The 72,089-nt window shown below is 37.1% G+C and overlaps 5 protein-coding genes across 5 annotated transcripts; 3 read left to right on the top strand and 2 right to left on the bottom strand.

The window, feature by feature from the left end:
- Window positions 1-16,742: 16,742 nt before the first annotated feature.
- LOC114530795 lies at window positions 16,743-17,945 on the bottom strand. Its single transcript, XM_028552415.1, has one exon. It carries the CDS (start codon window positions 17,943-17,945, stop codon window positions 16,743-16,745), a length of 1,203 nt encoding a protein of 400 aa, XP_028408216.1.
- An 8,078-nt stretch (window positions 17,946-26,023) lies between these two features.
- LOC114530794 (ATP-dependent DNA helicase PIF1-like) lies at window positions 26,024-27,103 on the top strand. The gene has a single exon (XM_028552414.1). The coding sequence runs from the start codon at window positions 26,024-26,026 to the stop codon at window positions 27,101-27,103; it is 1,080 nt and encodes a 359-aa protein (XP_028408215.1).
- Window positions 27,104-35,901: 8,798 nt separating this feature from the next.
- LOC114530792 lies at window positions 35,902-36,943 on the top strand. The gene is made up of 2 exons (XM_028552413.1): window positions 35,902-36,487; window positions 36,729-36,943. Exons 1-2 carry the CDS (start codon window positions 35,902-35,904, stop codon window positions 36,941-36,943), a joined length of 801 nt encoding a protein of 266 aa, XP_028408214.1.
- Window positions 36,944-53,734: 16,791 nt separating this feature from the next.
- LOC114530791 lies at window positions 53,735-54,707 on the top strand. Its single transcript, XM_028552412.1, has 3 exons — window positions 53,735-53,979; window positions 54,140-54,331; window positions 54,581-54,707. The coding sequence occupies exons 1-3, from the start codon at window positions 53,735-53,737 to the stop codon at window positions 54,705-54,707; spliced, it is 564 nt and encodes a 187-aa protein (XP_028408213.1).
- Window positions 54,708-62,474: 7,767 nt separating this feature from the next.
- On the bottom strand, window positions 62,475-63,740 carry LOC114530790 (ATP-dependent DNA helicase Q-like 4A). Its single transcript, XM_028552411.1, has one exon. The coding sequence runs from the start codon at window positions 63,738-63,740 to the stop codon at window positions 62,475-62,477; it is 1,266 nt and encodes a 421-aa protein (XP_028408212.1).
- Window positions 63,741-72,089: the final 8,349 nt, after the last annotated feature.

Here is a 72,089-nt window from a genome sequence, read left to right as displayed (position 1 = left end):
AAATCCTCACATCTTTCACAAAATAACGAATGATCATGTGAACACAATTCCTGAAACGACTCATCTGCAGGGTCACTTAAGGCAAATTTCCTACAGTGGTCTGGGCATGGCGTTTCCTCGTTACAATGTACTGCATAATCAGTTGTCAAATACAAAGTGGCACGGCGAAGTTTCTTCAGAATATTGTCGGTCCAATCTTTTTCAGCGCCAAGACTCTCCAGCTCCAAAACAATGCGTTTTATTCTTTCAAATCCAAGCGATCCGTCTGCTGCAATGTTGTCAATACCTTGAAGTGACTTTCTCTGACTTGCCTCTCTGACATCCAAAATTCTAAACATTGTCCTGCGGCTCAATGGCTCCACTTCCTCTTCTGCGCAGTATTTCAGGTACTGTGCAATTATGGTTGATTTGGTGACATTCCTCACGACATTTGGCATCGTTATCTTGGAACCACTGTCCAACGTTATCTTCCTTGTACCAAAGGCGACGTCGTGATAGAAGTACGGGCGATTTGCAAATTCGATAAAGTGGTCCACTTTTCCCATGTCTAAACGAATTCTATGCTGTGCAGTCTTTTGGACAATATTTCCAGGTCCATGTTTACTGGCGTGTTGTCTGGCTATTTTTATTTGCCAAGTGGTGATTTTTCCGTAGGGTTCGTGAATTATTTTGAGCATTTTTTGTGGATATCTATGGGCATACAGACTTAAAATTTGTAGTTTCAGGTTTCTCGTTTTTGCATTTTGATAAGCAATCATAAGCCCTTCAAGTTCCTCCGAAATTTCAGGTTCGGCCGATTTCATCGCTTCAAAGAGTTCGTTGCTTGCATTGGGTGCAATCACTTCGCAAATTACTTTGCAAGCCTCTGTTGCCTTTTCAATGCAAATTTCTTGTTCTTCTTTGGAGATGGAATCCCAGGAACTAGTCAACTGAAAAGTTAACGGCTCGGTCATTTTATTCTTGCTGGAACATATAGAAAGAGTTTGCATTGTTTCGTTAAATACTTCTACGGGATTTACTTGCTCGTCTTCACTAGAACTTTGTGAGTCACTGTCACACCTAAGGCTGGGTGTCCATAAGGTTTCTTTCCTCCTATGCACTGGTGTTTCCACCGCATTACGTGGAGAAGTTTCAGAATGAGTGCTTGAAGACATCAAATTCACCTTTGCCATCCTGGAGACAATGAACATTTGGACCTTCACATTTGGACCTTCGTCAAATGGCAATCTGAACTAAGTTACAAAAAATTGAAATGGCATTTTAAATGTTTACCTTTCTGTCGTTTCATTCGCTGAGTCGTTTTCTTCTGGAACCTCTTCGGAAAACCTAATTCACACTGAGTCGGTTTTCAACCTTAGGATATGTGCCTTGCGACATTTTGTGCAAATAGCTGAAATTAGATTCGCATAATATGTATAGATTCTACATGTAGTTTCACTTACTTATAGAGCTTTGCAGAATTACAATAGCATAGCATTCTACGCGAATAGATGCTTTTTTTATAAAAAGACATGTCTGTTTTAATTATATACATATGCGTGCATAGTTCCACGCTGCAGTAATTTTGCTGGTTTGGTATACCATATATTTCCCTATAATTTCAATATACATATATAGTTTATATAGCAATAAATGCTTACGCGATCCAATAGGCACGGTTCGGCTGAACAACCGCAGGATATCCTTTGCGATTTCGAGATTAATTACGCGATTACCCTTGACATTACGCGAAGCCTTGCCTTCGTGACCGGGATATTGACATGTTCGTAAAGGTCGCCAAAATTTCCCCATTTGATTTCGATGTTTGGGACATATCTTCATTTGCGAAATTTGATTTTCGGATACATCGTAGAGCCCGGAACGAGCAAGAATTAATTGAGATTGCGATAAAGACTCTTTGGATAAGTGGCAACAAGCAAGATGACCAGAAACGTCATCATTGCATTCTACAAGCCTCACGATTTCTTCCTTTCCGCGATCGCTGTCTCATTCACTATTGAGACGGCTTTTGAGAAAGCAGCCCACGGACTCCATAGTTAGGTTTATATCAATTAAATGAAATTTCTTAATTAGAATAACTAAATAACTGCTTTGCAAACGGAACTTTCAAATTTAATGTGTTGAGTGTCGAAAACGCATAACAATAATAATGACGTTTAAAGGACATTGGCAACGAAAATTTTTATTCGCCAAATCTGTTAAAATCATCTAGGAAATACTTAATTTAATGTTTTTGTGTGTCTATCGTATTTGGTTCTTGAGAAAATTTCCAAAAATGTTCATCGGTGGTCCGCCATTTTGAAAATCGAGCCTTATGCTAATTTATGCTAGCATACATTTGTGACGTCACTTGATGGGCTCGGGAAATATGAATATATAAACTATTGTTGTATTCTCATATGGCAACTTGAAAAATTTGGTAAAATAGAGTATAGAGGGGGAACAGAAGCGAATACCTATGCAAAATTAATACATCAACATTGTGGGAATATGTTTTTCAATATATTTGGAAGAGAACATTGAATATGAACTATGTACATACATATTTACACATGTAGTGCACGTCGATACACAACAGCACGTTACGGTGACAACACAACACAACTAATAACCAACCTCCCAAAGTTTAGAGTTCTACTTATATTTAGATTTATACTAAAGCTAAGGGATATTATGCGATTTTAAATCGATTTCCTTCGCGCAATTTATGCACGTCCGAGGATGTTTTTCCCCGCAACGCGATTAAGTTTCTAACCGCACTGCCCCCATTTTACAAAAAGCTGTCAGATATAAGGCAATAAGCAAATTTAACTTTCTCATTGCTGCAAGACATAGCCTCGTGTAATCATGACGTATTGCCCGGTATATGGCTGTAATAGCGATGCAAAAAAAAATCCTTCTGGGTTACATTTCTTTTCGTTCCCCTCTGGAAAATCTGCATCTCAGCAAAAAAGAAGAAAGACATGGGTCGAATTTTGCAAACGCAAAGCATTTAAGCCGTTATCAAACAGTAGAATATGTTCCTTGCATTTTGCTGAAGACGCTTTTGAACCTGGACATTCGCCACAGTTTCTGAGTCGTTTAGGATGTGAAGAAACGTTTCGTGTCCAGTTAAAAAGAGATGCTTTACCAACCTTGAACAAACCCCTAACAGATGCAAGCACTAGTAAAGCAAGGACTCTTACAGAGAAAAGGCAGCGAAAAAAGGTACTGCATGATTTTGAATTTCGACTATTAAATTTCACTTCAGTGCTACAATCTCGAAGCTGTACGGTAAATATTTACAATTCTTGTCAACAATTACAGGGAATATCTGAACTTCTAAAACCAAAGGCAGAGGGGTGTTCAACAATAGAATCAGAAGACTCAACTGATGAAGAACTATGTGATGAGCCAGGCACATCGGGGACATGCGACATATCGATCGAATGTCCAACAATGAGCCCTCAAACCTACAGCCGAGAAAAATCCACAAACGCGCCAGAAACTAGGGAAAAGGTCAGTGAAGATCCAGACCATTATGACAGCAACATCCACATTTTTTCAAACAGAAATTAATGTGCCTGTGACTGTCTCCGGGTCTGTCTCGCAACAGTCACAACTCGAAATTATAGACAATGAAAATGAACTTGTCAAGATAGAGGAAGAACTTGTCCATGAAACCGCAACAGAAGTTGAAGAATGTAGTCGAACAAGCGACGAATCGCTAACAGGACAAACTAGCGAGTTTGTTCCAGTTGACATCGAGGCGTCATCCACAGAGAGCGAGGAAAGTAACGAAGATCTGGACTCGAACAGGCGGACATTGCTAGTCAAAGGCAAATCCTCCCAAGACCAGATTAAATTGATTATTTTTGAAGACGCGATAGTCGAGGCGTTTGGGAAGTGTGGTCAATGCGAATCAGATTGTGTTGTGACGATGGAAAATCAGATTGGCGCATCGTGCAAAATTAGCAGCCTCTGTACAAGTGAAAGAAATCACCATATTGAATGGATAACTGGTCCGTCGCTGTCCAAAATGCCAGCATTTCAACTGCTGTTGGCATCTGGAATCTTAGCGACAGGTATGGAAACATCGAAAGTTCTTCGACTATTTAACGCCTTGAATATACCTAATGTGAAGCAAAGGGAGATGTCAAATATTCTGAAGAATTACACCATTCCCGTGGTATACAAAGTCTGGCAAGATGAGCAAGCTGCTAGACTGCGAGAAATAGAAGCCAAACCCATTGTGATCGCGTCGGATATGCGTGTTGACAGTCCTGGCCACACAGGTTTATTTGGGTCGGGAAGCACTCTTGACATGGGAAGAAATCTAATATTAGACACGCAAGTAATCAAGGTGAGCAAATATTTAGTTTTTGATTTTGTATGGCAGTTTAGAACATTTAATGAAAGTTGTTTTGATTTTTTTTATAGTCAACAGAAGTAAAAAATTCAAATGCCATGGAGCTGGAGTCTCTAAAGAGGCAATTAAACTACCTAGAGGCCAGAGACATCCAGGTAACCAAGTTGGTAACAGATCGCCATACCCAGGTGTCAGCATTCATGGCAAATGAGAAACCTGAAATTAAGCATTCCTATGATGTGTGGCATGTTGCAAAAGGTAACAAAATTATGTATGGATGGCTATTATTTGAATTTCAGCATAACTGACAGTTCAGTGAACAATTGCATACCAGTATGTCACCCTCACTGATAAGTTTTTGAGAAAAATGTTTTAATATTTTTAAGGTGAGAAGAAAAAACTTACAAAGATTGCAAAAAAAAAGAAGTTTAAATCAATTGGGCCATGGATTGGGGTAAGTCTGACATATAATTAGTAGAAAAATATATGGAATACATGATGTATAGTATAGAACGTACTTCAGATGTTACAGATTGTTCAGTATATTTTAATGTCCCTCTTACAAAAATATATTTGTTCATTTTTTTGACAGTCAATCATCAATCACATCTACTGGGTTGGTGCTTCAGGAGCGACAGAAGATGAAAGGGAAGAAAAGTGGCTTAGCATCCTCAATCATATAGTGGACATTCACAAACATGAAGGCCATAAAATTTTTACAGAATGTCTACATGGCACATTTGAAAGACAGTGGTTAAAGCGAGGTAAATTGCAGAAGTTTTAATGCATTTGTTAGAATTAAATAAAATCAATTGCTAATGTATTAATAAACATATGTCCATTTCAGGATCAGCCGCCTACAAAAAGCTAGAGGAAATGCTAACCAAACCTCGACTCATCACAGCTATTAGAAAATTGTCCCAATACCATCAAACATCTGGGTTGGAAGCAAAACATGCTTTGGACAACACTCTTGCTTCAAAGAACACATATCATTCATATCACTCATTAAGTGCAAGGTTGGTTTTTATTGCTTGACAGTTGACATTGTTTGAAATTAGGCCATTGAACACATTCCATTTTCATATTATTCAGGTTGTATTGTTCAAACTTGCACTTCAATGAGAACAGTAATAGAAAGCAAGCAACAACATCTGAGGGGAAATTAAGATGGACAATTGCTTACCCAAAGGCATTTAAAGGGGAAAAGGCTGTTGCCAAACCATTGAAAGAAAAACCAACATATGGTAAGTACTTAATTTTGCTTCTGTATAAACCTGACTATATTTCAAGTGGGTAAGGTCAATAGTCAATAAGAGTTGAGACAAACAGATTTCAAGTATACCTACTGCTGCTGTAAATATACTTTTCAATAATAACATAATTCAATAATATTTTAATTATATAGGATATGTACAATTGATACTCAAGGAAACTATTCAATTGAGAAAAAAATATCCAACTATCAAAAAGGCAAAAGACCATGCAAACAAAGTGCTTCCAACTGAACCGGCAACACTTGTTGAAAAGTATTTGGTAGGAAAAGAGAGACCTTCCAAGGAAGAGGTGATAACCAGCAGAAAGTCAAGATTCAGTACGCCAGCCCTACCTACAAGTCAAGCAGAACAAAGGTTATCAACAAAGCCATGTTCTTGCAAAGGAAAGTGTGCAACAAAAAAGTGCAACTGTAAAGCAACAGACATTCTCTGCGACAACAGATGCAAATGTATGGCATCAAAATGTAAAAATCGTGATAATGACTAGGTTGATCATTCCTTAGGGTAATCCTGGCTATATCTCATGGAGTGGTATTGATAAACCAGATTGATTTTCAACTTTGATTTGAGATATTGAATGTTATATTTAGTTAGATATTATATATTTACCAGTTAATTACATTGTATGAAATATACAAGCATACTAAACCAACAATGAAAGTTCTATAATAAATTAAGTATTACCTTTTTAACGTTTTGGCGTATTTAAAATGTGTATAAAGGCCATCAGACGATGCAAAACGTTCTCTTATTTTTGCATACACACAAGCAGGAAATGGTCTCCGGTTCTTTTTTCCCAAAATCTGAAAAACCCACCGAGAACATCGACGATATGCCACTAATCTATAAAGTTTATGCATTTTTTCTAAATCACTGTCATCGAGTGGCCAATTTTCTTCGAGATATTGACAAACATCAATCTTTAGAACGCTTTCTGATAACATGTTGTCTCGAAAGTCTGGATATGTTGTCAAACATTTTTCGCCTTCTACCTCCGTTTGATCAAGAAGTACTTTGTATTCGTCGTATTCTAGTGCTTTTTCATAGCAGCAAAAACATTCCACAGCCTTTGTTGATAATGCGCAATGTCCACACTTACACCAACTAAGATCTTCAAGGCGCCAAGCATTCGCTCTTTCGAACTCGCGATCGAAATCCTCGTCAGAGGAAGATGAATCACTACCGCTTTCGGCATCGCTATCGTCGCTTGAATCACAAGATTTTCCCAGCGCCTCTGGCTCATATTGGTAGGGTAACACTTCTTCTACCTGGTTTTCGTGAATATGTTCCATGACAATCATAAAAAAACTACAACTCCCTTTTAAAAGCAACAAATCTCGATAAACACAGTAAACACCGCTAGTAAAATATATTGATGTGTTTAGGGAACCCATCGAATGACATCACTTCCACCAAATATAATTTTTTCAAAAATTGATCCAATATGGCGGACTAGGTCCAAATTTTAGCTGAATTGTGGTGAAAATAACTCACGAACGAAAAATTTTTAGATCAAATTAATACCATATCTATAATTAGACGGTGGAACACTTCAAAAATCGCGAATAAAAATTTTCGTTGCCAATGTCCTTTAAAGTAAATATATTTTAAAGTTAATTATTAATAAGTATCAAAAATATTTCATGGTATGTAAATATGCAAATAAATATTGTTTTATTTTCTTATAGTAAAGCATTTAGATTTTTATATAAAGAAATACAACTGTAAATATAAAACAATTTGCAAGAAAGGGTGATTTGAAATCGACAAGTTTTACAGCCAATTAATACCACCGGAAGTGGCTCAGCCTCACCCTTTAAAAACAACTCCTAAACTACGACAGTTCCGTCGCTTGGATTGAAACTACGTAAACAAACAGGAAAAGTTTTCAATCTCGAAAACTAACCATGTGATCAGTAGACGGACAGATCTGTTGGAAAATTATGAGGGTAGATAATCTGTTGACAGCATGAATCCAGCCATACATCCCGGTATGTAGCTATTTATCATTGACTAATGTATAATCACTGTCACTGCGTTTCTGCTATCATTTGGCGTTCTAATCTTGAGAAATTTTATTTGTGAAACGTCAAGTATTGCATTATATTAAGTATGTATTCATTTCACGGCGATGGAGTAAATTTTGCACTGTATTTTGTTAAATATCATTCATGGCGCTTATAAAGCAAAAAGCTAAAATTAGCATATTTTCGGATAAAATTATTCCATCACCGATTTATTAGCCCAAAAATATTATTTAATCCAGAGAATATTTCACTTTAGTACTTTAATTTCGAAGATAGATTGAATTCCAAGTAAGTGCCACTGTTTGAAAAAACGGGTTTTGAGATCGCGTGCTTAGAGTAATGGAGTTAAAGGGTCTGTAGAGAAGGTCGTTCAACTGAGCGTACCGGAAAAAAATAGGATTTCTTTCTCACTTTTATAATAATTAATAGTATAAAGGCTAGCCTTTCATTATTTTTAACAATTAGATCTGCAGGCGAAATGGCGAGTTTGTGATGGCCGACTAAAAATCGCCGTTTTTGTCTTTCTGGAAATTGCCTTTTCTCAATATTAAGGTGGCTCCCTACAGTTTTAAGAATATTGAAATCTTGTGGTTTTGATTTAAAATTTTAGCAAGAGATTTCTTGGTAAGTATAAGAAATTTCCCATATATATTAACCAACATTCTAACAGTCAGAAATTGCCCATAAGCATGACGTCATCACCGTTGTTATGGTAACAATGATGATTCAATATGGCCGACATTTTACCTATTCACGCATTTTACTCGAAAACAAGTTCGGTTACCCCAATTTTTTATTTTATAAAAAGTTTTCTTACAAAAAAATGGGAAATTTGAGCAAGTTTAAAAAAATTCTATAGAGCCAAAAAATTTCTATAACGAAAAATCACGTTTTTTCATTTTTAATAATTTTGGCTCTATAGAATTTTTTTTAACTGGTTCATATTTTCCATTTTTTTGTAAGAAAACTTTTTATAAAATAAAAAATTGGGGTAACCGAACTTGTTTTCGAGTAAAATGCATGAATAGGTAAAATGTCGGCCATATTGAATCGCCATTGTTACCATAACAACGGTAATGACGTCATGCTTATGGGAAATTTCTGACTGTTAGAGTGTTGGTTAATATATCTGGGAAATTTTTTTTCCTTACCAAGAAATCTCGTGCTAAAATTTTAAATCAAAACCACAAGTTTTCAATATTTCAAAAAATTGCAGGGAGCCACCTTAATTGCTAAAATTAAAAAGGCTAAAATCTCGGGAAAAAAAATACAAATAAAAAATCTGAATGCATTTTTAAAGTATGCTTACAAACCGTGATAATTTGTTAAAAAATCAGGGGAGGTTTATATATCAACCAAAAGTCAGTGGCAGGATTTTCCAGACACAGCCTCTTAATACACTTGACGTCTGCATGAGAGGCAGTGGCAGTCATTGCAATGACAGGTACATGAGGAAATAAGGCACATAAGACACCCAACCTTCTGTAGTCCTGTCTGAAGTCACTCCCCCTAAAAAATGTAAATCAAAATACATAGTGTTAATTAAGTATTGAGTAGTAACAAAGTAAAAGAATAATTTTAGATAAAGACAACAGGTTTAAACAGAATTAAACTTTTTGATTTGTTTACTAACCAGTCAACTATGCAATGAGCTTCATCAATCACAACTGCCACAACATTCTCTTGATACGGCTTGCTCAAAAGTAAATTACGCCCATATTTGCTCGAGATTAGTGTCTCTGGATGGGCGAAAACAATTTGATAGTAACCATCGCATAGCTTTTCCTCTTCGCAATGGCTTAAATCGATTTCAGCGCTAGTTTCTAAATCATCACTATCCTCTGAACCGTACGTTATTTGACCTTCTCTTGCTTCCTTCACGTTTATAATCGACAATCTAATGCCGCTCATGCTCAGGCGAGATACTTGATCACTCATTAAAGAGTTCAATGGCGATACAACAATAACAATTGAGTTCACTACTGTCGCAGAAATGCCTCGTGATCTCCATGAAAAAGGCAAATCTCCAAGCAACTTGAATTTGGCGAACAACAACATTGGCGGCAGATGAAAAATCAACGACTTCCCATAGCCCGTTGGTAAAACACACATCACATCTTTTTCAAGATAGACATTCTCCAGACAAATAATTTGTTTTGGTTTTAGAATAGTGTTTTGGTATACACTATTTAAAAGAGCAAATTCCAAGCAAGATAAAAATGCGATGTAGTCTAACATGGCAGAAACCGGAATGAAAGCATGGAAAGTGGAAGCATGCAATATGATATCTTTTCTTACACCCCCTGAGGCAATAGATTCCCATGCTGTGACGTCATTGTAATGAATCTTGAAAACAGATACATAGGTCCTGTAATAATCGCCACCAGTATGTTAAATGTGATCCAGAAATATAAATAATTTAGTTCTACATTCCTTTGAATGACGTAATTGACGTTTGGCCAATATGTGGTTATTGTGTTGTCCCTTTTTTATTTTCTTATACCTCAATCTCTTTGTCTCAGAAAAACGTTTGATGCAACAACAATGGAGGCCTGTTAAACGTGCAAAAATATTGCCGAAGAAACCTTTGCAAAGTGTGTGAATGCAACTGGCATGTAAGTCTGAAGTATGTGATGTGTATGATAGGAAAATAATGTGCTCCTCTGAATTCCACAAGCTCAATTCTCTTGTATTTTACGCAACCAATGAATGCTTAACCTAATTATTTCTCAATTATTTCGTACTGTAGCAAGGCAGTTTAGTCCAACAAAAAGTTCAAAGAAGAAAATATATTTTTTGACAAAAGAGACAGTAGCACTTTTACAGGCGACGATAGACCTCAAACGTAAAGGCAATCTCAGTGATGAGGCTGTATGGAAATGCATTATCAATGATAAGGTCTGCAAAGAATTACAACAGAAAAGTACAGCCAAATACAGCTTATAAATAAAGTAAAATGCTGTGATAGGGACGGAAAATATGCTAATTTCAAGTGACATGCCTTCCATGCATACATGACAATGTGCTGTCACATTTTATTAGTATACATTTACATTATGTTTGTACATTTCTTGACCTTTTGAACATCATATAATACAACTTAATAGGGTAACAATTAATAATTATGTTGTGCGTTAGAGAATAGCTACCTTCACTGGGCCAATCAGCTGCCAGTATTTGCATGTTTTATATATATCTCATAGTGTAGGGAATTCATTAAATTGGCTGGATTAAGATAAAAGATCACAGGGAGCCAAAGGCCCCTTATGATCTTTCACCTAATTCTCGGGATTCTTTGTTGCTTCATTGCTTTTGCCTGTACCAGCAACACCAATAATAACCAATAACAATGAATGTGTAGGGCAGTGCTGTTGCGAGTGGCTTTTAATAATATTGTATGCCAACCTTTGCATATCACTAAAAGTACCAATATTGACTAATGTTTGGTTTCTAGCGTTATCACAAGGTAAACTTTCCTTTTGAGTTTTAATCCAGGAGGGCATTTCTGCTATTTCAGTTTCAGTGTAGTTGCATTTGTCATTTTGCCAGACAAAATCAGGTTGACTAGTAGCTGGTAAATCAGTATTAACAAACCGCCCAGGTATAAGATCTGCTAAATACATCCATTCTTCTCTTTCAAAAAGATTCTGATGTAGATTCCTCATTGTCATAGCAATTAGCTTGGTTTTGTAACAAATCTATTTTGTCTGACCAATCTGGAACATTTTCTTTTGCAAATTGTGTTTCTAGAAACCTCTTCCAATTCGATAATATATATTTCATCAGTTCCTGGCTGATCATCCCAAGCATTGTCCTGGGTTGTGTGCCAAGGTTTATACTTCAGCAATTGGCACTTACAATTTGGAGAGGATGAAAAGATTGGAAATGTTCTTGGAATAATATTTTCTGCTTGATTAACAATTTTATTGTTCACATTTTTGTATTTTGTAGCAAATGTAATAACATTCAAGGAATCATTATTTGAAAAGTTTTGGGTATAATTCTTACGTTTTGCATACATATCAAGGAGAGAATCTTTTGTTACACAATCACTATCTTCAGGATTATTTTTATTCTATGTGAACCATAAAGACTGACTGGTATAACTTTAAAGGAAGAAATAACCAGTTTGAGTGATAATAGGTGATGCATTACGTCTTGCGCAGAATAGTCACATTGTCCTAATGACTTCATAATTATATTTTTAATAAGTTTGAGCAGATTAACATCTTTTGCCTAATTTACGAACAATAGAACTAAATATATCTTTTAATACATGTGATCTTGGTTCTCCTTTAGAAGCATATTTTGTAAGGTACTCTATACATTCATGGTAATCAATTACCACCTGAATGTCACAGTTTGCTCTCCAACCTTGTAATTGGATGCGCTGATGGTTATTGATCCTGCTATCATTCTTCTTGTTGTAATCTTAGCCCTATATTGACATGCACTGCCATTATTTCAATGAATTGGTTCAAATTCTAGTCTTGTTTTGTTACATATTTCAAATGGAAATTCAAATATACATTTGAACTCACTTTCACTCTGTTTCTTTTGAAGACAATAGTTTGTACTACAGCAAGTGTGTCTTTGCACTGTATTTAATAAGTCGACATAGTCTGAATCGGAATCTTTAGCATTTATTTCATCAGATCGTTTTTGACAAGGATGTATATTGGGTTTTATCTGCTCACCATTATCTGGAGAATTTGGGATATAAGTAGATAGCAACCAGTCAACATACTGACATACTGTTTCAGAAGCTTTTTTCCCTTCTGCTATGTGTAAATTTAATTCCTCAATTTCACCTTGCCCAGCTTTCTTAATCAAACTTTCTGACAAATAACCTTTGAGGGCAGTCTGTGATAGCTTACACAACCCCGGATCATTTTTCAATTTTGCAACTCCATGGCAATGAATACTCCCCCTAGCTTGGTATTCAAATCAGTACCAGTGCCATTCAGTATCAAGTGAGCTATAAAGCCAGTGCTTAATATAGCTCTCTAATCGCTAAAACCAATCGATAATATGCGGATTATTTATTACATTTTGGCGTTTGTTCTCAGGTAAATTTTGATAATTTGAGGTACTAAAAAGTGTGTGCAGTTCAGACCAATGCATATCAGCAGACGAAAATGTAAAAAAGAATGTTGTGGGACCTGCTTTAGCTATATATATTATTGCTTTTAAATCTTCTTTCCTTCTATGGCAATAAACATTTGATCCAGTAATATTACTAACATAACGTGATATTTTTGACATAAAAGCATTTGAATTGTCACTGGCTGCCATTTCCTGAAGCTCTTCAGTTGTCAAATAAGCCTCTTTAGTTGTCAAATGATTTTGTTTTAGAAATACACCTGTTTGTGGTAAAATTTGTTTTCTTTATATCATATTGAAAGCACAGTAGGTAAATCTAGGATGTTTGGCAAACCTATATATCCACATCCCATTTTTATTCTAAGCAATTCTTTTTTTGAGGTGTCTTGCCCCTGCAAGAGAAGATGGGTCACCCTTACCATCTGAAAAAAAAGAGTGGGGAAAGCCATTGTTGCCAGGTATGGTGTAGTATACTCATTAATAATGGACTTATTTTCTATTGTTGGCCATGGTAAAGGTGGTTCAACAATATGTGCTTGAAAGGCCTCTTTCTTTTTGCTCACTCTCAGGAATAGTTAAGACACTACTCATATCTGTTGCTTGATTATAAAAAATATCATCCTCCTCTTGAGGACCTAAATCTTGACCAGTAAAATTGTCATTGTCATTGTCATCAACATCTTCAGTGTCAACTGACAAAATTTCTTTTGGTATTCCATTTTCAGGCAAAAAAAGTAATGAGTCCTGATTGACAATGACATCATGGTACTGGGGGTTATTTTGTATAAGCCACTGTAATGCAACAGTCTGTCTTCGTACTGTTACCTGTTTGAAATTATCTTTACCTTTCATCTTAACAACTATAACAGATATATCTTTTGGATATCTTCGCAAAGATTGAGCAAGTTCTTCTACATTTTGTGGTAAATTTATCCAGTGGTCTGAATAACCTCTTTGACCCCCAGGCTTTAAGTAAATATACATGTGTTATAGGAAGTGCATGTGCAATTAGCAATTTCTTCGACCCGAGTAAGACCTAATACCAAAGGAACAGTACTTGGAATCATAAAGTTTTCTTTTGAAAATTTTTTTACAATTTCTTTATCTGCTTTACATCGCTTACAAACATATCTATCAATTTGTAATTGATTAATTGGCCATGCCTCATTACATACAGTAAATTGAACAGTAGAATAAAGAATTGAATTATGAAAATTACTCATGTTTTCTTTTGCCCATGCTTGTTCATGAATTTCACAAAATTTTGAAATATTAAAATTGCTAAGATATGTCTCTTTTGATTAAGGCTTTGGTTTTACTCCTGCACTAGAATTAGGCATTGCTTTAGAATTAGAACTCTCTGTCAAGCACATTTTTGTTTCCTTTTGTATTCCCTATTTTGGGCAAGCCTTTTTTCCCTTTGCTCCTTTGTTTCCAAGGCCTTCCTTTTTAAATACTGGTCATGCTTTTTTGTTTTTGTATCTGCGAACGCAGATATATTGCTATCGCGAGCATACCGTATGTTAACACATAGCCATTCAGCGATGCGCTTATATAATTAGCCAATCAGCGATTAGGTTCTAACGCGCTCACCCACCTACACTTGTGACTCGTCATTGAAATTTTGGTTTCAAAAAATCTTGCTCTATGCTTTTTATGAAAGTTTTTCTGGACATGGAAACTTATCCTCATGAGGTAAGTAGTCAAAAACAATCTCTTCGGAGATCAAAACAATCTCTTCGGAGATCAAAACAATCTCTTCGGAGGTCAAAACAGTCTCTTTGGAGATCTAAAAGTCTCTTCTGAGAAGATCTAAAGAAATTCACCAGCAAAACATTATACATTTATATTGTAAAGATAGCAGCTGTGTGTACCGGGATGCAGTATAATTCATAGTCAAAATTGATAAAGCGCACAGAAACAGGTTTCAACACGACATGTCATATACGTAAACATACAAAATATATTCAAAAATCTTGCTTCTTACAATTAAATCATACAAACTTAATGTTGATCCAAACTTCAACAAACAATAAAGTCAAAAGAAGCCGCTTGATGTTTAAATAAGTCGGTAAAACACTGTTTTGTATCTCTATCTTGAATAATGGCGGACTTCTCTTTTGTTCTCTTTCCCCAAGTCACGTGACTGAATTTGGCGCGATCGCTCAAAACACGCGTGCGGTCCTCGCAATTGCACTATCCTAATACACCGGGAGGGTGAGGGTCGACGCGATCGCATTAACAAAATAACAAAATGTAAACTAATGTCATGCTGTCTAAAGTTCCTGCTTAGTGGTTCAGAGTTTTAATGAATCCAATCAGAGTCGTTTTTTGATTAGTCTTCATCGTGTTTTTCTTGATCGTATTCCACTGGCACCAAAAGGGCTAAACGATGAACACTACGAGAAACAATCACTTCTTCGCACCCTGTATACTCATGATTCCTCTTGCCAACTTTATAATTCTTGTACTTAACCAACGCTCTTCGCACCTTACCGTCTTTGCCAGGAAATACTTCGTGGATCATTCCTAATCGGTAATCTCCCTTTATCGGGCTTTTATCAGCTATAAGAACAATATCTCCTGGTTGGAGGTTTCGAGAGGGCTCGGTCCACTTGTATCTGGTCACTAACGCGGGGGCACACAACTCGATCCATTTGGCCCAGAATTCGCTTACGACTGCTTGTACAAAATGATAGCGCTTGGTGATAGGTTCTCGGGTAGGCTGCCAATTTCCAGGATTCTTCGCACAGGCACGACCCAACAAGAGAGTATTCGGTGTAAGAATATTCAGGTTGAGTCTGCTCCGGGCAGCGTGCCAATAGGACGTTCGTTGAGCAGGTTGGCCACTCCGTAGCAAATCGTGAGAAATTCCGATACGGTGAGACGCTTGTTGTGAACCGCAAAATGAATTGCTCTTTTGGCCGCTTTGACTAATGCTTCGACTTTTCCTTGATTCCACGGACTGTCCGCAGGACCGAATAGCCAGGTTAGTCCATTTTGAACACCGTTTGTATGCAGCGCATCACGATCAATACTTTTCCAAGCTTCTTTTAATTCTCGGTCGGCACCGACTAGCTGAGAACCTGGGTCGCTGTATATGGTCGCGGGCCATCCATGGATGCAAGCGAATCTACTCAATGCCATTAGAAACGATTGTGTGTCATAGCCATATACTGCTTCAATATGTACCGCTCCAATCACCAGATCTGTGAAATGACACCATATGCCTTTCCACTTACGCGCTTCTGGACTTCTCCCTTTACAACGTAAGGACCAAACATATCAAGCATACGTGTGTGAATGGTGGACTTGGATTCAGTCGCTCTTCTGGAAGTTGACCCATCACTTGCCGAAGTAGCTTTGCTTGTCGTAATTTACAAAGCTGACAATTCTGCGTGACCTTTCGAGCTAGCTTACTACCTTGGGGGACCCAATACTTCTCACGGAATTTCGCAAGAGTGGCGTCGCGTCCACGATGTCCGTGCTGGTGTGCTCTTTGCATCAAAAGACGAGTGACTCGATGTGAAGAGGGTAATAGCTTCTGTGGAGATGAATCCAGAGTCATGGGGTTGCATTGTTTCAGACGTTCTCCTATTAAGCATAATCCGCTTTCACTGTAGACAGGACTGAGTGAGCATAACGTCCTCCTTTCCTCCCTTTGTGATCTGTTTTAACTAACTCTTTTCGCATTGTCTTCTGCACGTCTTTTACGATGAAATTCTCTGCATCTCTCAATAGTTGCACTGATACTGACATCGTCTTACCGCCACGGAAGGACTTGCTCTGTAGCATGGCCAAAATTCTTGCAATGACCCATATAGCTCGATTGATGTCGCTGAATCTTTCATAGTTGAGCAGAGGAGGGTTGGCAACCGCGGTTGATGCACTGTGAATCATCTTCTCTCCAGGGAGGCACTCTTCCTTCTGAGAACCGAACTTTAGACCCCATTCTTCTATAGGTTGATAAAGTATTGTGGGACCGTTCTACCATTCTGATTCTTCATTAATTTCTTCCGGAGATCGTCCTCTTGTTAACCAGTCTGCAGTGTTATCCTTGCCCGATATCCACGCCCAGCAACCCATGTCACCATCAGTAGCAGCTTGTATTTCTCCTAATCTGACACCTTCATAAACTTTGAATCTTGTGCTTGTCTTGTTAATCATATTAAGGACAGTCTCGGAGTCAACGATCTGTAAGACTCGCTCGAACTGGAACCGCATTTCTCTTTCGATAATCTTTCTCCCTCTCTTTGATAGTACCGCAGCGTTCAATTCCATCTGAGGTGTCGAAAGCTTGTTTACGGGGGCAACGCAACACTTTGCCATTATCAACCGACACCAAACGTTACCATTGACTAACACCCAACGGATGTATGCTACGAACCCATAGGCGATGTTGCTGCCATCACTGAGTATAACAAGCCAAGGGTTGCCCACGGCTTCGGGCGGTCGAAGGCACCGTTGAAAATTCAACTTTTCCAACTCGAACAGGGAGACAAAAAACTTTACCCATTTGGTACGAAGATCAGAAGGGAGTTGGTCGTCCCATCCCAGGTTGCGGGACCATGTTTCTCGCAGATAAATTTTTCCGATGAGGGTGAAAGGACAGATCAAACCAAGAGGGTCGTAAATTTTCATCACCTGTTGAAGGACAATCCGTTTGGTTAGGATATCCGGTAAAGCTTCAGGCAGATCATTGAGCATCAAGTTGGGTCCGATGCGTACTCCGCGTCTCTTTTGACTGAAATTGAGGGTAACGTCAAAAACGACATCTTCCTTTGGTTTCCATCCGACACCAAGGATGCGAAGGCTTGCATCATTTCCCTTCAGCAACGGACGCTCAACATCGTTCGACTTTTTCTCCTGCGCCACAGTCTGTTGCAGTTCTTTACCAGAACGAGTTTTCTCTTCGCCACTAAACTGCCAGCACTTGACTGTGAAGCCTCCTTTGGCAAGCATATTCTCTGCTTCGAAAGCAAGTTTCAGAGCATCCTGTTTCTTGGAACGGGAATCAATTAGGTCATCTACATAGCTGGACTTCTTCAGCATCACAGCAGCCTCTGGGCTGTCTTCCTGAAATAAATTTGCAGTCTTATAAACCGCTTCTGTGCTAATAGCCGGCGCTGGTGAATCGCCCATGTTGACTCGTTCCATCACATAAACGTCTGGTTCACGTTCAGTGTCCATGTCTCGCCAAAGAAATCGATGACAATGTTGCTCCAAGGACTTTAGGTGGACAGAATTAAACATCTTCTTCAAGTCTCCAACAAAGGCTACATACTCCTCTCTCCATCGTAGTAGATTCCAAATCAGTTATTGATGTAAGCATCCGGACCCTTGGCCAGGCAGGAATTCAGCGACACTCCACGATAGCTTTGACTAGAATTGAAGACGATGCGTACAGGAGTTGAATTCGAACAAGGGTTGACTACAGCCAGGTGTGCAATATAGAATATAGGTCCTTTCCATTCTTTCAGTTCTTGTGGAGATAACTTACGAGCAACTTGACGGTCCTCCATATCTTTCATTTGAACTTTGTAGGTTTCAGCCCATTTACTGTCTCGAGACAAAGTTCGTTCGGTGTTTCGCAGTGTGGCTAAAGCAGCACTGTAGTTGTCAGGAAGACTGCTTGGGTTGACTACCCAGGGATAGCTTGTTATCCAACAACGTTTCTGCTCATCGTACTCCAAGTTGTCCTGAATCATCTTTAACTCTTGTTCCTCCTTGAATGAATAAGTATGACCGACACTTGGACATTTGTTGCAACGGCAACCGCCACAGCGAGGAGACATCTCGGTGCCTAATTCTTCGCCTCGGATAAAATTCTCTATCTGGCTTTCTCCTCCTCGGTCGATCTTTAACCTGGCGACGTTGCACATGCTATGATGAGCTTCGGTGTTCTCCTCTATAATGGGGGGTGACAATCCTTGACGAGTAAATTCTGGATGAGTTCCAAGGCAGGCCGAATACGTTTCAGCTTTGTGTCGAACATCATGGATCGTTTTCGCCAAGTTCGTGTCGTGGTACGTTTCTTCACTAAGATCTGGGTGTGTTCCTTGCAGGCAAATTCCTAATTCGCCACTCATTATGCTTAGGTTTGCACCACACCGTGCTTCTTCATTCTTTGGGTGAAGTCCGAAATAGTCACACCCAAGTAACACGTCATATGTTCGGACTTCCTTTGAAGGGACTCTGGGTCGTGATCAGGAAACAATTTGGCCAATACGTCTGGGTTGAGCTTGCTCACTGGGCCCGTTATTCTTTCCATGCCGAATGCATTGACTGTAACCTTCCTACCGGTACGAGTTCTCATTGTAAACTGGTACTCGCGTGTGCTGTAGGTTTTTTCTACATTGCCCATAGTAGTTATGTCGAGAGTTAACTTCCGTACCACTTTAGCTCCGACCTTATCTGCCGCACGATGAGTAATGTAACTTGAATTTGACCCTCCATCACAGAAGACACTCACAGACTTGCCACTTTCAACAACAGTAGTTGGTAAATGGGATAAAGGGCTAGGGTGTCACTTTGTACCACGTTGCTTTCTTTCTCTTCGTGTTTGTCTTTCTCTACCTCCGGTTGCTCTGGTGGGATAATTGGGGGTTTCTTTGGCTTGCACAATAGTTGGTGATGTGACTTACTTCCGCATGATGAGCAAGGATCGGTCTTGGGGCAGTCTTGTCTCTTGTGGTTGCCGAAGCACTTGAAACAGGCATTTATTTGCTTCAAGAGTTCATATCTTCCTTGTTTACCAGACACTTCCAGCTTTCTGAATTCATTGCAATCACTAGTTTTGTGGTTAATATGGTCCTTTCTGTGTGCAGGAAAGGCGCACTTATAGAACTTTCCTCCTCGGCTGCCAGCATTGATCTGATGAAGCTGTCCTTTTGCTCTTGATTTATCAAAGAATGGTAATCTCTTCTTAGTAGGTTGACTCTCAGCTAATCTGGCAACAGCTTCACGTTCTCGCTCTATGAATTTCATGAAGTGTGGGAAGGGGTTTACCTTCTCAACAGCTGGCATATCTTGATACTTGCGAATCCATTCGACTCTGACATGGCTTGGTAGAAACTTGCTGATGTGGTCCACATCTCTCATTGTCAGAATGTCTAAATGATTGAGTTCTTGGAGCTGACAATAGGCAGCTTCCACGTCATCCACCAAGTCTATTAGGGCTCTATAATCCTCACTCTCTACAGGCTTTAAATGCTGTAAGCCGGTTAGTGCCGCTTGTACACTTGCACTCGCATCATCGTAGTGGGCTTCCAACTTCTTCCACATTGTATCATATGCTTCTGGCCGGGTTATATATACCGAACGTATTCGTTGACTGGCTTCTCCCTTGACTGACCTCTTTAGTTCATGAGCCAAAGCGGTCTTATTGAAATATACTGACTCTGCTAGTTGTTTCCACACAGCCTTAAATTCAGGCCAATCTTTTCTCAAACCACTGAACGTTGGTAAGGAAGTTTTCTTCAAACTTATGTTAGCGTTATTGATTAAAGGTGACCCAATTGGTTGAGATTGCCGTGACTCATTCTGTGGCACTATGGTTGCTGCATGTGAAGGAACAAGAGACCCAACTGATGTTGTATTATAATACCAGGGATAAGTTCCAGATACACAATTTTGTAGCGGTGGGTTTAATTCTGATCTAGAGTTAGTCGGTAAACTATAGGGAGGGTTTGTTACTTCAGGGGTGGTATGTACACTACTATAATGATGGGGTGCAGTCACGAAGGCAGAGCTTGCCATCTGACCAATAGGTGAGTTTAGGGGGGGTACAAAGGTGGAACTGGACATCTGACCGACCGGTGGACTTAGGGGTTGTACAATGGTGGAACTGGACATCTGACTGACTGGTGGACTTAGGGGTTGTACAATGGTGGAACTGGACATCTGACCGACTGGTGGATTTAGGGGTTGTACAATGGTGGAACTGGACATCTGACCGACTGGTGGACTTAGGGGTTGTACCACGGTGGAACCATTACTAGAAATGGGTGTAATACTCATTATGGGGCCAACACCAAGAGCAGTTTTCACGGATTGTGTGCCCGATGCAGGATTATTAGGGAGAATATTCAAAGAAGTGGGCGCAACTGACTCCAAAGTAGGACCATTTGCTAGGGTTTGAACTTCCCCAGTCACCAGGGTTGTTAAACTAGTTGACATGCCTTCTGTGTTTGTTGGGCACTCATCATCTCTTGATACAATCACTTGCGCTTTAGGAACTTGGTTCCTTTTCAAGTGAAGGTTTACCTTCCTTATTTTATTATACGCAGTGCCCATTATTGTCTCCACATCATTCAGCATGTAAGTGTCTGGCTGAATAATAGTTAGTTTGTCTATCTTATCACACATTTCATTTAATAAAGTCTCCATGTCAATCCTGTCCATTTGTAAACCTTCTGAACTAGGGGTTTCTTGTGATAAACTGTCATCAACAGCTGAAATTATATCTTGTAATCTGTTCATGTCTCTCCTTAGGGCTGTCATGAGGGGTACCATTGCTAAATTCTGCTTAGACTTGTCATTCTCAGCGTTTATTTTAACATAAACATCTCGCGCTTCTTCATATGTTTGTTTAACGTTTGCATTATAAGTAGCAAGGTCGTCCCCATTAACCACACGGTGTTCAGCAAACTTTTCTAGTAACTCATACTCTTCAGTAATAACACAAAAATCATCATATACCTTTTCAAGTTCCATGATAAAACCTTTCAGCGTCTCGAAATCGACGTCTCTGTGGGCTGCATCAATAAGTCTTCGTGATGTACGTGTAACAGCCATTTTTGACTTACTACGTTCTTGTTTCTTGGTTTCAACTTCGTCCATTTTATCGTTGTTTATAGTGCGTAGTCTTCAAGCGACGTTTTATAAATTTGCCAAACAAATTCCAATGTCTCTTCTTCACAAGCAGTGTTTTACTGTACCGGGATGCGGTATAATTCATAGTCAAAATTGATAAAGTGCACAGAAACAGGTTTCAACACGACATGTCATATACGTAAACATACAAAATATATTCAAAAATCTTGCTTCTTACAATTAAATCATACAAACTTAATGTTGATCCAAACTTCAACAAACAATAAAGTCAAAAGAAGCCGCTTGATGTTTAAATAAGTCGGTAAAACACTGTTTTGTATCTCTATCTTGAATAATGGCGGACTTCTCTTTTGTTCTCTTTCCCCAAGTCACGTGACTGAATTTGGCGCGATCGCTCGAAACACGCGTGCGGTCCTCGCAATTGCACTATCCTAATACACTGTGATAGGTGTATAAATTCAGATCACAATACACGTAGCCTCTGTTGTTGCCACCGACCGACTGTACGGAAATTGACAAAGCAAGCTAATACCAAGCGATCTAGAGACCGTGCACCTTCCAGGTTGCCTTTAAAGAGAATTATATTGGCTATGAGAAAGAGTAGATACACTTTAAAGCATTATTTTGTAAGAAATTTCCCTAGGTCATCCATTTTAAATAAGATAGCTAGTTATTTCAAGAAATGTTGTTTTCAATTTGTGCCAATGCGATATATTTTTATCAATTCATTCGGATATTTAAAGTCTTTTGTCAACTTAATGGAGAAAAAGGTTTATCTGGTAAAAAAATCATTTTGTAATGTTTTATACAGTCAAAAGATAGCAGGCAATATTGCTTGTAAACAGCATTACATATCTCAAAGGAAACTAATGTTGTCAGGAGATATTGAAAGAAATCCTGGTCCTGTTCAAGACAACAGTCCCACTAGACTGTCATCAAATGTAGTGTTAGAGCAAAGGCTACAACGATTTCATTTAAGACCATTTGATGTTGGTGGTGATGGCGACTGCTTTTTTCGAGCTGTGTCTCATCAGTTGTATGGTGACCCTGAGCATCATTTACAAGTTCGAGCATTTGGCATTGCTTATATGAGGGCTAATCCTGAGATTCATTGAAAGTAACACTGAAAACTCATGGTTGGAGTACCTCAATAATATGTCCATGCAAGGGTCATGGGGTGATGCTATGATTATACAAGCTGTGGCTGATCAGCTGAAGTTAAAGATTGTCATTAGTGAGACACATGAACAATTTTCTGAATACACTACCGGGTGTCCCAGAAAAAAGTACTCCGGTTTGATTATTAATAGCTTCTAAACTAGCTAAGCTATTAAACTGACATAACTTTCACTAGATAGAGGGAAGACTAACTTAGATTTTGATATATTACAGTTGTATTTTACTTTAAAATTTACGGAGATATCAATGTTCAAAATTGGTAGCATATTTCTGGATGTGTCTAAATTATATTGATTAACATTTGATACGGCGTTTTTTGCATAATTTAGACACATCCAGAAATGTGCTATCAACTTTGCCATCAGGTACTTCACTGTCAGGTTTTGCTGAAATAAATCCTGAGCAGTCAAATAAGAGCTCTGATCTTAAGCAAAGAAGAACAGAATATATGAAAAAATACATGAAGAAAAAACGAGCTAATGAAACAGAGAGCCCTGAGGTTAAACAAAAGCGAAGAGCATATGCAAGGGAATATAGGAAACGCAAACAAGCCAGTGAGACCTCCCAGCTCTCAGAACAGAACACTGAGGCTAAGGAAAAAAAAGAATGTACGCAAAGGATTATGGGAAACAAAAACAGCATGAGTTTAAATCAGTAGAAAGTTTAATATCCAGTTTTCATGCTGTTGTGTCACAAAGTCCTGTTTATATTTGTACATGTTGTGACCAATTATGGTACAAGCATAGTGTCATTCCAGCCACAACACTTAAACAAGATAACCCTGATGTTCAAAGAATATTGCTAAATAGAAAAAGTGTTGATGATGTGGAGTGGTTGTGTAGAACTTGTAATGAGCATTTAAAAAAGAATAAAGTGCCTCCTTGTGCTGCCATAAATGGAATGCAATTTCCAGAAAAGCCTTTGTTTTTTTATTTAAATGAGTTAGAATGTAGATTGCTTGCTCCAAGAATTGCATTTCAGTAAATAATGCAGGCTCCTAGAGGGAGGCAACTGAAAATCAGTGGAAACATTGTTAATGTTCCAGCAGATGTTGCTAATACTGTTAACATGTTGCCAAGGTTACCAAATGAAACCAGTACAATTTAAGTGAACCTTAAGAGAAGATTACAATACAAAAGTTTAGCCTTGTCACTCAATGTAAGACCACAAAAGGTAGCAGAAGCTGCCAAATGGCTTGTGAATAATGGTGACCTTTATAAAGAGGAAGGTATAAGTTTTAATGATGCTTGGCTTGAAGGCAATTCATTTGTTCTAGATGATAATTATAATGATGATCTTTCAGAGAATTCACCAGATACAGTTTACTGTAGTACAGAAAACATGGATTGTCCTACAGACTCAAATAATGTTCAACAAACACATTCAGATGAAGATCAGTGGAGTGAAGATGAGTTAGAAATACCAGCTGGAGTCACTGACACGATGTTAACAGCTCCAGACTTTGTAACTGATAATGAACGTCAGTGTATTTTAAATATTGCACCTGCTGAAGGCAATAGACCTATCAGTGTATTCAGAGATAAATATTCTGAAGAATTGGCATATCCTGGCATATTTCTAGGGCAGAAACGTCCCGACAATAAAGATAGACAGACTGATGTCCATTATAGTGAGATTTGCAAGTCAGAATTAAGAAGGTCTGACAGAAGGGCAGCAATGTGTGTTGAAAATATTTTCTTTAAAGCTAAGAAGTTACAAATGAAGATTTTGTTAGGTCAGTCACAAGTTGCATTGCGAAAATGTCACAGAAATAGTGGCACAATTACAGCTGGTGAACTAAAACGACCAGGAGTGATAGATAGCATTATTAAACATGATCAAGGATTTAAATTCCTTAGAGCCTTGTGAGGATCTCCTCCATATTTTGAAAAGGCTAAAAAGGATATATTTGCAATGATAAGGCAGTTGAGTTCAGCATCATTATTTTGTAGTTTCTCATCTGCAGAAACACAGTGGATTCATCTCCTAAGAATACTTGGTAAGCTTGTTGATAACAAAGACGACTATGCTGAAAATGAACTTGAAAATCTCAATTGGGAAGAAAAAAGTAGATTAATTCAGAGTGATCCAGTAACATGTGCTAGACACTTCGATTATCAAATAAATAAGTTTTTACAAAACTTTCTATTAAGTAGAACTGCTCCTCTTGGGAAAATTGCTGACTGGTTTTACAGAGTTGAATATCAACAAAGAGGTTCACCTCATATTCACATGTTAATATGGCTAGAAAATGCTCCTACATTTGGTGAAGATTCTGACTATAATGTTGTTTCGTTCATTGATAAAATAATCACATGTGAAAAACCAACTGATAATCCTGAGTTACTTGCACTTGTAAACAGGCAAATTCATCGCCACTCTCACACATGTCGAAAGAAATCCAAGAGTGTATGTCGGTTTAATTACCCACAGCCACCTGTGAGGTCAACCAAAATTTTACATCCATTAGATATTGATATGGATGATAGTGAACTTGAACAGCATAAAGATACATGGAAGTTTATAAATAAGTATCTGAATGATATGAAGGAGGGTGAGGATATTACATTTGATCAATTGTTAATAAATTTCAAATTGACAGAACAAAATTATTTGCTGGCTGTTAGATCTAGACTGAATACACCAACAATATTCTTGAAAAGAAAGCCTAATGAACTAAGGATTAATAATTACAATGGTATGACTCTACTGGTAAGCCATATATTAAACGATCTCGTGAAGTAGATATTGATAACTACCCACATGAGACAAATTTGAGTGATAATGATGATGACGAGGAAAAGGAAATTGAAACAAAAAATAAAAAAGAGCAAAAGCCAGAATTATTCAAAGTGTTTGTTTTAACAAAGAGGTTAATTCTGAAAAGCATTATCGGGAACTAATCATGTTATTCACATCAGAAAATGAAACAACAGATTTATTAAAACATTGTTCTTCTTATCAAGAACACTATGTAATACTTAAAAATATAATAGATGAACAAATGAAGCAGTATGCTATGTGCACTGAAGACTTGAATGCAATTCAAGATCAACTTAACAGTATGGAAGATAATGATGATAACTTTGATGTTTTTGCCCCAGTTACTCAAAACATTGAGCGTCAAGATGAAGGAGAAGGTGCACTAGACCTTCATTCAGATTTCAATGAAAACTATGATTTATCTTCTGATCTTGGAATTCCATCAACTGTAGCTGATACTACATGAGGAACAGGATGATGTTTATCGAGGAATGGTACAAAAATTAAACAAAGAACAAGAAGAATTTTTCTATCATGCTTTACATCTTATCAAAATTTCTGATAATCCATTCTACTGTTTTCTTAGTGGAGGTGCTGGAGTTGGCAAGTCACATCTGACTAAGTGTCTTTATCAAGCAGCATTAAAGTATTACAATACCAGAGAAGGCGATGACTTTCATCAAGTGAAAATATTAATGCTTGCACCAACTGGTAAAGCTGCTTTCAATATTAAAGGTAACACAATACATAGTGCACTTGCAATACCTGCATGTCAAAGTTTAAAGAATTACAAACATCTTGATTCAAGCAGGTTGAACACTTTACGGTGTCAACTTGGTGGTTTAAAACTAATATTTTTAGATGAGATCTCAATGGTTGGTAGTGCAATGTTTAATGTTCAAATAAATAATAGATTGAAAGATATTAAAGGAAGTAACGAAGATTTTGGTGGTGTTAGCATGGTTGTTATTGGTGATTTATTTCAACTAGAACCTGTAATGGACAGGTATATATTTAAGAATATAGATGATTCACAATATGCTGTTCTTGCTCCTAATAAATGGCAAGATCACTTCAATATGTTTGAATTGCAAGAAATAATGAGACAAAGGGATAGCAAAATGTTTGCTGAGATATTAAACAGACTTAGGGAAGGAAAACAGACTGAGAATGACATCTTGAAACTAAAAGAAAGACTAATAAGAGAAAATAGCATCCAAGATCCCATGGATATTCCTCACTTGTTCATACAAAATAAAAAGGTGAACAAATTCAATGAAAGAGTGCATAATGCAGCGACTGTTGAAAAGTTTTCAATCAAAGCAATAGATAGTGTTATAGGGGCTAACTCTGCTCAACTTCGAGATAAAATTTTGAGTCAAATACCAGATGATCCTAGGAAAACTAAGCAAATTGCTTCTAATCTTCAATCGTCAGTTGGAGAAAGAACTGAAATAGCATTAAATATACGCACTGATGATGGAATGACTAACGGTGCTGGCAATGTTGTTAAAAAGATACAGTTGAATGAAAAAGATAAACCTTCCGGTATAATATGGGTCCAATTTTGACCATTCAGATGTTGGGGAAAAAACTAGACATGAAAATAGACAACTTTATGTTCCAGGCATTGAGTCCACATGGACCCCAATAAAACCAATAACTACACAGTTTGCTGTAGGTAGAAACCAAACTGCACAAGTTGTTAGAAAACAGTTTCCTCTGAGACCTGCAGCAGCTAAGACCATTCACCGTTCACAAGGTGACACTGAGCAAAAAATTGTTGTAAATTTCAACACTAAAAGATCAGTGCCTCATATACATTATGTTGGTTTGAGTAGAGTAACATCACTTGAAGGTTTATTTATCACTGACCTATGTGAAGATAAAATAGCTATCAATCCTCATGTAGTAGCTGAAATGGAACATCTGAGAAATGACCGTGTTCTGAAACTAAGTGTCACTCCAATTTTTAAGAGAGACCAAGTCTCATTTAAAGTGTGCTTATTTAAATGCACGGTCATTGCACAAACACATTGATGACATTCGGAATGATTTTAATTTTACAAATACTGACATAAATATTTTTTCTGAAACTCGATTTTTGCATTCAGATAATGATAGTATGTATGATATTGATGGTTACACCTTGTTCAGAAATGATGGTCACTCTTTTACTACCAGACCTTTTGGTGGTATGGCAGTATTTAGCAGAGTTGAATTCTTACCTGGATACCCGCATAGTCATAATGCTAATGGTATTGAAATAACCATGATGAGAGCAATGATTCTTCCACATGTTACTATAATTGGTGTATATCGATCACCCAGAATTCCAGTCCAGCAATTATGTGCAGCATTAAATGAAGTATTGTGCTTATATACCTCACAATTTAACATTTTCATAGGTGATTTTAATATGAATTGGTTGGACTTGGAATTGGTTGACATAAATATTTTTTCTGAAACTCGATTTTTGCATTCAGATAATGATAGTATGTATGATATTGATGGTTACACCTTGTTCAGAAATGATGGTCACTCTTTTACTACCAGACCTTTTGGTGGTATGGCAGTATTTAGCAGAGTTGAATTCTTACCTGGATACCTGCATAGTCATAATGTTAATGGTATTGAAATAACCATGATGAGAGCAATGATTCTTCCACATGTTACTATAATTGGTGTATATCGATCACCCAGAATTCCAGTCCAGCAATTATGTGCAGCATTAAATGAAGTATTGTGCTTATATACCTCACAATTTAACATTTTCATAGGTGATTTTAATATGAATTGGTTGGATGAAACCAATAGAAGGCCTTTATATAACCTTTTTATCAATGACTACAACTACAGACAATTGGTGTCTAATGTCACTACAGACAATCATACTCTAATTGATCATATTTATACAAATCTACCAGAGTCACAAGCTAGTTCACACATTTTAGAAACTTACTTTTCTCATCACAAGGCAGTTTGTGCCTTGATTAATTGGTTTCAGGTAGATTTAGCAACATAATAAGTAAGCATGTACTTCTACTTTTTATATGTCCCTCCCATCCCTCAATTATGTTGTCTATTTGTTTTTTCTTGCAAAATGTTGTGTTTTTATAGATTAGAGTTGGAAAATATGAATGGAAATGTATTGAATATTGGTGGATAATTATATACAAACAACAGCACTTACAAACTAACATGTGATATGGTGAAACTGAAAGAGGACTTCTTGACACCCACACTGATAATATATCATGGATGGATCTCACATACAATTACCAAACCAACATGTGTTATACTACAAGAGTAACAAGACAATTCTTGACACCAACACTGATTATATATCATCAATGGATCTGGCATACAATGTGCTAAATCAACATGTACAGATGTGCTATGGTGCAAGTGAACTTCTTGATATCTACAGTGATATATCATGGATAGGTCTGACCACAATATTAATCAACTGTGGTCTGACATACAATGTATAAAGTCCTATATATATATGGATTATACTCCAGATTTTCAACATTCTTGGTATAATTGTACTATTCATAACATGACTTGTATGCTGACAACAGTCCCGAGTGACCTAATCATGGACTATATCCAGAAGCTTGTGAATGTAACTTAAGTAACCTGTGCACAGAGGCAACACTCCCTCATTGTATGTGCACAGAATAGTACTCAAGGAATGCATAAAAATGCAATTTTGTCAGTTTTATAATGCAAAAAGGATGTTAAAAAATATTGCTTAAAATGTATAACAAAGCACAACTGTCAACATCATGTTAACGTTGTTCAGTTATCATCTACTACAACTTTAATTTGATTAATCATTAAAGTTTTATAAATGCAATGAAGCAAATTGAAAACAGTATCATTATTATGCCAAGTTTCTCCTCATTTTGACTCTTAAGCAGTTAAATTGAATTTTTGCACTCTTTGCTTCTGCATTGCTCTATGTTCATTGCACAAGAGGATAGAAAAAAGTAAAAAAGATGTATTTTGACAAATTTTTAATACTACCCAGAAAACATTGAAATTTCAGATTACAACACTCAGACTAAAGTCTCCAAGTATAATACAAACCCAAAAAACATATAACAGAAAGTCAACTACAACAAAATTGTCACCTATTCTGAATGCCTTACTATGAATGCCTCAGAAGAATGTTATAAACTATCCCAAAAATATTAACAGTATGACAAAAATATTGAATGTCATAAATATTGAAAAATCCGTTTTTGGCATAACCAGTCCCATAAATCTTAACTACATGAGGAAAAATGTCACAAGTACTGAAAAATCAGTTTTTGGGATCTATCTATGATCATCTGTTTTGGACCAGCTTTCAAAAATAACTTTTTCAGTTCCATTATTGGTATCTCATTCATAGGTGTTGGATTCCCAATAGTTCTTAGAAAACTGGAAATCCCATCATTAAACATAGTATAACTTGCCATTTCTTCATCGATCTTTAACATTATTTGGCATACCAGTTTTGTTTTAGACATGGTGACAAATGTTGTCAAATTGCAGTTTGGGCACGTTATAGTTTCCTCTTCAGGTGTGACGTTCTCCAAGGAGTTGTTACAGGCAATACAGGAGGAACTTTTCTTAATATTTACCCCGATGCAATGACAAGTGATAATATTATTTTGTAGTTCCTCAGATGTTAGATTGACATCACGTAGGTCATCAATCTCTAATACGACAGTTGCCTCATTGGTATTCACATATTTCTTGTCATCGAAGACACAAACTGTTAATTCCTGGATGTGGTAACTTTTACCGGAATGTATTTTATTAATACTTTCTTCCCACAATACCAACTTGACTGAACCAGTCTCATCTGCAACTATGCAATCAGCCTGGTACTTGGTTTGCTGATTGATGGTGACAGGTTGCTTCTTTTCGGACTTTGTAATCACCTTGACTTTGAGGTCCACCGTTTCAAATATGTTGGCACTCAAGCAATCTTTGACAGTGACCAGATGATGCGCGACAGATTCGTTAATTTCAAAGTCCACAGCAGCACAAGTAATCTTGGCTGGTTTGGTTATAGTGTATTCTTCACTATTGGCATTGAATGCGGTCAATCTGTTTCGCTTTGCCCCAAAGATTTTCACTGGCGACTTGTTTTCGCAAGCTTGTTGAATCTTCACTCTTTTCTCGGGTGAATAACATACAGCTTTTTCATTCGCGACTTGTATCTTGCAATTGAAGTATTTCGTATTTGTATTTTTTGATGTTTTTATAGGACTCAATTTGTGAATGTATCCCACCAATGATGAATCTGAAATACATATAAAACTCTGTTTAAAACCATTTTAATATGCCATAGCCGCATAGCCACTGATCAGTGCGCATAGCCCATGCACGTTGACATGATCATTTGCATAAGATGCGGAATATAAAAATATTAATAAAAAGCATGATTCATTGAAGAAAAAAGGATTAAAGGATATATAATTTTACAATGAGTTTACCTTCTTGTTCGTCTTTGGACTTCAACATGATTTTTCGCCTTGACAATTCAAAGAGCTGAGTTGAAAAGAGAGAAGCCGAGAAGGAAAGAGACAAAAGAGCACAAACCGACCAGTTCCGAATACAAACCATCCTCGTCCCCAGGGCCCGGTTGTTCAAAATGCAAAATTAAAACAAAATTATATATTTATTGAACAACTAAGCTGAAATTTTTCGATCTAAATAGTTTAATTTTCAATAAAAATACATATTTAATTCACAAGATGCAGGATCAATCATTCATAACATCCATAAGAGTGTTTTGGAAATTTGGCTTATCAAAACGCCTTTTGAGCAATATGACCAATAGCATCGCGTATACGAGTTTTGAAATTGATGTTTTTGCATGGCAACAAGCATCCCGCATCGGGACATGGCAGGTTTCAACAAACTTTTCGCATATTTTCATTTTTTAATCGCGTTTCACTGCAAAAAAACGACGTACAATTATAGTAAAACTACCCTACACTTAGGGGCTGTAATTTTTTTGGCGTATTTTATAGAATAGATGTTAATATTTTGATCATATTTAAACTATGTATATTGAAAATAGGATATTCTACATACTATATACGTAGTGCAGCGCACGATCAAAATATTTTGAGCCTGGCAAGAGTGTCTTGTTTCATCAAAAACCTGATTGTTGGGCTACCTATGCAATTACGCTGGCCGTTCATCTGTATTTTTAGTGATCTGTATAATCTCGAAAAAAACGTTACAGATTTACAAAATAAACTTAAAATAATAAAATAAAGGTGACCTCTGTTTTAGGTTTGACCACCCATATCCATTGTCCATTCGCAGATACATGTACGCTTAGCGTACCTATTTTTTGTTTTGCTGCAGAGGTATCATGCTCTACAGACTTAAAATCCATTTTCTTTTTTTTCCTGTACTCCTTGTTTCGAGTAAGTCTTATTTCTCTTTGTTCCTCTGTTTCAGAGGCCTTACTTACTTAAATACATCACAAATGGCCTGTATAATGATGTTATCACACCAAGTGCCAACTTTTTATATTGTTGTTAAATAATCTAACCAGGAATCATAAGCATTGAATTCAATATAATACTGAGGGTTTTCTGCCAAATGATTAACCCCTGCTAAACAGATTACTAAATGACGATCTGGCGTACCAAACAGCTGGTGAGAAACCGATCTAAAGAAGCAGTCCCCTGATCCACCAACATCATATGGTTGTAAATTTTTCTCGCTAACCTTTCTCTCAGACGAAATAATAAATCATTTATACTTTCGGCATTTAGATTCATAAAAGTTGACATAATGGAGATGGAGTATATTATTGGTCATTCGCACTTTATAGATGAACACGTAGCATAAATTCCACAAGAACTGTTATGCAAATGCTTTTTTTGTTTCTTTTAGTTAAAAGTCCACATTGGACAAACCACAATTGGTCTTGTTAAAATTGGCAATTTGATTTTTGAATAATCGTCTCGATTTCAAACACACAACTTTTACAATTAACTATGCCACTCTATGCCACAAGTAAATATTTACCCACACAAAAAGAGCTTTGAATACAGTACTTACCATGTGAATAATTTTCAAAATTATGTAAATATATTTCTAACCTAAAAATATTTCTAAAGTTTCTCCTTGGTTCGCTGACTTGAAAAGAAAAGAAAAACTGTTTTCCATCGACCATCATTCCATGCGGAATCCATGCGGAATGAAATTCCATGTGGAATGAAATTCCATGTATAGAAAACTCTCCCAAATATGGAATGCGAATTTCTGAGATGGTGTGAACCCTGTCAAAGGCTAATCGGAGCCAGTGGTATATTTTTCTTTTCTCCCAGCTCACTCGCTGGTCGCAATAATTAAATCCTTTGTTCGCTGGAATTTTAAAGGCGGAATGAAGTGCATCTCCTCGTATGTTAAAAGCAGCTTTGGCTGTTGGGCCAACTTTTACAACACTGACATAATCAGCATCATTCTGAGGTTGAGAATTTAAGCATCTTATAAGATCTTCATACAAAGCATTAATGACAATACTTTTACCAACACCAGCACCAAAAAATAGTCTCATTGGCAGCTCAGTCTTGATAGAAAAAACTTCAGTAAGTTTAGTACATGGTAAAAAAAACTCTTTTTGTTCAACATTAAGTGATTGGACAAGTTTTCTAAAATCAGCATAATTAAGCCTTTTTACAACAAGTCCTTTATCATTGTTTGTTTGGGGATATATACCAATAAAATTTATCAGGGTCAACGCAATCCCATTCACTTGCCTTCGGACCATTATTATCGAAATTACTCTCTAAGATATAATAATCTGTTACTGATGAATTTGATTTTTGTTTGCTTTGTTGGTTACAGTCATTTTACAATTGAACCAAGCAATAAAATCGGCCAGACATAAATTTCCCAATTTCCTTGGTCTTCTCTGATATCTTTTAATAATGTTATCTGGTTCAATATCAACAGAATTATCAGGGAGTTATTTAATTTTATCCATGCTTTTTAATAAGAATGTCTTTCACCTAGGTTAGATGTATTGATAAATTGGAATTCTCAAGATAATCATCTCAAAGACATTTGCATTACTAGGTAGACAGCCTCTAATGCACTTATTTGACAGCGTTGAGAAATTTGTTACCAATATGTCTCACTTTGTTAACAATATTCTTATTGCCTTCTTTTGCTCCTTCGCATGCTTTACAAAGTAACTTGCTCATTCCTCTTTGACCTTCAGTAATATATTAAAGGATATATAAACAGCACAAGTGTAAGGATCTAACACATATTAAATATCCATGTTCGCTTTCCATGTTCTGAGTAAATATGGATTGTAACAGTTGATTCTTATCTCAGCAGGCAATTGTTTCAATAATAAAGTGTTATGTTTAAGAGAAAGCTCTATTGCTTTTAGATATTGCTGTTCCGATAAATTTAACTTTTCAAAAAACTCATCAAAGGTCATGGTTTCATCAGCTTTAATAGAGTTTAATAAAAAACGTATTTGTTCTAAAGTTTTCTTTCATGTACCCAAGATATCTTCGTCTACATCAAGGCTCTAAAATCATAGTTCGTGGTATTGGTGGTAATGGAAAATTGAATCTGCAAACAGCATTTCCTCTCTTCTTGGGTTCTTTTTATTTCCCACATGTCTCCAGGTAATGTAGCTCTTCTCTCTGACAAGTTTTACTCGATTGTTTACGAACTGTTTATGGTTCCCACAACCGCTGATCCAATATAAGGCGACTATGTTATCCAGCCATCTGTAGCAATGTCATACTGGAAGACAATCAAGCAATATGCCCTTACATCGCCCAGCAGTTCATCGCCATCTGACCAGAAACCAACTCTAATCTTGGTAACCTTAGTCCCTTATTCCTAACCAAGACTTTGCTGTAACTAGTCCTTGCTTCGCACCTGGATTCTGGTGTATTACCGCGTATACTGCCATTGACATTCCCTGTTTACTTGTGTCTCCAAATGCATGTAAATTGATAGCTTGAATCTCTTCTCCATGTGGGGCAAGACTTCTAGGAACTTCCATCTTGATTGGCAATTTTTCACACAATTTCTTCCAACACTTCTTTAGGTCATTAGGCAGTTCCTTGTCCCAAGGTAAGTTGCAACCACAGATGACACAATAGATAATTTTTCCTTACACGCTAACCATAGAAATTATGCTCAGGGGATTGTATATATATTGTGCTCAATGCTGTTCGCTTAGTTGCAACTTTATCACCAGTGTTCTCTGGGAACTGCACTCCTATCTTATCTTCAGCTTTATTCCATGGTAGACCCAGAAGTTTTGTTTCCTTGCTCTTCACACCTAGCTGCTGTTTTGTGTAACTCAAGTTGTTGTCGGTTTTGCTAAACGATTGGCCACTTCCTTCCATCTCTTCCACATTGGAATGCCACTTGTGTAATTTGGACTGGGCCCTGTCAAAGATCTCTATGCCTCTCTCCTTTGGACTTCTTCTCCACCACGTACCCTCCACTCAACATGTCATCAACGTACAATCCATTCTTGATTTCAGCAACCTCCAGCGGAAATTTAGCTTTTGGCTGAAGAGGTGTTGTTCAAGTTCCTCCAAATAAGAAGGGTGCAGGGGCGCCGGAATACAGATAATAACGGGGGCAGATATTCATATATTCGTGTTCTGCATTATTAACTCCTTTTGAAATCGATTGTTTTTACGATCTGCGAACACGAATATATGAATATCTGCCCCCGTTATTATCGATATTCTGGCGCCCCTGGAAGGGTGATTGATTAAGCCCAAATAGCGCACATGTGAACCAAAACACTGTGATCTCTTCGGGGTTTTCCTCATTGATCCAATTAAACCACTTACAATCTTCTTCTTTTATCCGTATTTGAAGGAATGCTTGCTTTATATCTGCTGGGATTGCCACTGGTTTAAACCGATTCCGTACTAGAACATTCCACAAAAGATTTTGTAATGGTGGGCCCCATCTCTAAACAGTCATTTGGAGAGTTGTCATTTGCCTTCGCTGACGCATTGTAAACTATGTGTAGCTTCATGCTCTCTGCATTCTCTTTCACCACTGGGCTTATGTGGGAGATAAAACTCTCTTCCTTGCAGTTCCTGTGTCACCCTCTGGATAATCCCATTGTCGTACATCGAAACAGACTAAAGGCCTGATTCCACGAGCGAAATTTTTCGCGGTGAAACTGGCGAAAAACGCGAAAGGCGAAAAAAATTCGCATGAAATTTTCGTATGCAATTTCCACACAATCGTGACCTGTTCGCGAAAACATTCTCGACGTTTGTTCTCCAAGACGGCGCTAGCCAAGGAGCAACTGATTATTGTACAGACGTCGGAAAAAAAAAGTATGATGAGGTACAGAAAACGATTTTGGATCCGTAAAGTGTTTTGCGAACGTGAAGTCAAAGGAGAATTTCATTGCTTGGTTAAAGAACTTATCATAGTTGATCACGAGCTGTTTTTTAAAATGTTCAGGATGATGCCAAGTCAATTTGAAAAACTTTTACCTTTAGTCGTGCCAAAGATAACCAAAGCCAATACAAGGCCAGGAGTTATATCCCCCGCAGAATGTCTTTGTGTTACATTACAATATTTGGCAACAGGAAATGCGTATGCCTCTATAGCAGCAAGCTATTGTATTGGGCAAACAACAGTAAGTAGGATTGTCCATGAAACTGCTCAAATAATATGGCAATCACTTTTGGAAGATGGTCACTTAAAAGTACCACAACATGCTGATGACTGGAAAAAAATAGCTCATGTTTTTGAGAAAAAATGGAACTTTCCTAATTGTGTTGGTGCAATGGATGGGAAACATATCGAAATTCAGGCACCACCATCTAGTGGGTCACTTTTTTTCAACTATAAAAAGTCATTTAGTATTGTTTTGTTAGCAGTATGCGATGGTAATTATCGTTTCACCCTTGTGGACATCGGTAAGCCATATGCAGAAGCAAATTTGGATATCAGAAAATTAGTTGCCAATTATAGGATCTCAAGAGCTCGAAGAATCGTAGAAAATGCGCATTTGGAATATTGGCAGCAAGATTTCATGTATTTCACTGCCCGATTCACTCCAGGATTAATACCACTGAAGCTGTTACAGAGGCTGTGTTGCCCTACACAATTTTCTCATGGCTGGCAGACAATATGATGAAAATTGTTATTGTCCACCAGGATTTGCTGATTATGAGATTAATGGTCGACAAGTGAATGGTGAATGGAGGACTATCATTCAAAATGATACAAGTTTAAAACCTCTAAATAGCATTGGATCAAATAACTACAGCAAGGCTGCAAAACATACCCGAGACAGTTTTGCAAACTATTTTTGTTCGCCAGTTGGAGAAGTTCTCTGGCAATGGGAAATGTACTCAGTAGATGTAAGCTGACATTGATAGTGTTAACAGAGGTTGAAACTTGTAAAACAATTACATAAGCTTTAACCCATTGAGCTGCAATAGACCACAGTGCTCCCTACTTATATTTTCCCCTCTAATGCCAGGTGATTTTATTCTTCAATGGAGAAGCTTTGCAGCTTGATGGGCTAAAATCCCTCCAGCCCAAAGGTGGGGCAAAAAATGTTATCTTGTTGTTATGCATGAGAACATTATGTTATTAGAGTGAATGTAATGAATAAGTGAAACATTGCTTCTCATCATGAGAGGATATATTTCATATATTAGTTTAGTCAAAAATATTACAGCCCAGACTACAGCTTTAAAGAGCCATAAAAGATTAACAAAAGACTAGTAATATATATATAATTTATTGAAGCTGTAGTCTGGGCTGTAATATTTTTGACTGAACTAAGATTTCCGCCCGGAATATCGATCGCTGTAATTTTTCATATATTATTCAAACCATTTCACACAGGTAATAATACTTTTTAAAAGCTAAAATATATATGTAAATAAACACTCTTTGCTTCTTAAATATAGTTACAAATGCTTTTACTATATGAAATATTGTTCATGGAACAACTTAAATGCAAATATTTATAGAAACAATATAACAACAAAGATCTTCAGAAAATGTTTTGGCCATTTTAACTGTTTTATCAAATATTTTATTAAGTCCAGTAATTAACAGTTCCTCAGATCATTTATAACATCAGGAATCATCAGAGAACTCTAAATCAAAAAGCAACTGCTGCATTTTTATTTTAGCTAATTGATTCTTCCTCAAAGAGATCTGTCAAAGTCTTCTTAATGTGTGTGCAATACTGCAACAAAACTGCTCATCTTCATCTTCTGATTTACTGCTTGATAATTTATTTTCTTGATCTTTCTTATCAATTTACTTGATTAGGAATTGCTCAACTGGATTAAGTTCAAGTTTCTTTTTTCTTTTGGGAACAACAATGGCTTGTGGAAATTCAGGTTTTAGATTCCGTGTGACTTGCTGCTTACTATTATATTGGTCACTTGCTTGGCTTTGTCCACTTGCTTGGGTAAGGTTTAAAACAGCAGATTTTGGCACTGTCGTTTCTATAGTAGTATGTGTATCAGGTACTGTTATTTCCATTGGAGGTTTATCTGGTGAATCACATCTTATTAATTGGATATTAGTGTGAGTACTTCTGTTACTGACAGAATCATGAGTACTTCTGTTACTGACAGAATCATTTAAGAATTGCAACTGATTATAAAAGCGACAAGTTGGTGGTTTCGAATACCCACTCCCAGACTTCTCCATGTCTCGTTTTCTGTCTAGACACTTTTTGAACCCATCTGATAGATTTTTCCATTTCTGTTTCACTTGTTGTACTAAAATTGAAACATAATAAACAGCTTCAACTACGACACTACAGTAGTGAGACTGTGACGTTATTAAACCGTAATTAAGTACACAGTAAGGATTTGCGAGAAAAATATTTTATTTGTCAGGTTATACACATTTAGTATGTCAACATTTTAATAGTATGTTTCTTTCCATAGCATTAGGACTGTTTATTTTATTACATGATATTATGAGAATGTTTCTTTCAATCCTACTAGGACTGTTCGTTCATTTTAAGAGTTCATTTCTTAAATAATCTGAAGGGAACAGGTTTTTTATTTTTGCTTGTGATTACATTTGTCTCTCCAGCCATAACCCGTACGCTTCTACTTCAACTTTAGGACAATGTTGATATGCGTCGGCTGCCAAATGCTTCCCACAGGTCTGCAGCCATACTAGATTTTTTATCAGTATTTGCGCTTTCGGGCATCTAAAACACTCCAATTTGATGGAGGGAATGTTCAGGTTTGCGAGGAGATCCTTCTCGTATCAAACATATTGTTTACAAAAGGTAATTTGTGAGCGCTACAGTGTGCGCTACTCCCACGCGTGATGATGTGCACACAAGCATTTGTTTACACACATTGTCAGTTGATGACTTTGTTCAAACGCGTTTATGCATACATTACTGGTAATAGGTTTTAATGACAGGACGAACCTGAACATGTTCCCCTCCAAACAAAGAGTAGCTTGCACATAAATATCGCACATCGAACAAAAATTGCCCGAGAAAACACAGATCGAGTTTGTTGAGCAATCATCTAAATATGGGTCGTACGCGTAGGAACTGCCCTGTGTTTGGCTGTGGTAGTACAAATTTAGCAAGGTTAGCAAATCATCTCGACCAAGTACACAGTATGGACACAGAGGAACGCAAGAAATGGTTAAAGTGGAGTAAGATAGGAATATGTGTACCTCGACAGAGTAAAGAACCAAAGGAATTAAATATGGAGGAGTGTCTGGAAAATTTATTAGAGCGCCAAGAAGAGATGGAGAGAAACTTTAATGTTTACTTAAGCACTGCAAAATTAAAGCATGTGCAGCCTAGTCGTAAACGAAGAACCTCTACCTCGGGGGAAACGAAGAAAGTAACGAAGGCACAAACAGACTGTTATTAAGTAATCCTGAACATAGCATTTAATAGATTGTATAACATAATGCATAGTGAAGAGTGAACTAACGTAGTGCAGAGTGAAATGTTGTAATCATGTATATCAATAAACTTATAAACGTTTTTCTTTAATTTCAAACAATATTACTTCGTCGTCTTCTTCATTCCTGAGTGGGTTTAGTTCTAGTGGTAACTGGCTGATCACACGTTGTCTCTGTTGTTGGAACCTACGCCTACAGCGCCGTATGAACAGAACACACATTGCCAAGACAAACACCACCGGTATAACGAACAGCCATAGCATTCCTTTCTGTTTTGAATATTTTTGTACCGTTGAAGTTTCGTTTAAATAAACCAAAGTGTTTGTATTTGAAGTTTTATTCGAACCATGCGAATTTGCGCTTCTGTGGTAGCTTGTGACCGCTGGTGCCGTACTAAAAAACCTGAACGCACAGTCGCTAAGTATAGTTATGTTATCATTCAGATGTAACGAACGTAGTAAACTACAGTTCAAAGGATTGTCCCTCATGTCCAGTTCTTGAAAACCATCTAATATCACATCGATGTCTTGCTTGGTTACTCTTGTAATCTTGTTGTGAACCATCACCAACGTCCGATACCGTCCACCATTTCCCCGTACATGAGGAATATTCGTAAAACCTCCATTCGCACAATTAATCATTTTCCTACTCGTCGAACAGGTGCAAGAATTTGGACAGGTTAAGACTCTTGAGAAATTAAACAAAACGAGTAACAAAAAGCACAACATTTCGATTAGTGGAGAATGTCCCAAAAGCGCGTTGCAATACGACACCGGGCTCATTTCGCTTGTCAAGCTTGTCATGCCAACATGGGAAATTGCTTCGGACAGCCGCAAACACCTAGTATAGAACTGCGTGAGATTTTCAAACGCATTCGCTGCCTTTGTACGTGCTGTGGTGGACGTGTTTTAATTTACAAGTCAGAGCTAGATGGAAAGGAAGAAGGAAACTCTTCTAAGCAAAATTTACTACAACACCAGACACGAGGCTAGTTTTGGCGGTTTAGAGAAACTCTATCGTGCAGCAAGGGCGACAAAAAAAAAAAGTCCAAATATAAGTCGAAAAGACGTGCGTGAATGGTTGCGCTCGCAAGAAACGTATACTTTTGAAAAAATCAGGGCCGTCTGTTCTTCTGCTGCCCAGTGTATTTCGATATTTCATTTATATTCTTTTATAGATTTGGTGGTTCTTAAAAGAACCGTTTTGTTTTGTCTTGTCTTTAGCATTGTTTCTTTAGCCACGCAGCATAGGCTTCCAGCTCGACCTTTGCGCAGTGATGGTAGGCATTCTCCGCCAAATGGTTGCCGCAGGTTTTGATATGTGTTAGTTTGTCAAACAACGCATCAGCTTTAGGACATCCAAAGCATTCCAAATTTACGCTAGGAATGTCTAGGCTTTTTAACAAATCCCTCTCAAAGTGTCCCCCTTCGTAGGCGATAGCTGATGAAGGACCCTTACGAAGGGATTTATGAAAGTCTAGGACAATATTACCTAGATTCGAAATTTGAAATGCTTTGACTCCCCTAGGCACTCCAAAAGGTAGTTTGTGAATGTGTTTCTTCACGAACCAGCAGGATTTTTTATCTTTTTCCTCCAAGTCTTGGAAGCGTAACCCAAGATCAAAGAAGCAGGATCTTGCTTCTGTACAAGAAACGGGAATCATTCCCAATTCCTTGCACAGAAATTTCCTCTTGACTTGAAAACCATCCATGTCGATTATTCCGACAATGTTCTCCATTGCTGGTGTAGTGATTTATGTGACGGGGTTTATTCTTTCCATGCATTTATTATATCTATATATGATGTGGTGCATAAAACGTCACAGGTGTAGCGCTACAATGTACGCTACGGTGTGCGCTACACCTACGCGTAATTATCAATTGTCGGCGTTTTCGTGTTGCGCTACCATTTGTGCTACACCTACGCGTAATTATCAACTGTCGGCGCGCCGCTAATATGTTTTGGTGATCGTCTCGGTGAACATGTGCGCACACATAGAATTTCATCCCGCCTAAAACCGCACATATTGTTAGAATGAGTATTATATAAGTCGCGCCTCAAGGTATTATTCACTATAACTGCTACATGTCCGAGATGAACCGCTTCAAGCGCTATCGAAGGAGAAAAAAAGAGGAGGAAAAAGAAAGAAACGCAGAGCTGGAGAGGCTCCGTGAGTTCTACCAGTATGTCTTTGAGAGACATGCCGAAATACTGGTAGAATTCAACAATCTGCTGCTACTTGAGATGAGGGAAGATCTGATTCGCGACATCTTGCAAGAGATGTCGTGATCAACTTTTGACAAACAAAAAAAAACCCGGTTCTTTTAAGAACCATCAAATTCAAAAAAAAGAATTTCAGCTAAAATCACGATTAATGTATGTGCGTAGTGTGTGTGTGTGTGCCTATGATTTTGTTTTGCTTGTTATCACGATTTTAGCAGAATGTTTTTACATTTGCATGTCTCTCCAATCATAACCCGTACGCTTCTACTTCAACTTTAGGACAATGCTGATCGTTGATCTTTTAAAAATGGCAATATGTTGTATGTTTCTCTTTGAAAAGCCCTTCACACATCCAGAGTTTTAGGGACTAAAAAAGTCCCGCAAGGGACAAACAGTCCCGCTATATATTGTATGTTTCTCTTTGAAAAGCCCTTCATACATCCAGAACTTTAGGGACTAAAAAAGTCCCGCAAGGGACAAACAGTCCCGCTATATGTTTCTCTTTGAAAAGCCCTTCACACATCCAGAGTTTTAGGGACTAAAAAAGTTCCGCAAGGGACAAACAGTCCCGCTATATGTTTCTCTTTGAAAAGCCCTTCATACATCCAGAGCTTTAGGGACTAAAAAAGTCCCGTAAGGGACAAACAGTCCCGCTATATGTTTCTCTTTGAAAAGCCCTTCATACATCCAGAACTTTAGGGAATAAAAAAGTCCCGCACGGGACAATCAGTCCCGCAGGGACACTTAGTGACCTATGTTTCTCTTTGAAAAGTCCTTCACACATCCAGAGCTTTAGGGACTAAAAAAGTCCCGCACGGGACAACCAGTCCCGCGGGGACACTTAGAGTGCTTCAGGGACACCCGGGAAGAAAAAAGTCCTGCACAGGACACTTATAAGCGATTTAGTTCCAAACACTTTCAAGTTGACATCATGCCTCGAACACGTAAAGATTGCCCGATATGTGGTAGGAAAAATTTGTGGAAATTATCTAACCATTTGGCAGGCGTGCATAAACTTTCCTCTATGCAAAGGCAACCTTATCTTATATGTGCAAAAAGTGCACCTTTGGACTTGGAAATAATTTTAACCGAATTGTATAAACTAATTGGTAGTATGATATAAATCATCTTGCAGATTATTTAAAACCTCATTGTCAACATGTACTCCATACAGTTAATACATCCGTTTGGCCTCTTAGTTTCTGGAAGTACCAAGTCGGGAAAAACTACATTTGTGAAAAAACTTTTGAGCTATGTCAACGTCATGACAGATAATCCTCCAGAAAATATTGTGTACTATTACGCTGAGTACCAAGATATGTTTGGAGAAATACAAAATTTAATCCCTGGAATAAAATTCATACAAGGCCTGCCAGATGATATACTAGACAGTATTAATCCTGAAACACGTAATTTATATGTCATTGACGACATGATGGGTGAAAAGGACGGAGTTATTTCAAAATTATTTACAAAAAATGACATCATGGTAACCTTAGTGTCATATACATTGTACAAAACCTATTTCATCACAGCAAAGATCACCGTACCATATCCTTAAATGCAGGTTATTTGTGTCTAACGAAAAACGTTTGCGACGCAAGTCAAATTATTCATCTAGCTAAACAGTTATATCCTAGTCACACGAAATTTTTCCAACAAGCCTACCAGTTGGCAACGAAACAGCCTTATTCCTATTTGTTTGTGGACCTTACGCCAGCGTATCCCAATGAAATTCGAGTTAGATCCGGTATCTTTCCAACAGATAAACATTGCGTTTACCAACCAAGAGTATAAGTAACTCATGGCTTCTGCAAAACAATCATTTGACCATGTCTGCTTGCATGAAAAGGAACTCCGAACTTCTGAAAGTATTAGCCAAGTGTAAACCTGAACTGAGAAAAGCTATTTTAAAAGCAACCGAAGACGATCTACTGGAAGCTATAAGACAGTGTCTTTTGAACGTCTGGTTTGATACAATTAAACTGAAACAAAAAACAGCGAAAAAGATTGCACCACACTCCAAACATATAAAGTTTGCAGCTGACAAACGAAATCCTATTGCAAAAAGAAGAGCACGTCTTGTCCAGAAAGGGGAGGGCTTCCTACCGCTTCTACTCACTTCAGTTTCAGTGGGACAATTGGCTAACTTTCTATAAATGGAACACGTCAAAAGGTTGGTCCTTGTACCCGAACATATGGCCGAACAACGAAAGAAACCTTTCGTACCACCTTTGACTGCACAAGTAGGTGAAATTGACCGAGATGCAAGAGCTACTTCAACGCCAAGACATACCCGTTGATGAGAGGGCGAAATTGTACGACCAGTCCCTACAGCGATACTTAAATTTTTACGACAAACGTATGAGTACACCTATTAGAGTGACTAACGTCGAACCTTCTCTGACTGAAGATAAAGAAGAAAAAATGCCAGAGATAAAGATGATGACGAGATTGAATCAGACATACTGGATAGTGTTCCAGCTACAATAAAATCTAGAGCACGTCAGTTGGTGAAGAAACTTAAAACAAACAAAGATGTCGTTGGATGGAATGAACAAGGTCAAATGATGTTCAAAGGAAGACCAGTACCCGAACATATGGCCGAACAACGAAAGAAACCTTTCGTACCACCTTTGACTGCACAAGTAGGTGAAATTGACCGAGATGCAAGAGCTACTTCAACGCCAAGACATACCCGTTGATGAGAGGGCGAAATTGTACGACCAGTCCCTACAGCGATACTTAAATTTTTACGACAAACGTATGAGTACACCTATTAGAGTGACTAACGTCGAACCTTCTGTGACTGAAGATAAAGAAGAAAAAATGCCAGAGATAAAGATGATGACGAGATTAAATCAGACATACTGGATAGTGTTCCAGCTACAATAAAATCTAGAGCACGTCAGTTGGTGAAGAAACTTAAAACAAACAAAGATGTCGTTGGATGGAATGAACAAGGTCAAATGATGTTCAAAGGAAGACCAGTACCCGGAACTAATATCGTCGATTTGGTCAATGATTCATTGCGTCAGAGGAAAAACTTTAATCCACCAGGTTGGAAGTTATTTTTGAAGGCGTTGGGACATTTAAACGTACCCGAAGGCGTTATCAGAAACGAAAATCGTTTAGGACTTGTTCCGGAATATAAAACTAAAGGACTTTCTGATCATGTCCCCCAACCCTCACCCAAACCACATCTTACGCCGATGCAGCAAAAACGCAAGAAACAGCGTAAAGTCATAAACAGTAGTCCATATAAATGGTTAAAATAATTTATTTCTTTTTTTTTTTTACAATAAATGTATTTTTAAACTAACATTATTTGCATTTATTCACACCACTTTTGTATAAAGTCACGTACAAGCATGTCATTCCATTCTTTGCTATCCGTAAACATGTATGGAAAGCAAAGAATAACGTATACTGTCCACACACGTCCGAGTTGGGTGCTTGTAAAGCCCTCGTGTTCCAACTAAATGTACTGCAATGTTTCTCCAAAAACCTAGTAAGTGTTGACTGTAGAATCCTGGAGCTTTCGCGTACGAGTCCCAAAACTCTCCTCTCCCATCTTCTGTGACAAACTAGGCACACCAATGACTTCCGGGTTTGTTACTCGGATCAGTGTTGACTACGAAACCTTTTGGTCTTCTTCTTACTAGCCCAGGTAAACCATCTGATGGTAAAACGTCTGTAAATACAGTCTTTGTAAACGAGTCACTTTTTAATATATTCAAAATCTGCAGCGTATTCATGTTCAGTTAGTGAAGTCACACAGCACGTTCCTGTTTGCGTCAATTTTGATAAGACATTGAAATTCACTAAGCACCACAATATTTATAGCCGCCTCCAAGGCCGTTCCAAACTGGCATTCGATCGAGACATTTCCGTTTCTAATTGGTTGTGCATGATCACCTAGGCACAGGTCTGGAGTGAGATTGAACACAAACAGTGTAAAACTGTCTGCATATTCTTCACGAGTTATACCATTGCCCTGATTTTCAAACATTTTATGTGTCCCAGCGTACAGTGTTTGGAACGCTGAAATGTAGTTACTTCCTCTTGCACTCGCAAATTTTAGCAATGTTACCATTTGTACTATACAATGTGTCTCAATGATTTTGTATCCATATTTGGAAACATATTTTGCAAATTGTGTCAAGCCTAATGGTAGAAAAATATACTAATTAAATTGCAGTTGCTTTTTCTTAATTTACTGTAGCCATGTCAGATTTAACTTACCATTTTCCAGTGAACTTTCTATAATTTCTACTTCGTCCTTGTCACTATGATATAAACACAATCAAAGTATTGAATTTTTCTTTTACTGGTAACTAGTGATAAATGTCTTTTAAAAGAATTTCAGCCAGGGCCATAGCTAGAAGCTGAATTGGTGGGGTGATTCGTCCTATGCCCTACTGATTTCTTTTGTACACTATTGTTCTTACAGTAGATAAACATGATTATATGAATATATAACCCCCTCAATTAAATGGTCTAGCTACATTTTCAGCAAAGCTTTCATCATTTTGAAATAATAAAAATGTGAAGACAGTTGATAAAAAATAGATGTACAAAGAATATTTTACTGCTAATATAAACTGTCAAGATTGCTTTCTTCTACCATTGGTTTGATGTTGTTAAAATTAACTTTGTTTTGTTAGCACTGACATACCTAATCCATGGTACCTTAGGTACCTAATCTGAAGTGATATAAAAAATGTGATTGTAACACTAAATAATGAATGCACAAAAGCATGTTAATTAGAATTATAATTATCTTTTCATTACACAGCCCAGACTATGAGTATGAGTATATAGTATTATTTGAACTTTTTATTAAACATTAATTCAGTCTGTAGCATAATTTAACAATTGTATTAGCTTAAATTCTCCCACATATAGTTACACCTATAATTAGGAAAGCAATAAAACTGGTTCACTAAAACGATTTTTGAAATTATCATCTAATATCATGTAATATCATTATCTATGTTTGCCTAATTACGCACTATATTTATAATACTTACATTGCTCCATTTTCTCCACTCATGGTGGAACTACCCCCTCCACAAACGTCTTCGTGTGCATGCATTCTGTCCATTATTGCTACTGCTTCATGGCAATTGATACATGTGACTTTTGGACTAATTGAAATCTATATATGTTTTTACATATGAAATTGATGTATAATCTCCTCACATGATCAATCCAAGTTGAAATCTTAGCTGATTTATATGGAAAAAACACCTCAATAAATAGCTTACCTGCATTTGATTTGGATCAGTGCTAATGGCTGCATTAAAAGGAATGTCTCTTTGCAGTGGCCTGATGTACCCTTTGGCAGATGCAATAGTAGACGTAAGATAGGTAACAGTATATCCACCAGGAGGGATTGCAATGAGCATCAGTTGTCGATTGCCACGTTCACCAGTTCTTAGTATTTCATATCCACCCACATCACTAAGCATGGGGAAAGTCTCTGTGATCTTTTGATGTACATGCTCACTACTTCCACCTTTGGTGAAGCAGATTGTTTGTTCCTCTAGTCCTGCTAAAGCCATGCTCACTTTCTCTGATGCAGATGGGGCAGTGTTTGAATTCTTTTTTGGTAAGCATATAAAGGTGCGAGACCATGTATTTCTTATAGGTACGGGTGTTCGTCCACCACTTGAGGTTAAAACAGCCCGTCTTTTATTTGGTTTTGAAGTGTTCCTGCTTAATGAAGGGGTCTATAACCAAATAAATGCCTGTGTTCTTCTGCTATAGTCCTTGGTGTTGAATTAGGTGATGGTATATATCCAGTAACACCCTGTCTTCTATTGCACTGCTTAGTGTCAATGGTTGTTGTTGAAACCTGGATGGTGGGATAGTTATGGATCCAGAAACAGTCCTTTCCTCACATGCAGAGACATTATTCACTGGTCTTGAACTCGAATTTTCAAGATGTAATACAGCATTAAATAAATATACTGCACAGGCTCTTAATAGATCTTTTGCATCTGTCATTTTTTCTATTTTTTCTGTCATAAACTCGCATAAAAACAATGCCAATGGAAAACCATCACAAATTTGATTAGCAACTTGCCTAGGAAAAACATTGATTTGTTATTTCCTAACAAAATCTATATTTCTGCCTATTACATGTAAAAAAAGAATAATTCATACCTGCTGAGTTTTTCTTCCGACCTCGTTTTTTTCAGCAGAAAAAGAAAAGTTGGACAAAAAGGCCAAAAATGCGAATGGAAAAACCGGAAGCAATCAGATCTGGTTTTGTTTTGTTGTTTTTTTATTTTTCGTCGTCGCAAGTCTGAAATGGCACGAAACATTCTAGTATTTGAAATGTGTATGTAACTGTATTTATCTACGTCCCAGTCTTATCTCCCAAGAGTTGTGGTGTACAGCTTTAGCTAATTTTCCGATGCGCGATTCAATTTCGCTCGCATGATACGGCAATTCCTCCAAGAGGAACAATTAAACCGTTCTTTTCATGCTGTTCGATTAAGTTTAGAATGAATTGGGGTAAGAATATATTTAATACATGTAGATACTGGTCGTATTTTAATACTATCGCTGCTATTTCGCCGTTTAACAAGATGTGGTTGTGTATGGGTGTGTAGACACGTCGTAGTTTGCACAGGATTGAAGATTTAATATAACTATATAAGCACAAATTCCAAAGGCAAAGTGTAAGACAAAGCGAATGTATCATGCGGTTTATTTACATTTTTGAACAATTGAACTTCTATACTTTTTAAAGTACTCTGTGCTTCTGAATTTCGCGATCAAACATTTATAGGTTTGCAAGGCATCTAAATGCGAATATAAACTGTATTGTTTATGTTCACAAGCTCTATATTAAAGACTGGCATGTGGCCGGAGTTAAAGCCAGAACAGGCGTACTCTTACATTTGTTTTGAGTGTTTGGTGTTCGTTTCGAAGGCTTTGTTTATATTAATATCATGATATTCATCTTCAATTCATGATGTTCAATTTGAGAATTTGTTAATTGATTTATTTTCAATCTTGCTGCATGATTGATTGGCTTGTTTACAATCTATGATATGGTCGTTTTGTATACATCCTTGCCGTTTTATCGTTTTAATGCTCGATTTAAGTTATTGAATTTTGATAATAATAACGCGCCATACCAGAGGGTGTATAAAAAAAAGAAGACCTTTAGAAATCGATCTATTGTTATAATTTCAATGTGTCACCATTATGCTAGCCGAAGAATCATAAAATATTGTCAGCTATGTGCATAAATATCATATCTCTGTTACAAGCACAAAAGGCTTACTGCTCCTGGGAATTCAAACGTAACTTATAATAGCAAAGTTGCACAGTAATCAAATTACTAACTAGTCACACCAGACTTATATCCAGACTCAAAGTATAGCTGTTGTACAAAACGCTTTTTAAGAAAGGTTCCCTGATTGTAATCCACACGTGAAAATATTTAAATGCAAGAACAAGCCTTAATCTTAACAAAGGTGGTTCTGGAAGGCAAAGAACCACACAATCTGTGGACAACATCAATGTGGTTAGAGATCTCCATGAAAACATAAAATTAGACAAGGGTCTTACCGGCAGGATAATTGTGATTCTCCAAGTATAATACGCACCACCAGGGGTTCATTATGCAATTTTCGCCACTATTCACCAAGCCATCACGGTTCAAAGCTCTTTGTCATGCAAATAAGTCAGTATACAAGACACCACTTGCCCAACCCACATTGTCTTTTTAGGGGGCTTGCACTGTAACACTGCGAAGGTCTCACCTTTAGGGTGGGTATTCAGATATCATTATGCATTGTTTAAAGCAAAGTGAGGCCGGAGCATAGTCCACAAACCACCCAAGTCTTTTTGATGATAAATTTTAATGAAAAAACAAATATGCTGGACATAAAACACGGACTACACAGTTAGAACAGTCCTCGCATATGTATCTTCCTGATAAACGTCTTTCTTATAAAACTTACGAAAGGTGCCAGAATTTGTCCAGTCAGCTGTTCTAAGAATCAGATCAAGGGGCACTCCCTGTTTACAGGCCTTCGACGTAGATTCCGAGCGATAGCTATGGCCAGTAAAAGTCGCTACATCAATTCCCGCTTTTTCCAGGGCAAGTTTTAGCCAGCGAGAAATGGTAGGTGCGCACGCCGCTTGGTGTGGTTTGCCAAAGGAAAGAAATTAGTTCTGCATTGGAATTAAGTCCCGAAAACTGTTCATAATCGGTATATAATAATTGATACAACTGTAAACACAAAGTTTCTTGTTGTTTGAAAACCTAGGGAAGGAGACTGTCAAGGGAAATTTCCAGGACGTGAAGTTTTAAGAATTTGCAGTGAAACAATATTATTCCGCCGTTCTCACCATAGAATGTAGGGATAATGCAGATAGTGTCTGACTTCGTTGAGCTGAAACAAGGGCGGCCAAGGCAACTGTTTTCAATGTAAGCTGTTTTTGTGACAGACTCTCAATAGGGTGAAGCATTCCAGGATGCTTCAGTAGAGTATTAACGTTCCAAGTCGTTGTATACTTTGGTCTTGGAGGTAGAGAAACGAACATTTCTTTCAATAATCTTCCCACAACTGGGTGCTCACCCAAGACTTTTCCATCAACAGGTGGAAGCAATGAGGACAGGGCTGATCGATAAGTGTTTACGGTGGAATAAGACTTGTTTTGTACATCAAACTGGTCTGTTAGGAAATCACACATGGTTCCTAAAGATGCCTCAAGGGGATTCGTTTGTTCCCTATTACACCAGCAACAAAAGCATTTCCACGCGGCTGAGTATTGTTTTTCTGTTCCTGGTCGCCAGGACTTGAGGACATATTGGGTAGCCCGTTCAGAAAGCCCATGACTCTGTAATCGAGAACTGAGATATGCCATGCGATTAGGCGCATCGTTTGTCGTAGAGGATGTAGACGAGTTTTGTCGTGGGGATGAGACATTATTCTCTGCCACTGAGGTAAGAGAAGCGGAACGCTGCACACATACTGCAGACGAATTGGATACCAATGAGCTGTCGGCCACCATGGCGAGATGACGATTGCATCTGACACTTGATCGTTGATAATCTTCTTTAACACTCTCCCCAGGAGACTAAACGGAGGAAACAAATATGGAGTAAAGTTTCCCCAGTTAAGCGCAAAAGCGTCGACTGCATGCTCTCCGGGTCCGGCTTCCAAGAAACATAGGTATCAATCTGAAAATTTAGCAGAGAAGCGAATAAGTCTATATCAGGAGTAAATATGGTTTGACAAATCCAGGAAAACAACGTAGGGTGTAGTTTCCACTCTAAATTATCATTGGAATGCTGAGAAAGGTAATCAGCTTGGATATTGGACTTTCCAGGAATATGAAAGGCCTCAATCACACAGTTTCGGTCATGAAGATGACAAATCGGTCCGCCCATATTATTAATGTAGGCAACTACAGATGCATTATCGCTGAAGACTTTAACATATACATCTTTAACAAGAACAAAACATTGTACTGCAAACCAAACAGCTTTAAGCTCCAGGCAATTAATATGTAACAGTCGCTCCTCGTGCGATCATGTCCCACTAGTTGTAATCGAGTCAAACACTGCCCCCCCACCAGAAGTGTGAGGGGGTCAACGACTAAATCATATATCTCTGATAGTCGAACTGATTCTTTCAGCGCCTGTTTGGCTTGAACGACCTTTTCCACCAAATAAACCACCGGGATAATGCTGTTGACTAATCTTTTCTGATATGCTTGAAACGATGCTTCACGAGCTTTGTTTTATCATGCAAATCATCCCAAACTCTGGAGTAACTTGGGGAAATTTCAAAAATTCGCATTAGCAGGTCGTAAATATTTCTTCTGAATCTGCAAAAATTGCTCTTTTGCTGGACTGGACGTTTTTGCGGGCCATATTCATTCTTGAAGCAACGCCTTCCGAAACCGTCGGGCCACAATCTTCAGAATCCTTGTATAGTTCGTTATGGGGTAACTGTGACTCAGCTTCGGCGACGCTTTTACTGCCTGACTCTTGTGAAATACTTTCAGCAGGATCAAATATGGAAACAACTTCTGCTTTTATTTGTTGAGGTTCGTCGTCAAGGTCTAGATCAACCGGGTCCATATTAATTGCTTCAGTCAGATGTGCCAACTGGGCTGTAATTCAATCCATAGTCTGTGCAAGAACATCCACGCGAGCTTCAACAGACAAACTTGGAGTCGTTGAAGGTACTTCGCGCTGATTAAGAGCTTGTTGGTCAGTCATGATGGCAAGGTAGCATGCATGTGAAAAAAAGGCAATGTGGGTTGGGCAAGTGGTGTCTTTTATACTGACTCATTTGCATGACAAAGAGCTTTGAACCACGATGGCCTGGTGAATAGTGGCGAAACTTGCATAATGAACCCCACAGTGCGGAGTATTATATGAAGGAGAATCCACATGTGGGTGCTTGCCACAATCCCCTTCCAATTTCGTCTGCTGGTTTAAACAGGATAACAAGGCTTGATTTAGGGTGGCACCCATATTGTATGCATGTGCGACATGAATTATTAGCAGGTGACTTTGCACTCCGAGTGGTTCAACCAACCAACACTGTTTTCGGATAATTTCATCTTTGGGGACGAAGCCACATTTTTGCTGAATGGAGAAGTCAATATGCACAATGTACCTCAATATGATGCAACCACCAATATTGAACTTTCAAAGAAATGATTCCTGTGCAAAACTAACTGTCTGGGCAGCCCTCTGCGGCAATGGTTTGCTTCTGACCTTATTTCCTTGACCAAATGTAATTGAATTGTGCATTTGAAAATGCAGGATGAATTTGTTTGTTTTCCTGCAACTCGCTATTAACTATGTTTTATTTTAGTAGCGTAATAGTGATAAGTCTGGGAAGAATGATTCTATAACAGGTGTTGTATAAAAAGCGATATTATTTTACATATCTTTTACTATTAACATGAAGGACTAATAACGATAGACAAATTATCCATTATGACATTTCATGGTATAATTTAAGTACTAAGACCAGAATACTTTGCTAGCTTCTAGGTTAAAAAACAAAAAAGCTTGCAAAGCATTCTGGTCTCAGCAGCTCAGGGTTTTTATGATCAAAGAAGATTTTCTCAGAAAACAGCTCCACTATGGGGGAGTGGTCATCATTATTTGCATAAATTATCCATTCTTTTCAAAAGTTCTTTGTTTCTCTCTTTTCATCAAATCCCAACCTCATGTAAGGAAAGCTATATGCATCTGTATATTTTGACATTTTTCATATGGAACAGATGATGAAAGGAGGCTGGGAAAGAAGGGTAACTTGATTTAACTTGACTCTGTGTCACTTGCCCTTGGGAAAGCTGGGAAAGCTGGGGAAGCTGTTGATGTGAGTTTAAATTGCAAGTTTCATTTTAGATTTTATGTAAAAATCTTCGACAAATGTATTGGGGTGAAACTGTTGAAACATAATGGGAACAGTTTGTTTGTATTGCTATTGAAGAGTCTTGTTACTTACAAACTCAGATGCTAATTATTATACATGTTTTGTATTCTTTAAATTGGTATACTGGCACTGATTTTTGAAAATGCCTATTTCTTTTAGCTAAAATCCGAAGAGGTAATGAAAACATGTGTCCAAGTTAATCTTACAAATCTTGAAAAAGATGGTAGTGATGCAAACCTAACGGAATATCAAAAGGCAGTGAACAAAGCTAGCAAAGAATTGGTTGAAGAAAATTATGCACTAGTGAAGAATTATGGTGAGTTATTTACTCTGGAAAGAAAGAAGGTAAATGACGAAGGATATTCATACTCAAAGAAGAAATCATATATATTATATATGTCGTATTATGATGCGCATTGTATTATAAATTGCCCTTGAAGTGTAGCAGTGTGTGCGAATTTGGCCGCCATTTTGCGTGACGTCATATGTAGGACTGACACAGGCGCCTTTATGTAAATACGATATACACTGTGGCAAAGAATGTGTTCTTTACGAACGTTTTTTTGGTTGCAATAATGAATTAACTCCATCAAAATGTCTGATGAGCATTCCGAAAGTAGCGGCAATGTATCTGAGGCAAGTTTGTCCACAGAAGAAAGTTCAAACGGCGAAGATTTTGGTGTTGTGTATTTGCATCCTGATGGCAATGCGCCATTTCAAGATGAACCTCTTGCCATTGTTGGGCAAGAATACAAATTAAATTTTGAAGAAGACAAGGACGGCATTCCTGCACAAACACTAGAAGCAAAGTACACGAAGTTAATTCCAGTAAACGATTGGTAAGTGCAGTTTTTTGCACATAACTTGAACAGTAGTTTGCCCTCTTAGCTACCTAGACCACATGGTATATAAAAAAAAATATATAAAGTGACAATCATTTGCATTTCACTGACTTTGCACTCGAATGCAGTTGAATTAAATACCGTAGTATTTCATTAGGTGTATGTGTAGTTTATGCAGAGATGAATTGCTAGTTGGTGCACTGGAATATCGCTGCTGTCGAGAAGTTCTTTGTGCCATAGGAAAGGCAGTTTTTGATGGTTCTATAAAACAAATCTCCTGCATAACACAACACAAAGATTACGAGGCAATGGTAAACGCAGCAGTATTGACTATGGTTGGACCATTGCTGCATGGTTTTATATAAACGAAGAACAGGGCCAAATATGAATAAGTCACAAGATGGAAAATTCTTGGCCTTTATATTTTCGCTAATACTATTAGACCAACACCTGGGGCATTGTCGTTTTCTATGCTGGTTGACCTTTGTGTTTGGCAAAAAATTTATTTATCTCTGCAACTCTCGAAATCATAAATACCAAAGATTATATAGAACTTTATTATGCAATGTTAGTAAAGGTTTGTTACTTTTTAGTCTAGATACCTGCGAGCTGTGGCATACAGATGGCTGGTTAGATGGTTTTATGGATATCTCGGGTGCGATAATAGAAGACCATTACCTGCCTGCATTTACCATCACATAATGAAAAAATTTCCAAATGGATAAAGGATACTCGCAGACAGAAAATAGAGACTGAAACATTTTGTTTTCTAAAAATGAAATTGTTGTATTAAATCATTCAACTGGTGTAATATTAGTGTGCAATGAGCCTATGCATTTCCCTAAGGGCAATGACTCCTTGGATGTCCGAACATTGGCGCTTTGCATTTACAACAATGTCTTCTCTTTCTTTTTTCTTTTGTGCCTGTGCCTGTGCTTGTGCCTGCGCCAACTTCTCTTGATGCTGGTCTTGCTCACATACTAAAAATATAACTGGAAATGATTACTTTACATTTGCACTTCTAAGACCAACATATTTACATTGTACATGTAATTTTAACTTACAGGGAGGGTGTAATGGTGTCTCCATGCTCTTTCTCTTTTTTTGACTATCAATGGCAGCTGATTTTGTCTTTCGCTCAGGAAGGAAATTGAGATGTAAGTGACTTAGGGGCTTTCTTAACGTAAACTTGGATGGTGGCTTCAAGTTCCTTCTTGGTCCTTGCAAAAAGTACTTTCTTAATTTCATGAACATAACCTAATACAAATTCAACATTTTTAACCCCCAAAGCCATTTAGACAACAATGCACCAGGCTTTATTATCTGCACGATTTATGAATGGTTTGACTTGTAAAATTATATATTTGGGTTCAAATCAAAGTGTGATGATGTAATTATTACTTACCATACGTAGGTTGGATGGCTATTTCCCAGACAACCTCCTCGCCAAGTTTATATTTGGGAAACACCACATTGTAATAGGGGCATCCATCTGCCGTCTTTCTCGTTTGTCTACTTACATTCTCGTTGAAATGCAAAATGGCCAAAATATGCCTAAAAGTGTATTTCAAAAATATTAGTAACTGTATATACCAAACAAGCAATGATGGTAAATGTACATGGAGAGTGAAGTTACTTGTCCTTTAAACATCAAATTTAAAACAAAACTGATCAATACTACAGACTATTTGTGTTTACCTGCAGTATGTACCTAGCCAAGAGAAATGTTGCATTTTAGGGTGCCAGTGGTTGAGGGTCGAGTGAAACCCTTCTAGGCAACTAGTTTGACCATCAGAAGAAAGTTTCTTGATGTCAGCTAGTCTTCTTGGGTCCATCAAAATCATGGCCAATCTGTCATAGGTTGATGTACCTGTCAATATGGACAGAAATTACATCACTATAATTCCCTAAAACACAATTTCACTTATGTGTCTGACTTTGAACAAAATTCACTGTGATTATATGATTTTGTGCAAACTGGATAAAAGTGCAGGACAGATATAATGTATGTTATCAGGCAATGACTGATACCTTGTTCTATAATTATTATGCAACACCATGCTCTGATATAATTGCTGATACTTACCAATTGGGATCCATGCATGCAGTTCAAGCTCATGAGCACATACTGGGTAGAGCTCATCACGATGGTTGTCATGTTTGTCAGCAATATGACGAATCAGTGACTTCTATTTTGCTAAAACCCTGCTTGGTTGAGCGAGTGCACCAGTAAAGATGACGACCAATGGCTGTCATCCACAGTTTTATCGCCTCATTTCCCTTTTCTTGACCAGCTTGCAACAACTTCTTCGTTAAACTCTTCTTCACGTGCCAAATATCATTGTAATGCTGGACATTTGGTTGGGTTTCACAGATCTACTTAGCAATGCCTTTGTGACGATCACTAATAAAGGATGAAACTTTCAAACCTTCATCAGCTATGAATTTAAAGCATTGCTTAGCTCCATCCAACTCCATGGCATTACTTGATCCTGATTGATTTGCCTAAGGTACAACAAAAGTTTTGTGTTGTTAGCATTTCCTTTTCTAATTTGTTTTTGCAGATTTATGATTTGTTGCGACTGTTGTTACACCTGATTTTGGAACTTCTCGAAGATCCTAGAGATATAATTTTAAAGCATACTTTTTATTTTATTCATAATCTACATCATTGTGTCTAGGCCCCTACTCAGACAAAGCATTATGCAAATGAGACAAGCACAATGTCAAAATGTCGTGCAAGCTGGATTGTATGTGTTTATGTTTTATATGTTAAAAGTTATTTACCTGGTTGAAATTTACTTTGAAATAAACCACAAACTTGTAACATTGTCAAAATACTTTTTGTGGGTAGCCACTTTGCATGCGCGGCTAACCACTATGTGAGAGTTGAAAAATGTCTTAGCACAAAATAAATAATAGTCCAGATCTTCGCCGATTGTCGGATAAACGAACAGATGACGATAATACCGTTCTTTATGACTTCCGGAAAATATCGTAACTAGTTCGGAAAATATCGTAACTAGTTCGGAAAATATCGTAAGCTGTTATTTTGCCAAGATTTCAAGTTTCCACTGTGATTTCGTGGAGGCGTTGACTGCGTTGTTTCGTTTTAGCAAAGTTAAGGTAAGCTGTATTGCTTTTTTGTGGGTTTTTGTTATTTTAATCGCTTATTTATCTGCTGTGGTCGAGCAATTTCGACTACAATCAGATTTTACAAGCGTACATTTCATTGTATACGGGGCAATCTTGCCTGCACTGACATCATCTTGTCAGGCGCTCAACGTGTCAGAGTGCACGTATCGAAAAACTAAAAAAAACCGGAGCCATTGTTGCTTGCACTGGTCGTCATCATAGACCAGGGTACTATTTACGTGAAAGGCCACATACCAAAAGTGAACCTAGCCATTGTGCAGGTATTGAAATTGAACCCAGCTATTGTGCAGGTATTGAAATTGAACCCAGCCATTGTGCGGGTATTGAAATTTGAACCCAGCCATTATGCGGGTATATAAAACAATTAACAGCCACAACTGCTGCTATATTCAAACAAAATAACACTGCTGACTGCTTGCTGACTTGCAGGTACATTACTTACGAATATGCTGACAAATAAAAATCTTCAGTAATATCTAAATTAACTCGACAATTGGTTTTGAGTTCTAGGCCACAAATATGGGTGTCACTATATAAGTTTATCGCTCCAGGATTGGTTCACACCACAATTTTACAGACCGTCGCAACAGTATGTGCCGTCTCAAAGGTAAACTTTGGAATCAAATACTATTAATGTTTTATTTCAATGTATTCTGCTTGCCTTATTTCAAAAGCCAATTGAATAAGAGCCAAAAGATTAGTGAATTGTGCTTTTGGTATGTTCAAATGATATACTATCATGATGTTTATGTGCCATTATTACTAAGACTCTCAAATGATGTAGAGGAAAATCCAGGTCCTAGAACTTTAAATGATTTAGTTGATCCTGCCTGTACAATTCATGCAGATTTTAATCAAGGTAATGATTTAATGTTTGGTATGAGTGCTGGTAAACAGTGTGTAGCCATGTCATTATATGCAATTGTTTACAAATAAATTAAATCAGTCAATATTTGGGATAGATCAATTCTAAACACAGTTTTAATAAATGGAAACAGTTTGTATGGTGTTATCAGTCAAAGTATAAATAGGAGTTATTTATTATTAACTGATGTCCCTGAGTTTGTTGTAGGCATGGCTCGATTATGCTCGTAAAAAGCCAAAATGTTGCCCACTAAAACTAAAAAGTTGCTCTCTAAAAAGCATAAAAGTTGCTTAAAAGTTGCTCGAAACAAGGAAAAGTTGCTACTAAACTGAAAATATTGCTTGTACTTATTAAGGCTATTATACAATGGCAAGAGGTTTTTGTACGCTTTTATTCATTCTTTTAGTCCTTTTAATTAACAAAACTTAAAATTTTTTTGAACCGAATTACACGAATATCTAGAATAGGAAATGCAATGGCTGCTGCTTCTGGTATACGAAATGTTGCACCAGCATCTTCTGCTACTGCAATTGGATCTTCTTCAATATTCTCGTCCCCTGATATCGACGTTGACGAATCTGACAGCTCCTCCAAATCAGTCATCATAATATATTAACACTTGTGCATATTCATAAGCTGCTATCTTGTTTTCAAGTAAACACGGAACCCAGGCAGTGTTTCCACAATCAAACTACGAAATTTCTCAACATCTTTATAAAATTTCCTATATTTTTGAACGCTTTTTCGTTGTTAGAGTGTGTGTTATTTCTCATTGAAAAGGCAAAAAAGTCCCATTTACAACTGAGAACCTTAATTAAACAAGACATTTCCTGCATTGTGGAAACCAACATCTTTATAAAATTTCCTATAATTTTGAACACTTTTTCGTTGTTAGAGTGTGTGTTATTTCTCATTGAAAAGGCAAAAAAGTCCCGTTTACAACTGAGAACCTTAATTAAACAAGACATTTCCTGCATTGTGGAAACACTGACTCTACCAAATAACTACTAAAAATAGGAAGCAGGCACCAGGCACTATCATGTCTTATATTATGCTGTACTTATACGGAGTGTACGTGTACATAAATATATTGCAGAAAATGAAGTTATTAACGCTATCATGTTTAAGCATTTTAGTAAAAGCGTAAAAGTTGCTGAGAAATAGCTTCAAAACAAGAATGTTGCTTCAAGTTGCTCGCACAAAAAAAGTTGCTCTAAAAGTAAAAAGTTGCTCAAAAGTTGCCGAGCACAATCGGGCCATGCCTAGTTTGTTGACATAGACAATCATACCTTTAATTTGCAATACAGTGATTCCTTTTCAGGAGCATTATACATGAGTGAAAATAGTCTCCCATTTGTGACACTTGAGCATGCTTTAAATGAAATATTTTATTCATTAAACTATAAAAGTTGTTTACTTACAATTGGTATGAACACTGTGGCAATTATGATGCCTTTTCCTGGTGTGTTTAAAGTGTTTGATTCACATTCAAGAGATCTATCTGGTAAACCATCTGCATTGGGTTATTGTGTTTTAATATCAGTGGAAGGAATAGAAAATCTTGGAGAGTATTTTCGATTAACATCAATTTCCAATGAAGCAAGTATTGTATTACCATTTGAGTTAAAGGGTGTAAAGTGCATCCATAATCATGATATGCAAACAGTATTGTCTACAGAAAATTCTACAAATTGTGGTATGTTTGATGCTGCCTCCTCCGCAGGCCCTTCGTTGAACACAGTGCAGTGCAATCATATAGATCAGTGGCTGGGATTAGTGTCAGGCAATGCATTATGGGATACTGAAATATGAGAAGCGAAGGGCCTGCGAAATCGTGTCTCAAAACTCTGCAAATTTAGTTGAAACTATGCAAATGCTAAAATTTGCGCAAAGAATGTAAATTATGGCGGATTTGCTCGACGAAAGTGGCCCTTCCCTGGTCTTAGAAGATTATTTTGATGATGAAGAACTTGAAATATCATTCAGCAACATGTCTATCGACGGTAAGTATCAATTTTCAAGATAATGATACATGCGTATGATGAGTACTACCATATGCACGTGGAAATTGTTAAGTATATCATATTTTAACTTAAACTCTCAGCTTTATTTAAGCGGACAAGCATAATTTTTCACTATAGATGATTCTCCGCGATCAAGTACGCCAAAAGAAGGCGTTCGGCAGGAGGCAAACGTAGAAGAAAGTCCGATTGGAGGAAAGCATCACCTTACGCCTTCAAAAGTATCATTGCCCAAACGAAAGCGACTCAACGTTGGTAAGTAATATTGTTACTCAATAAAAATTTATATTTATGTTTCATATAATGTATCATGAGTACTTCCTTGCTAACAAGATATATTGAACTATGTAGGAGGAAAACCATCTGGACGTTAAGTCACAAGTCGAAAGAAACATTTAGAGGTGCTGTTAAAGCAATTTTTTGAGTTGAAGGAAGGGTCTGAAGTGACTGTGGATTTTTTACTTTTACGTTTGGGCTTTGAAAATGATAAAAAAGTTTTTTTATCACGACATGTAAAATAATTTTTCCCTGGAGTATACACAAGGCGAGAAAACAAAGGTGGACATAAACAGTATCCTTTTTATGTTGTATAACTGATGTATAAAGGGTGGATTTTAATATTGGGTTGTGGAATACTGTGCACCCCTGTTAATGTTTTGCTCAACAAATGTCATTGTCTTGTTGTGGCAGATTTGTTCATATGTTTGTTCAACTACTCTGTAAATCTGTTGAAACTTCATTATAGCATGCTGCTGGCTGTGCAAGACTCAACTGTTGTGCTTCCCAGATCTCCAGCACCCCCACAAAATAATGTTGCTGGTCCACCACTTGATACATACAGTATGGATTGGTGGCACAATGGACCTTACCCTTTATCCACTTTTGACCTAATGACCTTGTTTTCTTGCTCTATTTACTCAATGCATGTTTTGTGCACATTAAAGTTAAGAGCTTACTTGTTATTGGGTTTAAGAATAATGAAAAAAAATTCATCCAGGAGGGATGGGAATAAAAACTTCATGTGTGCCTTTCATGCTCAAACTGGCAAACATGGAAACAAGGCAATTAGGTTAAACGTGAATAAACGGTAAAGTCCATTACTGTATCAGTTAAATTATAGTATCATTTTCCTTAATTGTGTACATAACTTACTATGTAAACTTGGCGCTGAAACACCAGACAAGCCAATTGTCCCACAATGATCAGGAAGAAAACGGTGATTCACATTTTATCTGTTTATAGCTGTTTATTTTTATTGTAAGATTTGTGTGCAATGCCATAAAGTATAGTAAACTGGTACTGTATTTTGCACCATAATTGCAGATTATTAACCATTTTGGTGCAAATATGTTTTTTGCTAGCTTAATGTGTACTTCACTTTTTATTTTGGCAATTATCTCATCTTAGAGAAAAAACAGTAGGGTCACTCAAGTGAGAAGCTTTTAAATGTTTAAGGCATGTTGTCTGCCTTATTCAATTTCATGTTAGTTAATGTTCTGGCCAACAATATAAACACACTGACTAAACTGTCTTGTCTGCCATTAATATGTCCAATCGATTACATGAAATATTGGAGACACATTGTAAGGCTGAGTGGCCCTACCATATATTCTCTATGCTATGTTAGTATCATATTGAAAGCAGTGTACCCCTGAACCTTGTCACCCGTTACCTCAAATGGAGGAAAGGATATTAAATGTATTGTCTGGCAACCTATCACAGCCAACAATCTATATAAATGTACTGCAATGTGTCCAACAAGAGGCTATTGAGGATTATCACTTGGTCCGTGGTTCATAAATTAATACCACTCATATTATTCCTTGTTTTTTTCAGTTAATAATATATTTCTTTCTGTTTCTATTACTGCAGATGACATTGCCAAGCTAGTTAACACCTTAAAAGCTTGTGGTAATATGTTAAATGATATCTGGACAAGACTTAACTCCACCTACAGCAATGGTGATGATATCACTAGTCTTTTGGCAGAATACACAAGAGAAAACAGTAGAAGGGACAACTACATAAACATTCTTGTGAATATGTATGAAGCAGAAATACAAAAATTGAAGGATGACATCAATGCAAATCAATTAACTGAACAACAGAAAGCTACCATCAAATGTGAAATGAGATTTTTTGAAGACATTTGTGACAAGAACATTCGTGGTAGCTCTGTTCTGGAATCATCTGGCAATATAAATCCTATGCTGTTTAAAGAAATTTTGGATGCACTTTCCAAAAAATGCCCATTTGTATTTGAAATTGTTGAATCACTTGGGATTTCTAATAATTGCTGAACTATAGTTTGTAGCCAGGGTTTTAACAGTCATGAAATATTGAAATCATTGCATAGACATGGGGATTTGAGGGACTGGAGTTTCAAATGATTGGTGCATTAGAAATATTCTTGTACATATGTAAATAATTATATACATTTACAACAAAACTTACTTATATTTACAAATGGGAAGTTCTCCTTTTCTAATTAAATCTTCCTTCTTACCACTGATTAGATATGGAGTTGTGCTTATGTCCTTTGCATCTCTCAAGCATTCAACAATAACACCTTCAGAAATCAATAATTGAATAAATTGTTTTAGACTTGCATCTGAGAAGGTGTCCTTTCCCTTTCCAAACTCTGGAACAGTATTGTAGGCCTTGGCAAGAACTTCTTTCCTTTTTGATCCTCTGTATGTCAGGGTTAAATGTTGAAGGGTAACTTTAGGATGCAGCTGTTGCATATTTTCTAAGCAGCTTAGTACATGCAATGCATCATCTTTACCATCTTGATGGTCAACTCTAGCTCCTCCAAGGCAAAAATCACATTTGCTCTCACATGCCTCTCTGGTACCTTCACCAAAGTATTTAACCAGCTGGATTCTTCGACAACGTGGCATGATGCAAAACTTAACCATTTCGTTTAAGTTTTGGATCTTAAATGATCTGTGCTCGCCATCTGGCAGAGAACTTATCATTTTGAGCTGCTTTGTTCGGTCTTCAAAACGAAAAAAGAGACAACTGATTGCATCTTCCCCATCTCTTCCAGCACGGCCAAATTCTTGTGCATAGCACTCTATTGATTGTGGAATGCTTAGGTGAATAATAAAGTGAACATTGGCTTCGTCTATTCCCATTCCAAAAGCAACTGTTGCACACATAACAAGTGCTCTTCCATTGTACCAAGCATCAAAATTCTCCTCTTTTTTATAAGGATCAAGAGCACCATGGAAATATGTTGCATTTACGCCTTTTGTTTGCAAACAATAGGTCATGTCCTGGGTAGTTGCTCTTTCTGTACAATACACAATGCCGCATTGATCTTTATGTTCATTAACAATCATATTGGTAGCTTGCTCTTTCCCATCACCTTTTTTTGGCTTGACAATTATTGAAATGTTTGGTCTGTCACATGTTTGTCTTATTGTTATAACACTGGTGAGATTAAGTGATGATAATATTATCTCCTCTGTCCTTGGAGTACAAGTTGCTGTCAAAGCAATGACTTGACAATTTAAACTTGCAAATATTCCAAGATTGGCATAGGCTGGTCTAAAATCCAATCCCCACATGTCAATACAATGACATTCATCGATGACTATGTATGTTAAAGTACTATTTAACTTCATCTTTGACAATACATCTACAATATCTGACGATGTTGCAGTCTCTGGAGTTAGGAAGACAAAGTTGTAGTCTGGTACCTCTGACAACATATTGTGCATAATAACATCTCGATCACTCTGTTGGACTGATGAGTTTAAGTAAACAAACATTAAGTCCTTTTGATCTTAGCATATTCACTTGGTCCATCATCAGTGACAACAATGGACAGATGACAACAGTGACACCACCAGAAACAATTGCTGGTACTGTATAGCAAACTGATTTTCCTCCACCAGTGGGCATTATAATCAGGCAATTTTCCCCCTCCAATATTGAATTTATGACCTCCTCTTGTTTGCCCCTAAAACTATCATGTCCAAAGATTGTTTTTAAAACAGAATGTTTTGAATCATTTGTTGCATCTGTTAAGTCCAGATTGGAAAATTGTTCTTAAGCATATCCAGATGGTGGTGGAGCGACAGATGTCAACACTGGTGTGGAATGGATGTGCTATTAAATGATATAAAATGAGATGTCCAAATTTTATTTAATGAGACCTACACTTATATTACACAAAAGAGCAGTTTTTCATGTTTACTTATTCCAGTATTGCTAATAAAAAAGCAAAACAGGTGTTCAAAATTTTTGCCATATGATCTTATTCATGTGTATGGCAGCTAGCTGGCTTAGAATAGTTACATGGGTAAAATGAACAAGTTGTTCCATGTTGATGACAACATGACTGAACATTGTTGTGCTTCACCCCATGGACATGGTTGCAACAACTTGTTAAGTTGTTGCAACTTGTTGACAACCATGTTCGAGAAGTGCAGTTACAACATTGTTCATCCCTGTTTTCATCAACCTGCTACAACCTGATCAATTTTTACCTGTGTACTAGTCAATAGAAAATCTTGGGGTATATTGGTTAGATAAATTCCTACTCAAATACCTAAGAAGTCAGGGGTTTAATTAAAGTAGCTGGCAAAATTTTCTGGTTGCCAGCTAAGTCTTGAATAAATTCCTGATACTATGCCTTGTCCTATGATATAGGGTAGACTAACATAATGCTGCATATCATTTAAATGGAGGAGATGAATGCTGTACAAAGTTCATGCCCAATATGGCAATTTTAAGCTACTTTCATTATAAAAGTCCATGCCATTTTGTGCATAGAATGCACTCTGGACTATTAAATACAGGGTGTATCAGAAAAAACTAGAAGATTTTAAAATGTTCGGAAAACTATCATTTTATCAAGATATCTCAAAAATATATTTACGTCTGAGTATTTTAGCATCTTCTGGCTTATCTAAGAGTAAAAACTAGCAGAAAAATTTACCTCGAAAAGCGGGAGAACGGTTTGTAAAAGCCTCATTTTTAACCGCTTGTGCAAAGAAAATAAGACGTTGAAAATCCAAGTTCAGTTAAAGAGGTGAAAGTTTGGAATCTTTTGTGCAATGTATTGCAATTTCAAAAAATTTGATAAACATTAGGTCCGCCGCGAAACGTTTCAAAATTGGATTTTTCCCCTGTTTACTCCGCTCTCTGGTAACTTTTCACACGCAAGAATGATTACATGCATGAGTGATAGTTGGAATGACATACTTAAACATAACTAACAATGACATAACTAACACAACACTTGTTTTATTGTTTTCATTTAACTAAGAGTGCTGGTAATTACGTCATTTCAACTATCACTCATGCATGAAATCATTCTTGCGTGTAAAAAGTTACGAGAGAGCGAAGTAAACGGGGAAAAAATCCAATTTTGAAACGTTTCGCGGCGGACCTAATGTTTATCAAATTTTTTGAAATTGCGATACATTGCACAGAAGATTCCAAACTTTCACCTCTTTAACTGAACTTGGATTTTCAACGTCTCATTTTCTTTGCACAAGCGGTTAAAAATGAGGCTTTTACAAACCGTTCTCCCGCTTTTCGAGGTTAATTTTTCTGCTAGTTTTTACTCTTAGATAAGCCAGAAGATGCTAAAATACGTAGACGTAAATATATTTTTGAGATATCTTGATAAAATGATAGTTTTCTGAACATTTTAAAATCTTCTAGTTTTTTCTGATACACCCTGCTATCAGTGTAATATGCACTGTCTATACAGCATTTTAATACTTTTCAAATTCGTTAGCTTTTTCATACTTTTTATACAGTATATTCACTGTGTCAGAGTCAGAGATGATCATGCGAGGACCATTTAAGATATCTATACTTAATAATATCTTAGACATATCTATATTTAATAATACCTTCTTGACAAAACAGCATTCAACAATAACTGTTGTCCCATGATGTCTACTATCCATTGTTTGCTTCGTATACCAAGTATTAAAGCACGCTTGACCAGCAAACCAGTTTACTGTAACTTTACATGGCGCATGTATATCCCCATAGCTTTTCAAGACACCAAGGTGTTTAAGGTAAATGCTATAGTATTTTGCGACTTCGCTTGCATATTCGCCAAACAGCCGCACCGTTTGCCCAGACATTTTGCAAACGACATCAAACCACATACCTATAGCGCCAGACTAAAGGCGAAAGGAATATATTAAGCTTCATTAACAATATGCAAATATAGTCAACTGAAGAAAGTGAAGCTAGACTTGAAAAAATCAGTAAGGATAATAATGCCAAAAGAACAAAAAGACAGAATGAGTCAGCAGAGCAAAGAGGAGCTAGACTTGCAAAAATGAGAGATTATAATAATTCTAGAATACTAAGAGAGTGAACAGAGCAAAGAGAAGCTAGACTTGCAAAAATGAGATTATAATAATTCTAGAATACTAAATAAGTCAACAGAGCAAAGAGAAGCTAAAAGAATACTAAATGAGTCAACGGAGCAAAGAGAAGCTAGACTTGCAAAAAGAAGAGAATATAATAAATCAAGAAAAGAAAAATTAAATAATGAGACCATTCAGCAAAAGGAAGCTAGACTTGCAAAAAATAATGAATGAAAAAGAGCTTGTAGAAAAAAAAATAACTCTGCAAAGCAGTTTGAGACAAAAGGTAACAAATCGCATTCAGTGAGAATTGTTACAGATGCTGTAAATTACTTGCCCAGTGAAAATATTGATACATTTGCACTTGTTAAAAAGTTTCATAATTCTGTATCTAGAGGACCTTTGTATGTTTGCACTTGCTGTGATCAATTATGGTATAAACATTCTGTCTCCCCTGCAGACAGAGTAAAAATGGTCAGTCCTGATATAATCAAGTATCTGCAAAATATAAAAAGTGTGGATAACATTGAATGGGTTTGTCAAACCTGTAACAATTACTTAATGAAAGGGAAAGTTCCCCCTTGTGCAATTGCCAATGGCATGAAATTTCCAGAAAAACCATCTTTCTTTGAACTGAATGAACTAGAATGTCGACTTATTGCTCCTCGACTAGCATTTCAAAAGATTTTTCAGGCCCCAAGGGGTGGTCAACTCAAGATAACTGGTAATGTTGTCAATGTTCCAGCAGATGTAAATAGCACAGTAAACGTGCTTCCTAGATTATCAGATGAGACAGGTTCTATTAAAGTTCAACTTAAACGAAGATTACAATACAAAAGTTCTGCGCTTTCAATGAATATAAGACCTCACAAAGTAATGCAAGCAGCTGCATGGTTGATTAAAGTGCTACTGCAACGAAATTTTTGACCCCATTTTTATTAGCCTAAACAAATATTCAGTCTTTTAGAAACAATATGGTGTATATATGACTTTTGTGTGTTAAGTAGAAGTTGACTAATTTTGCCCTCAAACCTCGGTATCAAATGCGAACTTTTATAGTCGCCATGTTTGCTGATGTGACGTCATAACGAGTACCGATGTTTTGAAGCTTATGGTAATATATATAGCTTGTGTGTTGTCCGCTTCGACTTTTCGAGCTTGACGCGGAGGACCAAATCATTTTATTTTGAAATGGAAGTCAATTCTGTTACCTAACATTTATTCAAGGAATGGAGGAAACTTATGGAGGAAATATTTTAAAATGTTTGAGCTCGATGAAATCATGAGACACACAGAAAGCAAGATTTTCGCAGAGATTCTCAATCGACTTCGTGAAGGTAATCATACTCCTAGTGATCTTAAAAAACTGAAAGAGAGATGCGTTGAACAGAATATGTGTCCCAGAGATGCCCCACGTTCATTCATTCAAAATGCTTTAGTTGATGAATATAATCATAAAGTTTATCAATCATTCAATTATGGTGATAAATACGTAATCAAGGCACAAGATAGCGTCATTGGAGCCTGTACAACTGAACTCAAGGAAAAAATAATCAGACAAATACCACATGTTCCTTTGAAAAATTCAAAACAGTTGGCTTATAAGCTACATAAAGTATTGCAGTCGGACAACGAACAGAAATTGCGATCAATATACGCACTGATGATGGACTAACAAACGGCGCAAGTAATGTCATTAAATATATTCAGTTGACCAACGATACCAAACCCTCTCGCAATTTGCTGTAGGTAAAACAAAGTCTGCTCAAGTGGTAAGAAAGCAATTTCCCTTAAGACCAGCATCGGCTAAAACTGTTCAGAGATCACAAGGTGATACTCAATCACAAATCGTCGTTAATTTGAATACGAGAAGAGCAATTCCTCATATTCATTACGTCGCTCTAAGCTGAGTAACAACAATTGAAGGACTATATATAACTGATCTGTGCGAGAGTAAGATTTCTGTTGATCCTAAAGTCGTACAAGAAATGCAATCTCTGAGAAATGAGTATAAATTAGATATTTGTTTTACTCCTTTGTACATGCTGAATCACACTGATATCAAAATTTGTCATCTCAATGCAAGATCTTTGCACAAGCACATAGAAGATGTACGAAAAGATATTAATTATTCCTCAGCCGATATCCTGATTTTTACTGAAACAAAATTTAGTTCACAAGATCCTGATGAAATGTATGCAATTGAAGGTTATGAGTTATTTAGAAATGACGAGATTTCAAATGTTAACCGTCCATATCACGGAATAGCTGTTTATTCCAGAGTTCCCATGATGATTGGATACCCTTGTGCGAAAAACTGTCATGGGATCGAGTTAACTATAATGAAGACAGTCCAACGCCCAGACTTAATTGTAACTGGAATATACAAATCTCCAAGACTTGTATTATCATCTCTTTTGGCTGCCATTCGTGCCACTTTGGAGGAAAATCCTTCTACACAAGTTATAATCATCGGAGACTTTAATGTTAATTGGCTTGATGAGGTAGAACAAAGATTATTGTACAACCTTATGATCAATGAAAATGGCCTTGACCAACTTATATCTAGCTGTACAACAGATAATAGGACATTAATTGATCATGTGTATACGAATTTGATTGAAGAAGATGTCCAAGCAGGTACTCTTGAAACTTACTTTAGTGATCACAAATCAATTTGAGCTTCCGTTAAGGTAAGAAAGTAATGACACGCAAACATCACATGTTACAAAGAACTACAACAATAAGTTGTTGAAAGGAAAGAAATACCATAGTATAACATGGTTAGATCAAACCAGGCCAATATTTATTGGCCTGCCTCCAATTTACAAAAAGGTAAGCATTTTTTGGTTATTTTGTTCTATTTTCTGTTTCGTTTTCACTTACTTATTTTTTCTTTTAGGTTCCGGCGGCACATCCTCAAATTAATCACATGACTTCAAAGCTAACTTGAATCATCAATAATTTAAAGGTAAACAATGCCAGTTTTATTGCTAATTTGATATTAGTATTGAATCTGCCGTACGTAATGAATCCCAAATGTGCCTTCGTTTTTCTACATTAATGTGTATTTTTTTTACAGTTCAGCTACGCTTACTATCTACAATCAAGTCAGCGAAGCTCCTTGTTTTAAAACACGTTGGTCAAATGCACGCCAAATGAACTTGATGAAAAGGCCAAGCACGACAAAGAAAATATCGATATCCTCATTCCTCTGCTGTTACCTGGTATCGACATCCAAAATACTGTAAACTGTCACTGGAATGTGTATACCAAACAAGAACAGTTCTCTTTTCTTAAGCAAAGCATCACTGAACTTTTTGACACATTCATGCAAGACAAAGGCAACAAAATGATGCATTTCTGGTAACTATTATTTGTTATTACGCGTTTACATCAGTGCTGAATAATGGGATTCATTCTTAACTGATTGTCGGACTGATAATATGATCAATGAACAATGTAAACAAGCTAAAGAATTCTCATTGGATCAATACGCTCGGGCAACTTCCGACTAATTAATGGTGATAGAAACATTGTCCGCGATCCTAGTTTTGCCTTCGTATACTGGATTCATGGTATCATTAAAAAAGGAATTTCATACGAAAGAAAAACTATGGCAAGAAATTTTGCATGGATGATTTATAGCATCATTCAAAATCAACCTCTTAGCTAACATCGTATATTGCATACATCGAACGACAAAATTACATGCACAAGTTGTTGAAAAACAATAAACATCGTAGCATACTGATATTGCAGAAAGCTGACCTGAAAACTAACCAGTGACTTTTTGAAATTGTAAAAAAAACTGGAATACTCCGAAAACTTCTTTTATACTTTCAATATATCAGATATTTGTTATATATCACAATGTGTGCCGCCATCTTGGAACCCGACTTCTTTTCTTTTGTACTGTCAACATTAATTATTGTTTTGTCCAACACATGTCTTATCTCTAATATTTTTGTGTATACTTTTTCTATATTCTCTCTATTCTCTCTCTTGTAAAAAAATGTTTTATGTGTGAATTCCGTCATTCGAAATTTATATGAAGAATGTCCATATAATTGTCTAGAATGTGTATTTCATGTGATTATTTAATTCAGTTGTGTAATAGAATCTAATTTTCTATTACTGTATCTAACATATATATTGACTAGTGCATTTCTTTGGCGAGAGAGGTTTATGACATTGAAAACGTAAAACTAATCAATGCAATGATTTTTGTCGCCATCTGTTTGACAGTGAGCATAACTTGCAAACAACGTTCCTTACCTAACTCCTGAACAAAATTTGAGAATATAAGCAGTCAGCACTCTGCGGTAAATTATGTAGAATATATTACATCCCCAGGATATTATATTCTCAGGGTAAAAGCCAGGGGGACAGGCAAATGTATTGCATCCTAAAATCCACGAAAAATATTTACATAATGCATGGGATTTGTGGATTTCTTATTGCTTTTATACTTTCGCAACACCAAATCCCACTTTACTAAACTAGCCTAAGCCTTATGTTCAAACCCAGACGAAAATCCTGTTCATCATGCTGTGATCATGCAACCCTTATTTACACTGTATCATGTGCAATTTCCCCCCAAATTTCGCAGTAAATTTCCAGTAAATTTACAAAAACCCATATTGTAATCAAATAAACCGGTTTATCGGGATAGTTTTAATCAGGATAATCCTACAATGCAATTATTTCCAAACACTTGGTTTAGGTGGTCCCTTACTTGCATAAGATTGTGAGCTGGGCACCATCTTTGGCATCTGTGCCCACCAAAGACCACAAAACAATCCTTCCCAATACTGATTGTTAAAATACACATGCAATATTTGTATAGCCTTTTACAGGTATGTATTCCCCTTGACAGGTACAGCTAGCTGTCTAGCTCTTTAATACAATGCAATAAAAAATAAACAAACACTGAACATTGCAATTTTTATACTGCCAAACAGCAGTATATAGTTGTCATCTTGTTTAAATGTTAGTGTAATGTTAGCTTAGCAAATCAGCTTGCGAATTGTACGTTGATTCAGATGCACGAATGTTTACGGAAGAAAGCTGACCGTCCGCCATTTTTAGTCCAATTCAATTATGGAAGTTTTCGTTGTTTGGCGAGATTTTATGGCGATTTGGACATGAGCCCTTCATAATATGCCTTTATGCAACGGGTAATTGTGCTTTGTTTTAGACCAACGATATAATTTGCGGCGATTTTAGCGAGATTTGTGACAGAAATAAACCGGCCAAGATATGTGGATGCATGATCATCTATGCCAATGGAGCTAGTTATTAATAGTTTTATGTGCATAATAATAATGCTGACATGGCCAGAAATTCAAGACTGCTTTTGTAGGGGATATCAAAAGCCGCCCAAACCATCTATTTGTCGTTTGGATCAAGCAGCTAAAGCATTCTACTGCAGCATTCTTTAGATGCTTAAGTCAAAGTCAGTTGTTACTGGTCAAGTTGAAATTGACCATGATGTGTGGCGGTATATAACAAGGAAAAGGAATGGTGAGGGTCGAAAGATAGATTTCCCCCTTAAGGCTAAAGCAACCATATCCTGGACACCCAAGAAATATATATTTAATGGTGCTAAAGTGGTACGTGGACAACAAATTCCAGTAGAGAAAATTAGTGTATCATTTGTTCGACCACCATGTAATGTAGAGAATGTTTTCACATAGATTTATTTGTATGCAAGTTATC

This window comes from Dendronephthya gigantea, unplaced genomic scaffold (genome assembly GCF_004324835.1).
Source record: "Dendronephthya gigantea isolate DGI-Jeju-01 unplaced genomic scaffold, DenGig_1.0 000066F, whole genome shotgun sequence".
Lineage (NCBI taxonomy): Eukaryota > Metazoa > Cnidaria > Anthozoa > Malacalcyonacea > Nephtheidae > Dendronephthya > Dendronephthya gigantea.
This window is presented reverse-complemented; position numbering and strand designations above follow the sequence as displayed.

Coding starts and splice junctions, on each gene's coding strand:
- LOC114530792 (XM_028552413.1), top strand. CDS start 35,902: ATGAGGTACAGAAAACGATTTTGGATCCGTAAAGTGTTTTGCGAACGT. Junction 36,488..36,728: donor TTTCACCCTTGTGGACATCG/GTAAGCCATATG, acceptor ATTGTCCACCAG/GATTTGCTGATTATGAGATT.
- LOC114530790 (XM_028552411.1), bottom strand. CDS start 63,740: ATGTTGTCAGAGGTACCAGACTACAACTTTGTCTTCCTAACTCCAGAG.
- LOC114530794 (XM_028552414.1), top strand. CDS start 26,024: ATGGTACAAAAATTAAACAAAGAACAAGAAGAATTTTTCTATCATGCT.
- LOC114530795 (XM_028552415.1), bottom strand. CDS start 17,945: ATGGACACTGAACGTGAACCAGACGTTTATGTGATGGAACGAGTCAAC.
- LOC114530791 (XM_028552412.1), top strand. CDS start 53,735: ATGTCTGATGAGCATTCCGAAAGTAGCGGCAATGTATCTGAGGCAAGT. Junction 53,980..54,139: donor TTAATTCCAGTAAACGATTG/GTAAGTGCAGTT, acceptor GTATTTCATTAG/GTGTATGTGTAGTTTATGCA. Junction 54,332..54,580: donor ACTATGGTTGGACCATTGCT/GCATGGTTTTAT, acceptor TTTTTAGTCTAG/ATACCTGCGAGCTGTGGCAT.